This window comes from Hylaeus anthracinus, unplaced genomic scaffold (genome assembly GCF_026225885.1).
Source record: "Hylaeus anthracinus isolate JK02 unplaced genomic scaffold, UHH_iyHylAnth1.0_haploid 0, whole genome shotgun sequence".
Classification (NCBI taxonomy): Eukaryota; Metazoa; Arthropoda; class Insecta; order Hymenoptera; family Colletidae; genus Hylaeus; species Hylaeus anthracinus.
This window is the reverse complement of record NW_026533254.1, coordinates 22,240,876-22,310,012: the sequence shown is the minus strand read 5'-3', so window position 1 is coordinate 22,310,012 and position 69,137 is coordinate 22,240,876. Positions and strand designations below refer to the sequence as shown.

Below are 69,137 nucleotides of genomic sequence, written 5' to 3'. Positions count from 1 at the left end.
AAAAGAGACTACTTTGAGTTACAGTGCTGTTCACTTTGACTACTTCAATTTGTAGTGTGATTTATCTAACAAAGTTAACGCGAACCTTAGCGACGCCCGATCCTCTGGTGAGTTTGTAGACTACGAATTAATGAAGGACTATCGATTAACAGAGCCAACGGAGGGATGCATTTTCAAGGGAAGAATGGAGGATCCATTATTTGTTGGCACAAAAGAAGTCACGGTAAATTCAGGCAGTCGTTGGGCCGAAACGCGAAGGTAGATTTCAAGATTCGATGGAAGGACGAACAGGATGACAGGTGAGAACGTGGAAGGGGATATCGAGGCCGGGAAGTTGGTCGCGACTGCCCGGGGAAGTCGGTATTAATCAAATGAAGCGGTTTCTGTTACAAGCCGAGCGAGGATGGGTCTGAGCTGGCTGCCGGTACCCGGGGGATAATCAATCTGGAGAATTAGATCAGATAGCTGGCTGTACGTGCGCCAACTCCGTCTCCTTAGATTTATCCAGTCGCCAGGAAGCCTGATAAAGCGTTCCGCGTTTCCTCGATATCGAATAAATTTTCTGCTTTTGCTTATCGGCTGGGCACAATCGTTCGCGGTTTTCATCGGATTTATCGAAGATCGTCCATCGCTGAACTCCTCGCGTCATCAGCAATTCCAGACGATTCGAACGCCAGGATGGAACACGTGACCTGTGGAAAATTATACATTTGTTTAGGGCAATCCATTTCGGAGCTCAACTCGTTGAAGCGTGCCGAGCACAGTGGTCACCGCTGTCACGTGACAAAATGGAGGCCATCGGTACGCTGGAAAGCAGGCTAGCGGATCCTGCAAAGAAAAAAAAGACAAGGAATAAATCTTTGGTCGCAACCCTCTCGAAAATAAAAGTTTCCAGGGATCATCGTCCCGTCGTCTCCGCTTGTTATATCTCGGCGTGGATAGCGAGAGGCGTTTTTAAATTGAAATTTCCAAAGGACGGTTTCAGCACAGTGAAAAGGGAAACGCCAAAGCGCGGTGTATTACGAGAGTGAATAATAATAAAAAATAATGTTCCTCCGCACCCTTCAGCGATGTCTTATTTTCGCACGACCTCTTTTAAACGTGACATAGGAGGATAGTTCGCCGCTCGGCTATCAAAACTGCACGCTCTGTTTTCATCTCGCGGTACGTACGCCACGAAAATGGAAAAATTCACGAAGATCCCGGATATACGAGACACGGGTGTCTCTCTCGCTCTCCCGAGGCATAGCGTGAATTTGCGTACGTAACTGCACAAAACTGGGTCCCAAGGGTGTCATTACTGGCTTAAAAGAGGGAACGCTTGCAGAGGGAACCTGTTCCCTGTGCTCCTTACTCGTGTATAGGCGGAAAAATCGCCGCGCATATCTGGGAAATAATTTAACCGAGCACTGAATCGAATCGCAAAAAGGAATCTCGTGCAAGATGGAAGCGCTTCAAGCGGTTTCGCGATTAATGCCTTCCTTTCTGTTCAAAGACGTAATCTTTAAAATGGCGTGTACTGAATAACAAACGGAAATTAATTTCTCGGAAAAGGCTCCCATTTGTAACCATACCCGCTTTCAAGATTCAATTTTTACTCTGAATTCAAGAGATAAAATCACCTCGTCTTCAAGTCTTACTAACTTGTGTCGACAAAGATCGTTGTTTACTTCACTTTCGAGTAATCCAACGATCCAAGTTTTGCCACTTGAAAGCGGAGACTACTGTGAATCGATCGAACAATTCTCATAGGACACACAAACCGAAAACACCGATCGCACGAAGATGACAAGCGTTCCCGTTCCGTGACCAAGTGCATTTCGTTCAATTTACGATATCCGAAGTCAGTCGATTTCAGAAGGAATTAGGAACTGTTTTGCGTGCAGCCGCAAACTAGAAGGTATTTCTAGGCTAAACGATTCGATTGTTAAGTAGATCCATAAATCCCAACTGCCTAAACAATGGACGGTATAATGAATAAATCGGAAAGTAATAAATAAAGATAAATCAGATAACGATCAGAGTCCCATCACGCAAATACACTTACAATTCATTTTGTAACACAGGTACCTCCTCATTTCCTTTTTTCTTGTCTCCGCTACGTCGTTTTCTACGTCATCACTGTAGTATCCGTGCCTCCTGTATCCAAGAAGATGAAATCATATGGAAACACAACTCGTAGGGTGCGGAGGCTGAACTACATAGCTCAGTGGATGCGAGGTTGGTCATGTAGGTAAAGCAGGTGACTGTGGATCCCAGGATCATGGATTCGAATCTTCCGTACCTTATATTTCGCACGTACTCCTACACTATTTTTTAGGGTTTGCTCACACTTTCCAGGGTTACACTCAAGACGGAAGACTGTAACCTATGGGAAATTGCAAATGATGAATGGAAATCACTCCACATTGTATTGCAACTTCGTTTATTTGATTATAAATACAATCGTAGTTCGTATATTCGCTTGCATCCTTCATCACTAACAGCTAAAAACGCGTCGTTAAAAAAGTTCGACGATCCCAAAAAAGCTCCATACTCCCACATTTTCGTTCCACTCGTGAAAACATGCCACCCTACTTCGAAATGCGTAATCCTCGGGGGAAACGAGGTTCTTATTGTCTATGCAAGCATCTCAGGGAGCATGGAAAGGGAAACGAGAGAGGACATGTCTGGTACGTTAAGTAGCCAATTACATGATACTTATATCTGTTCTAATAGTTCGCTAATGACTTAATTAGCGCCGCACAATGTACGAATATTGTGGCAGGGCACTCAGCTTCGCGTGGCTAAGCACCGCGTAAATGCCTGGTGAAATGAAAATGATCGAAACCTAAACGATACGTACATTAATCGACCGAGTTATGGATACACTATGAACTGGCGTCACGAACAGGATTGGAGGTGATCCTTTGCAGCATGAGGATTCTTTCTCTACTTTATTTCTTTGCGATAAATAAAATACTGAAGTAAATATACACTATCGATTATTAAAATAAACTCGTTACGCCTACGCGCCCATTGGAAGGATGCATTCGATTCCTGAAAGCAATTCATGTTACAAAGTTTGCGGTCGACGCAAGGCGCTAGGATTCTCGTTGAACAGGACGTTTGGTATTTTGATTGCACGTTAGCCTATAGCTAACGCCACCTCGATTACACCTAAGTTACATAAATACAGCTCAACCGCTGACGTACCGTATAGATGAATGATAATTACAGGTCTTTATCTACCTATATGTATATACGTATGTAAATACGATCCGTTGCAAATCGAGGTAAAATAATCACCGAAGATTACGTTAGCGATACTATTTTACCAAAAAATACACTTTATCGTATCGATGCGAAGATTATTTAGTTTGATTTTTTTTTCTTTAGAAAAGTCACGTGATGCTTGAGATTGTTTCAGGAAGTATCTGTGTTTACAGTTTTTATTGTGTCGTCTATCGTTCTATGTCGCACCGTTCCGCACCGTTGTAACGATCGACCTTAACGCTACGCTTATCAATATACTAAATAAGATATTAAAACCAGGGATTCGGTTGCGTCCCTCAATTTTACAGTCTTTCTGTGAACAAAGATCATTCACAATTTTGATACATTCAAATGCAGTGTCGTGATGGACTTATTAAACGCAGGGCTCTACATAATTTCCGGGAAACAAACCCGTTATACCATCCATGACCCCCTCCCACCACCCATCATCATTCTTTTTCAATACATAAATTACTGAACTTTCCTGGAAGCTCAATTCATCTTCCTTGTCAGCGTAATAATCGTAAATTGCAACCACTAAAAGTGTAATACTTCATTATAGTTCGCTCCTGCGTAAAAAAAAAAAAGATCTATAACGCTTAAACACATCGCAACGTACCTTTCTCGATGTAATTCTTTGGCACCCAACCAGGCAGGTCTTCCTCGTCTGGCACTATAGGCATGATAGCCCCACTGGACTGTATGGGTCTACCGAATTGCGAGTGTTCATCCTGTTCGGGAGGCGGCGGCGGTGGCAACGGTGGGCTACTTGCACCACTACTCCGACTGACTTGATGTGTCAGTCTGTGCGGCAGAGTGTGGTGACCACCGTACTCCGCCATATCGCCAGTTATACCGACCAGTGGAGAAGGTGGAGCTGGAGACAGACATTAAACAATGTCTGAGATTCTTTCTTATTTATTGTACATCATAATATATGTAGTAACTCGTGTGTTACTTACGAGGCATGCTGTTGTGTTGTTCCTGAACATACCCTGCTGTTACACTAGGTGGTGCAGGTGGTGGTGTTTGTGGATGACTTTGTAACGGATGAACCGTACCTATTTGGGGTGGTGAGGTATGTTGAGCTACAGCATTGGGGTGAACACTGTGATTCGCGTTAAGGGTACCGTGAGACGTGGTATGGGCATGTAAAGGCAAGGTACTGTAACCAGGTCCACGTTCTCTCCTCGGATGTCCCAATGGGTAATTGGGGGCATAATGACTAGGAACCTGAGGTGGAGCTACCGCAGGTGGTGTCCTATATTCTCGTGATCCTTTGCTCAATGTTCCTACACCAGACAAATTAACCTTGCGTGATAAATACAAAATCGACGTTTAATCCATTTTGTACTCACCAGTTCTTACTGTCTGAGGAGGAGTAGGTGGTTTGGTTGTAGGAGCTGGTCCTACCATAGCAGCACCTAATCCAGAACCAGTAGAAGCTGCACCTAAACTTTGAACACTACCCTGACTACCACCACGTTGCTTACTCCTAGGAGTGCCACTACTACGTACTCCATGACCAATGTCATCCAAGACTGTGTAATCTATACTTTTCCTCACATATTTAATTGGTTTCTCAGGATTTGCGGGTGCAATAATTTTGTACTGACGTACTGTAATCTTGTTGGATGTTAAAACTCCAATTTCTCTTCTGGCTACTTTCTCTTTGTGTATCATGACTGTCTGAGCAATGTGGTTCATTTGACTCTCCATCTCAGCCAGTTGGGACGTTTGTAAATCCAGCAATTGTAAAAAATTATAGGCAAGAGTATTTATTTGGTAGGCTACACTGGCCAAGGACTGAGTTGTAAAATTCTTTGTTTCTTCCAAGGCTATTCTTTTATTTTCAGCTTGAAAGTAATTTGCCTCGCAATAATCAGCAACTCGTTCAAGATTTATATGATTATCTGCAAGGTTGCTTCTCCCTTCAGGGATTTCTTGACCAAGAAATGCGGCTAGTTCTGCCATGACTTCCGAATCACTGCCTACTCCAGATGATACACAATAAGAACCTGATCCTTGAGAGAACCAGAGTAAAGATTGGTCAGATTTGTAAAGATATGTTCACTACTTGTATACTTTAGATCAAGGTTCCCAACGTGGTTATTAGCAACTCTACAGGGGTTAGATATAAAGTGAATGTTTAGAAAGGGGTCACAGTTAGGAACCTCTGAATTCTTGGAGCAGATAGGAAAATCATCGTGCTTCAAACGATATTACTTGCTATCAGCAAAACGAAACACAAAGTGAATTTGGATGAACAATATACAAACAATCACGAACTGCACAAATTCGTTTGATTTTGACGAGAATGAGGTTATGTAACTTTCAGAAAAGTCCGTACAATGGGCTTTAAACGATACAGGTAAATCTGTAAACGCCTTTCTGTGAAATTAATTCTGTTCGAACGTGAAAATAAGTAACTGACATCTATAAGAACCGTTTGAAGGGCGGTGTCTTGCATGCAGGAAGCAAGATGGAGGCGAGACCTCAACGATCGACTCCAATGTCGTCTGGTCGAGAATGAAACACCAAATGACATGATAAATGATATGAAAAGAATAGAAAATGAACTAACGGTACTCAGCCATATCGTAACTACCAGCTACTACACCTTCATTAATTCATAATTACCAAGGCTCTCGGAATTTGACGGAAAGCAAACGAGCACGGTTTACGTAAACGCGACACGACACTCAACACGAACTTTGCAAAATATACAAGGATACACTACTGGACGGCGTTCATCGGAATTTCCTCGCTTTTACGACACAAACGTTCTTCCAAACTCCATTAAATTCGGAGCACGGCGATGACAGCTGTACACCCGTGCAAAGAATAGACAAAGACATGGTAAAACGACGCGAACGAAAGAAAAAACGGCCACGCGCGACAGAGACGAACGATTAACTCACGCGAGATGACGCCACTGTGACGTTTATGGCGTTATATTCTATTTCTTTAATAAATAATCTTTCATGGATAGAATAACTCATACTAAGTCCAAGGATATAATGATACTTCCGGAATGCTATACTTCCATAGAAAAAATAAATGAATTGCTCGGTGTGATGATTCTGCGCATAGAACAACATAGTGGCTCCATCTAGAGCCACAATTGCGCATTAACTGGCGGGGAATTTAAACCAGGGGATTAATCCGATCTAGTGAATTTCCACTCTGACGGCAAGAATCGTTGTCACTAGGTGAACGACAGCTCGTACGGTAATGAAAAAATGACAGATACTTCGAGAATCGTGAATTTGGTATCGATCATTGTTTCGATGCATCGAACGATATTACAAAATACAACAATTACATTGTAAATTTGCACGACAGCTAGAGGAGTGAAACAAACTCTTCGTGCCGTTGTTGTACCGAACACGTTTGATGGTCCGATAAATTCGAGGCCTCCTTCGACCAAACACATGTTAGAGCGTGTACAAGAACTGTCGGTACGTTCTGATTGTTGATCGTAAGCACAGGACATTCGTAGGCGAGAGGTTCGTGAAAAGGTTGAACGATTATATTGTCCCTTTCCGATCGGTGAGCGTCGGATTCGATCAATGTGCTACTGTTCACTACGATTTGAAAAATGACAGTGACGGTGTGCACCCGTGAAACCAACGAATTGTCGCGGAGAAGTTGATTTCGGGAGGTGGCGATCGTTATTTCTCGCTGAGACTTCATTGCGAGCACTTCGCAAAAATGAATGACCTTCTGAAAGAACTTGAGGCTCTGAAAATCTCGGGCGATTTTTCTCAGGATGGTTTGTGGTCGGCGTGTATCGATCTTATTCAGAAAAGTTATGTGCCTGAAAAGACAGTCGGTGCTAGCCGACCATGCGAGGAAAAAGACTTTAGAGAGTACAGGCAAATAGTAGACAGAAATTTGCGAAACATCAGGTGCATGCTTCAGCATATCATTCACAGTCGCGATCAAGGGAATGCTCCAATAGACTTGAACTCGTCGGTAGTTAGAACTTTTGTTATTAACTTGTTGTTACTTGCTGGGGAACACCACGAGAAAAACATTTGGAACACCGCAGAGTCTGTTTCCATCTCCAAGGAACTACTCAGTGGAGTGTCAGAATTGTACAGATGTCAAAGCATCTCCCAAGTTTTAACAGAGCAAGACAACTTTACCACAGTATTGTTAACGTTAAGACCAAAGTTGATGAAAGACACTTGGAAAGCTTATCCAGCAGCTGTAGCATGTTATAAATGGATTTTGTATCAAATTGAGGTTCGTAGAATTAGTTAGAGTATATAGGCTTGAGTCTCCACTAATATCTGTGCTCTGTTTATTAGAAACCAGGTTTATACGACCATATTGGCAATGTTCTTCCAACAGCTTTAATAATCATCGATGACTATGTGCCAGAAAATATTGTGATAGGTCTTGAATGTTTACATCAAATTGTGCAGCATTCTCATTTGGTAAAAGACAATTTCATATGAAATGTTTATTATCTGATAGTACTCATATACTGGGTTGCTCATTCATGTCATTTCTCTCTATAGAAGAAGGGATTGATTGATACTGGATATGCCAAAGTAATATTTCATGCTTTAGAGCATTTAACACATCAGAGAGAAGCCAAATACGTGATATTGGTATATATGTGTATGTCAAGTTTATTAGCTACTATCGAACACTGGGATAATACATTAAATGTGTTTGAAGTAAGATTCTTCAGAGTTAATAGATATTGCAACTTTACAAGAATACCAATATAATTAACAAGTTTTCTTGCAAAGCTGAGATGTATGTTAATTTAAATGTAGATCTTTTAATGCTATGTATTATTACAGTGGACACAACGCGACGACGTTCTAGCTGTCTTGTTAGATAACATGGAATTTGAGCAAAACGTGGAACTGAGGCGTGTTTACATGATGAGCTTGCCTCAACTATTAACTAATATTGGCTGTGCAAAATGGTGTGAGAGGTTAACTAGAATACTCTCGGAATACTGCGAACATCATACAGACCTCAAAACGTTGAAAGCAACATTGGAGGTAACTATTTTCGGACGTAATTTTGATTATTTTCGTCGACCACCTTTATAAATAAAATATGATTTTTGTAGACTGCCAAGACCTTCCTTTTGATGTTTCACCTGCGCGTGGCAGCTCACTGCGTACCTTTGTACACGGCATTCTTGAAATTGCATTTTGATTTAACAGAAACACCAGTATTTGATAAAGAAATAATGCAAAATTTGGAGGACTGCATTTGTTTGTTATATAAACTGTCCCCGAACGTAGGTTGTGCCGTTATGAATGACGATCGGATGCGATCGGTGATTAAAAATAGTTTGCAAGTAGTATGCCTAGGTGATACCAAATACTTCGAGTGAGTGAACTATACAAGTCTGTTTTAGAACCAAGTCTAACAAATTATGGGCCACATTATTTAAAAAAAAAGAAAACATTATTTTTTGTAGTTTCTTAGGATATAATACAATAAAATATAATGGATAGTACTTAGACGCCTTATTTGTGATTTAAAAAATAAATGTATAGTACATTTGTATTGTAAAATAAAGATTTTTGTTAGAATATGTTTTCTTCAAATATCCCTATACCTCGAACAAAACATGAATCATTTCTACTGCATATCACAGGAATAATATTTCCTTGTTTAGTCACAATGGACTACGATCGGTAGAAAAAAAAAAAAAAACATCGATTATCTCATATTCTTCTTCTTTCGGTATTTTACTTTGTTTACTTCAAACATTCCGAATCGAGAATGATAAGAAGTGATAGCGAATATGAAGCTCGTTTAAACCGAGAAAAAAATTGTGGCGCGAATCTATCGAAGTTGATAAAAATGATGAAACAACTTGACTATGTTGATAATTGAAACTAAATTACTTGATTATCATTTAATATGTTTTTGGAACATTAATTTTAAAATGATAGCTATTACTTAACATTAGTATTTTAGAAAAGGAGTAGGAATCGACTTTGAACGAGAAGATAAGGGCAATTATTTATAAGAACGTACAGCGTTTAATACATATTGCTTTATGACAACCACTTTACGATAAGTACGTGGCTGGACCATTTATAACACAAGACATAGTATAGAAAATCAGTTCGTGTTTCGCAAACACTTGCGGTGGAATGTCGCCGCTCCTTGTTGTTATATTACTTGTCCTCATAGGATACAAGTTTTATTTATTCATCACTACTCCACCACCAAACACACCACCATGTAAGCTTCACTCAATAACACGTACTATCGTGATCTTGTTTTATTTATTTTAATTATTTAATATTGCTCCGGTTAATAGTCAACAAAGTCTTCAAACAACTTTTACTTTCTAATATATACTATATCGTGAAAAAGATCTACTAAAAATTTAATGTTTTTTTATATTTATCAGGTCTTCCGCGAATACCTTTTATGGGATCTTACTGGCACCTACTGTGGGGGAACTACAAATTTCCTCACAAGAGTGTCACTTATTATGTGAATAAATTGAAATCGAAAGTTGTCGCATGCTACTTAGGTCCCTTTTATACTATCATTGCAAATGACTACGAAAGTATCAAAGAAGTATTCAAGAAAGAGGACTTCGATGGCAGACCCAGCGACCTCCACATCGCGAAGGCGAGGGCTTTCGGAGAGAAATTAGGTATTTCTCCCTTTAACTTTCTCGCGACAAAGTAAGCAACGCGTCATGTTTTGCCTGAAATAGGAATCTTCTTCACCGAGGAATTGTTTTGGCAAGAACAAAGGAGATTTGCTCTCCGGCACATGAGGGATTTCGGGTTCGGTAGAAGACATAATAAATACGAAGAAGTCGCAATGGAGGAGATTACGCAACTTATCGATATGTTAAAAGAGGGGCCCATTAACGAAACAGAAAAGGTACTTTTGAAAATAAACATTAAGTTAGAAAAAACTATTAGACCATGTTAATGTTTGACATACGCGTTACTAACAAGACTTATTTGAAGTAATAATGATAGCGTCTTCTTTTAGAAAACTTACACGAATTAAGGGGGTATTATCGTCTAGAAATTTCAAAAATTCGATTTTTTTCTTTTGCATTTTCTTATTATTTGGGGTTTTGAGAAAGTGCCTCTAAAATATTAATTTGAAATTCGTAGAGGTCTCATAGTTACAGATGCTTAAAGGCTGTTCACCAATATTAGTGCTAAATGTATAGCAAACTTTAAACGCGTTTTTCTCGAAACGACATTTTTCAAGTCGGTCGCACGTTTTTCTCAAAAAATATTGGACCGACTGACTTCTGGTTTTACACACATTTCGAGGGCACCATCACCTATGGTCCGAACTAGAATTATACCGATAGCTTGAATATTTTAGCCCTGCTCTTAGCCCTTTTCCGAGAAAATTAAACCTTAATTTTCAAACAGCTGCGATCCCGATAAAAAATTGAGTACTTACTTAATTCTAGTTCAGACGATAACTACATTTATATAGATTGAAAAAAAAATTTGTTTTTCTGTCTCAAGCAACTAGAACTGCCACAGCCTGTGCGGCCGATTGAACGAGCGTATTGCGCCACAATCTGCATAACAGCGCATAACTTGTATAGATTTCAATGAAGTATTTCATAAAAATGTGTGTTGTTAGTTGAAACGTGTTTTATTACGCATAAAAAAAGCCTGGTACTGTAGGTTTGATAGTTTTCGCAAAATTAATTCCTAAAAATTACTGAAAAAACAAACTTCTAGACGATAATACCCCCCTAAGCATACCTAACGCAACAAGGGGCTTCCCTATACAAATTTATTGGTTCACAAGTGATTCCTATGTACTTTCAGACATTCTTGAAGAAAGGTTACGCGCTTTTCCCAGACATCCTGTTTCCCTACTCGGCAAACAGTATATGGAACATAATGTTTGGGTACAGATTCGATCGCTCGGAACACCATAAGGTGAGATACCTTTGCGAGTCTGCTATGATATTCCAAAGGGCTGCGGATACCACAGGTGCAGCAATCTTCCAAAGAGAAGTCTACAAATATTTCGGAGATATGTTCGGTTACAAGAGCATTATGGAAGGAAATTACCGCATAGTAAACTTCGTCAAAGTATATACTGTGGATTAAAATTTGTTCGATTTACTTGTTTTTTTATTGTATTATTATAAAGCCACGTTTCAGAAATATCTGAGTAAACAGGAAGTCTCGTATGAAGACAAGGGGTTGGTAGATATATACTTGAAGGAAATGAAGAAACGAGATGTAACGTCTACTTTCTCGGAAAAGCAGTTGATTATGACTCTAGTGGACATGATGTTCCCAGCTTTATCAGCGATGCCAAGTTCAGTTGTCCACCTTATTAAACTTGTCATGCATCACCCGGAAGTCATGAGAAAGGTGCAAGAGGAAATAGACACAGTGGTTGGAACTGGAAGACACGTTAATTGGGGAGACAGGCAGAAGTATGTTACATATATTAGCATACTCTTGAAACGAAAAGACTAACATGTTATCATTCTAGTTTACCATACACGGAAGCAACGATACGCGAGAGTTTCAGGTACGAAACTCTGACGCCGTTTGCTGTGTTTCATAAAACATTAAAGGACACTACCCTAGGTGGATATAATGTTTCCAAGAGTACACTAGTTATCACAAACTTAGCGGGGATGCACAAAGATCCTGACTTATGGGGCGATCCAGAGAATTTTAGACCTGAAAGATTTCTCAATGAAAACGGCCTATTGGGCAAGGATCTCTCGTTTCCTTTTGGCTTTGGTATGCAACAAATTTTTTGAACATTAATTGTAATAATAAGCTGTGAGAACGACAGCGATGCAAGCCAACAATGATACAAAATTTTGTTGTAGGCCACCGCGTGTGCGCAGGAGAAACATTCGCAAGATACAATATCTTCGAAATGTTTGCAGCGCTGATGCAAAACTTTAATTTGTCGTTTGTAGAGGGTCAACCGACAAAACCAGAAGATAAGCTACCCGGTTTGATCGTTACACCGAAAGAAACGTGGATTCAAGTGGAGCCTCGTCGCTAATCAATTTCTATACCTACATATTACATATCCAAAATAAAACGTGTGCGTACGAGTGCACGAAACAACGAACTGCTTGTATATTTATTTATAATCGTAAAAAAAAAAATGAAGAAGAACCCTTTTAATACAATACAAGAAAACAAAACCACAAATATACTTAAGCTACTAGGAATAAAGGTGATACGTTGTGTGGAATTCATATGCTATAAATTTATTTTATAATTTCCGATAGTCAGAGACAAACATTACATTGCTGTGAACTAAACACATAACACATAAAGGTGTTTAGAAGAGTTACCTACAAACAAGTATCGTTACTTATGGTACCTCGCGACCTAAGATGTTGTCAACCTTTTAGAACATTCATTGTCTGTGAAATAAAAATATTATCTACAGATATTGCCATGATGGAGGAGATAGAGAAGATGCCGCTTACTCTTATGTGCAGTAAATATTAAAAACTTACATAAGTATATACATTTAACTGTTAATCTTCTCAAATTTCCCGTGTCATTTTTTTTCCTTTCTATACAGAGTGTTTATAGATTTTTGTCAAATAGTCAGAGCCATTGAATATAATTCAATGTTCAATCACCATTGCTATGCAACTATCTTGGTAATGTGTAATTTAAAATACACAAGATACTTTAAAAATAAAACTAGTAATAAATGCCTGAGGACTCCTTAATTATTTAGAAAACTTACTAAACAATGAAACTTATAGTATCCTTAACAATACGCAGATGGGAAAAGAATGATGAATAAACAATTGTAGTAATAGCTTTACTTACATTTCGACTATGTGGTAATGTATACTAAAAATAATTTATGCATCAAAACTCTAATTAAAGTTCAGTTACATCTTGTCCATATCATTGCTGTGTTGACAAAAATCATTAACTAATGCTCATGGTAAAAATAAGGTTCAAATACGATTTCATTTTATTACAATGTATTATAAAATTTATATAAAAATTAATTCGAAATTTTATTAATTGTGGTTTATGATAACATTTCTATAAGAATATAATTTAAACACTAAGCAAGTATATAATGTTTTTATATGGAGAAACTACCTGAATAATCAATATTTCCGTAACTTATACTTTTAACAAACATTTATGTACATTCATAACAATTCATGTAAAGGAATGCATTAAATGTTTAACAATGAAAAAATTGCATTTTTTGTTAGCTCTAAAAGAGTATCATAGTGAACTTGGAACTTTTAGTGTCATTTAATTAAAAAATTTAATGAATTTTGGCAAAACAACAGCAATATTACCTAAAGAAATAAAGATGTTCATACATTCAATTTTGCCAGTAATGGCAGGACACCATCTCTCAATACAATACAAAAGTACTGGAGCTATACATACACACCTTAATATTTTCTTATTACTATTGTAAATATAAACATTTTCGCAGAACTGTTACATCATTGACCCCTTGTATACAAAAGGTTTTTCAAGTGGTATGAAATGAACAAGACATAAAATCACATTGTACATAGCTCCACATGTGTATTTTTTATAGATGTTCAACAGTATTCTATTTCATATAACTTTTTTATATGAAATATTCTTAGTCTCTGTGTACCAACACATACAGTGCCAACGATAGCAGGACCACATACTTTAATTTGGGATACTCATTCATTAATATAGTAACCATCCCTACATATGGTAAGAAAGCCCTCGCTCTACCAACAACATCTTTAGGAGTTAACCATAACTGACCCGGGGCATATAAACCTCTATCATCAACAGAATTATTATCACCTTTTGTTAGAAACTTAACAGTATGATTTTGACCATGCCTAGAATGGATTAATTTTTGTAGAATAACTTAGCATACGCCTATATAATCTACATCTATATAATACTTCTATATAATACTTACTTTTCATGTAGCCTGAGTACTCTGTGCACAATTGGAATATCCCTACCATCAACTTTAAAGACAACAATTTCTCCTACTCTGACTGGCTCATTTTGGAAATTGGTTAAAAATAACAAATCCCCCCTGTGAAATGCTGGCTCCATACTGCCACTATAACATTGAGGCATAAATTCATATGAATATTGCACTAACAGTAAAACTTGCATGGAAAAAGCCAATGAAATATAGGATTGGTAAAATTAAGCAGATCTACCTTATGAACTGTTTATGAAAGTATAAATAAAGTACGCGCACGATCATGCATAAGTAATTCCAAAATTAAATTCTAAATTCACGATAACTTTGCACTAGCTACTTAGATTAATGAGTCTATAAGCATGGATTTTTGTTGTCAACCTCGTTTTTCTTGACATTTTATGTATGTCATATAATATTTAATAGAATTTACATTCTATTTACGCGAATTCATAAAACGGTACACAAAAGTATAACGTAATACCAGATATTTAATAAAAATCGATAACCTCAGGTTTCAAAAGAGAAATTAATTCGCGTGAAAGACGCGTCAAAGATTGTTAGGATACGTGTTCAATTACCTGAGCACCACCACGATTGGGCTTTCACTGCCTGTTACGACCATCAATCCTTTCCAAATCATTAAAGCAGACGAAACGATCATGCCAAAACTCAGCACCTGATAGAGAACCTGAAAAAGTAAAGTCAAAAACAGCTTTTAGATCACAGTCAATCGACCATATGTACTTGCACACGAGAACTTTTGAATACCGATATCGAAGAATATCTTTACCTGTCGTCTATTCATCCGCCGTACATCGTCAAATACATGCTGCATCATGGTTGCAATCGTTTGCTACGAAAATTACGTTAATCAACTAAACAAAACAGTTTCCAGCTTCGTTACACTACACAACAAAACCGGCAATAACCATTCGGCTGTATCTCCAACCACTGGTCACCACCAGTCACCACGTCACGTATACATCGAGCAAGAAACGTAAGAACAGACGGCGCGTACGCGTAAATGATTTGAATGTGTAACCAGAATTCTAGAATTAACTAGAACTTCCCAAAGAACTCGACACTGTGACGGTCCTGCCAACGTAACTGCGCAGCGATGCGACAAAGAGCGCTACGATAGGTGAGACTGTAGGATATAAACATGAAGACTTTATAAGGAGCATTGAGCTATCCCTATTAGGATAGAGCTCTATGATTATCATACACATATGACATATACAGAGCTTCCCAAAAATGTTGTAATACCTTGAAAGGGTTGGTTTAGGAGGTGATTTCAAACAACTTTTTCCTCAGCGAAAATATTGTCCGAGGTTTCGTTAAGGAGATATTAAGCGAAAACCCCGACCAATCAGTGCGCGAGTATACCGGTTGAGCGTAGGCTACGCGATAGGCGACCGCGCTCATACGCTACCGCGAGCGCTCCATTGGCATACTCGCGCTCTTATTGGTCAGTGTTTTCTGTTAATATCTCCTAATATATCCTAAGTTTTTGCCCATCACTGATATTTACATGCATGTGAATATAATTTAAATTTGCAATGTTAATAAACGATGTTAGCCGATCGGATGTCTTTTGAATTAATTACTTTTGTTTTAACAACAACACATCTAACACGAATATAGTGTTTTAAATTTATGCGAAAAGAACGCGCCGCGTAGCACGAGCTATAGGAACTATACCTATAAGACGCTCCTCCACTACCGTGGCGCTCCTCTACGTCTGCGTCCTGCTCTTTCAGTCTCGCCTCTCGCTTCAATCGTGTCATCACGTATTCAAATCGCACTGCACAGTTTCACGTAGTATTAAAAACGGTTTTTGGGTTTAATTTTCTCCCTCGTACACATCATAAGAAGCTGATTGTGTTCTGACTTCAAAGTTTACTGTATATTCACTTCAAAGTACAAAGAAATAATCAAAATATGTGTTAAACTACTTGAACAGTCTCAGCCTTCGTTGGTAGTGCTTGCGATACGGTGTGTTAAATTGTGCTGTGAAGATATTTTCGCTAGGACTTCTCATCTCCTTGAATAAGACATTAAAAAGGTATCTACATTGCAGCAAATTACACATGTAAGTACTATATAGTACTAGTATTCGGTGAATTAGTAGAACTAGTCGACGAATTGTTCAAAACGAATGAAGAGTTATACAAAATTTTAATCTTGCTCGAATGAGTTCCCACTAAGGGCGTAATAAAAGTTTAATGTACAAATATATATGTAGAAAGTAAGAGTTAAAATTGTGGGTAGTATCTATCGTTTTTTGCCAAATTCTCCGATTTAAATCTGGCAACGAATATCTCGGGCGCCATGTTAACTTCCGCGTCGATGCTTTGAAACTTGTTCCCACGCGCGCTTTCCTCGTTCAAAATGGCGCTCTTTTCCACACTGGCGCCAAATTCGGATCGTCGAATCGTGTCGCCGTGGTTTTTTTCGTCGGTGTACCATTGCGATGCCATTTCCTTGAGCGGTTGAAGGTGGCTCGCATTTTGCTGAACCTTTTCCAGCTCTTCGTTACAGAGTCGTTCAACTTCGATCAATTTCTGCTTGTAGGCGCTCGCGATCATTTTCCAACGAGTGTTATATCGTTTCTCCGCTTGACTAAACGAATACTCGTCTTGATATTTGGCCAGCCTTTTCTCATACTCGAGTATCGTTAATTCCCTGATCGTGTCCTCGGACGTCAGATCTAAAACATTCTTTGTAAGATTGACTCATCCGTTTTGCAATCGTTACGATAGACAAAAATCATCCTCAAAAGTTCCAAATCGAATTAAATGTGTTTTTAGCAATCTTAGTGCTCCTCAATAAACATCAGTAAACAAAATAATATAAAAGTTGTGATTTTTTATTAATAATCTTATCAGTTTTCTTTTTACTGATCTATAAATCATGTTATTTTCCAGTAAAAGCTACACAGAATTTTCTTAAGGGGATATTCTGAATTAGGAGGTCTAACGAAAGCGGGTTTTCGTGAATTTTTTTAGGATGGAAAAAATAAATAATTCTATCGAACTTTTTATCCTATTTTCATACATATTTGAGTAGTCTGTACGAATTTTTTAAACAAGAAATATTCAAATTGAGTCGACTGCGACGCACATTTGTAGAGCGCCTCACAATTAGAACCTCCTATCGGCGGGAAATATGCAGGTCGTAATTTTGGTTTGACACAAAAAAACCAAAAGAAATTTTCATTTTCATACATTTTTCTTCCATGTGAACTAAGAAAAACCCGCAAAAATGGTGAAATGTGAAATTACTTGCAAGTTTGAAAAAAAGAACGAGTTCTTTGGGTAAAAAGAATCACTTTAACTTTGTAAAAAAGTTGTTCAAAATTTTTTTTGTATGAGTTTTCTTAGTTCACATAGAAGAAAAATGTATGAAAATGAAAATTTCTTTTGGTTCTTTTGTGTCAAATCAAAATTACGACCTGCATCTTTCCCGCCGATAGGAGGTATTAATTGTGAGGTGATCTATAAATGTGCGTCTACTACTCAATACTACTCAAATATGTATGAAAATAGGATAAAAAGTTCGATAAAATTAATTATTTTTTTCTATCCTAAAAAAATTCAGAATCTCCTAATTCAGAATACCCCCTTAAAAAACTGTTGTGTGATTTTGAAGAAAGCACTAAGGGATGAAACTCATACCTAACATAAGTTTATCGAGATATCTCTATATCTTTAAAACTTTACGTGAAACAGAGTCGGGTAAAACACAAGATGTACCCCTCGAAATAGAGTAATTTATTCTTACAAGCAACAGCCAACATTATTGATGATAACGGCCGTGATAAGGTATTAAAGTAGGACACCCAAATTACCCAAATTGTTAGATAGCGGCGATTCCACGGCGTAAGCTGCCGCAGCTGCTCGTGCAGCTGCAGTTGCTTCCTCCAGAGCCATCGCATTTTCTTTTTCGCGTAAGAGTTGCAACTCTTCTCTTTCCTTTCGCCATAGCTCCACCTCTCTCTTCAGCTCGTCCTTTAGATTCCTCATTAATTCACGAAGCGACTCTATGCGATCCCGAAGAATGATACTAAATTTTTAAAACCGGAATAATCATAAGATACTAAAAATAATTAATACACAAAGTTTGGTTTGTAATAAGGTTAAAATTGCTTTTTATCGAAACGCCCCTAGCAACAGACAACCTGATGCAGATACGGGTTGCAAGCTTACACCTCTGCAGGCGTAAATTCGTATTATAATTCATATTTAATTGGGGAAAAAATAGGCATCTGTTGTACTAACTCTCTGTCCTCGCGATCATCCCGCGATGATCGAGCATCTTCTAAAATCACTGACGATTCCTCCGGCTGTTCGATTACAGCTGAAAGCTTCTCCAACGACTCGTTCTCAGAGACTGGTTCGCAATACGGATTTACGTCACGAAGATCCAACACTAAGTCCGAATTCGTGTTATCCTTCTCGCAGTGCTCGTCATCCGATAGTTCTCCACACCGATTGTCGATATTGTGGAAGCTTTCGCTATTGATCGAACATATCGTCGAGGATTCCGACACAGTCGCTTGTTCGTTCTCCATTTATCAAGTACTTCCTCTTCCGTCGACTTCTATTGCACGCGTTTAAGCCGGCTATTTTTAAATGAGGGCAAAAAGGGGCTAAGGATTTTTGCCATTTACGGGTCTGACTGAAGTTGCCTCGTTTTACATGTTTCGTAGTATGAAACGTGAAGATGATGTTTTGTTGTTTTATTCGCATAGTGGCTGCACGGGGTACCTAATTTTTCCCCGCCATCGTGAAATTTTCCTTACTCTCTTAAATACATACACGTAAAATAGACGTTTGTTGTACTAGTCGTTATTTGTTAGAGAGTCTATTTTGAAAATAAACTATTGGCTGTAGACCTTGAGAATCCTTTTATATCAACAGCGCGTGCCCTATGCATTTCAAAATCGATTTTCCCGTAAACGAGGCCTTGTATGGTAAACGATTATTCCACTTCTTCAATTTATTTTGTCGAGATAAACAAGGTCTCTTAAATGTCTAATTGTTCCGCGTGTATGTTACGGTATGTTAACGTTCAACAAGTAATTCAATTTGCGCGTGTAAACATTTCACAGTGGCTAGGGTAGCCACTCAAGGTGAAACGGTAATTAGCTAATATTTGCTTTAAAGTAACGGCTGAAATATGGGACAATTTTCACACGTTTGTCGATGTTAGAACCACAGATACCTTTAATGTGCGGATCGAAAAGAAAATTAATGAATTCGGTCCAAAACAGGTATGTGTTCTATATGGGGCATTTTGGTACAGGATAACGGCAGTGAGTGACCTCTTCTACCGTCAGTATCGCGTTAGTTTAGCTAGTTATTATTGATCTCTGTTCGCTGTGAGCGAATGTTTGAGGAAATCGATGATTTCCCCGTAGCGTAACGTGGAAACCGAGTGTTTCGTCGCCCACGAAAAAGCATCGCGGGCAAAGTTACTTTTCATTCAACAGAGTCAGCATTTTAATCATGTACGTCAATTACAATGGGACAGGTTATGTGCATTGGCCTCTGATCTTAACGGTAATAAAAAAGAAACCGTTTTATTTGTCAAAAAACGCGGTAAAGTATTAAGTTACGCTGTTCGAAAATCTAATATCTTCAGACGAGTGAATGACAGTACAATGACGGGAAGAGGTTAATCATATCTTGGAGTTAACTGAGGGTTTCATACAAGTTTCCTTGTACCAAGGTGTTTAATTAATAGGAAGCATGCTCTCGTATCTTTGGTCACTAGTGTGCTGGTATTTCAGACCTATTATAAAATGGTTGTTACGTCAAACAACTCAAATGTGTGAGTTACAAAGAATATGTTATGGGGAACCATCCGGAGCACCAAGAACTCTAGCTATAGAGGAGTCTCTTAAGTTGTCCAGAAATGCAAATATCAAAACTCTTGTGGCTCATTTGAATGAGCTTGCAGATCAGCATGGAATTACAACTAAAACAGAGCGTAAAATATTAGAAGAAGCTATTAGGACAGTGTTAGTGACTAAGAAAATAAATCCCACTGCGCATCCTGACTTTGCTAAATTGTTTGGGAAGTGTGTAGAGTTAATTTGGGGCTATAGACAACTATGCACAGAATGTGAAGAGCTTAGAAAAACGCCTTATGATGCTGAGAATCCAGGCCATGAATTATTATTGTTACAGCTGTGGAATTCTTTAATGCCTTATGAGCCATTAGATGCTAGAGTTACAAAGCAGTGGCAAGAAATTGGCTTTCAGGGGGATGACCCAAAAACAGACTTTCGTGGAATGGGAATTCTAGGATTAGAGAATTTGGTTTATTTTTCTCAAGAATATCCCAGTGCAGCAACACATGTATTATCACACTCCACTCATCCACGTTATGGATATGCATTTGCTATAGTTGGTATAAATTTAACCAGTATGGCTCTACGGTTGTTGAAAGATGGAGCTGCCAAGACTCATATTTATAATTCCTCTAAAACATTGCCATCAATTCGTGCCTTTCATCAGTTTTATTGTTATCTTTTCTATGAATTTGATAGGTTTTGGATTGATTCCAAACCAAGTAACATGATGGAGTTCTCATCTATACAAGAAAAGTTTGAAAACAGTATCAGAATGGCATTGTCTGACCCATCTACTGTTTTTAGGATAAATATATCAGTTGATAATGTTTAAAATAAGTGCAATATATTCTGTTGATAAGACCAAAAATATCATACAGGGAATAAATGTAATTTTAAACTTCTAATGCACAAAGCTAATTTCTGTAATATATGTTGCACAGAGTGTCTTGTGAATGGATCTCGCAGCATTACTGCAAACTATGGACAATGGAAGTGTAATGAAACTAAAAGCTTAATTTTCAAATCACTATATTAAAGAACAACACATAGAGCCTGACGCATTTCATATTTTATATTTTTACTTTATTTTTCTACTGGCTTATCAATGAAAAAATAAAAGGGGTGTATATGGTAGTTAACAAACGTGGATGCATTGACATTCAAACAAACGTATTGTTTTTCAGTTTGTATTTAGTTTTCAAATATATAGATGTAAACGTGAAGCACTTACATAACCTTAAAGCCACTTCTCTTTAGAGGAAAATGCTATATCTGGTAAATATTTTGGCATTCTTTGTGTAACAGCAATAATCTTTATTGAAGACTATTTATTGTAAAACAAAAAACATTTTTGTTAAAAAATTAGTCTTGTAGCTACTATACATATTATTTTATATGGAATAAAAAATATAATGTCTGAGAATGTAATGTACACAAATCCATTTTTTCTCAGCATGTATATTATGGGTACTGAACGTGATTAGAAAGTTATGAAAATATATTGTTATTTAAACAAAAAATTGCGATGTAAATTTGTTAAAAAAATTTATTCATTTAATTTTTGTGCTTTTATACAACATTGCAAATATGAATGGTTTGGCACAGTACCCATAACACATCTCTTTGGTGCATAAAACGGTTAATCATTTTTCTGAGGTGTCTGAGTTTTGCGCCTGAATCTAGAAACTACCGAAATTATAATAAACACACCAATGGTCATACTGCCAAGCTTCAAAACCCATGGATTTTCACGAAGGAAGTTTGCAATCATTTGCACCAAATCATCGCTGAAAACATAATTAAGCATGTATAATACAATGCTATAATATCCTATTTAAAATGTGTTCATACTTACAATGGGCTTTGTGGCACAGGGACAGTTTCAGCACGCGCATTTTTGTACCAATCTTTCGCAAACGACACAAACGCGTTAATATCGTATTTTGGTATCTGATAACGATACATTTTACCATGTCTGAAGCTACAAGTACAAAATAAATCATATTAAAGAATTTAACTCTGTATTTATAATTCTGATATAACCTATTTACCTAAGGGTATGTGCTGATTAAATGATGCATACTTACAATATGAATTCAGGAGTTTCATAAACATTAAATCTCCTAGCTGTGGATGCTCCAGTTGTATATTTATTGATACGAGCTACATTTACCTTTTGCTTAAGCTTTGCACCTACAGCCTCCCATCTTGCAATCATTCTGACACACTCCACGCAATCTGTACTGTAACTATTTTAACCAAAGCATATAAGAAATATTGGTAAAATTGAATACACCGAAGTTAAAGTAGAAAAGAAACTTACAACATAACAAACCAATCTCCAGTTGTAGCTCCACTACTTGCCTGAGTTAAGTGTTCAAATGTATCATCTGTTAGTTCTTTTACTGTAGGCTCTTTGTTTTCAGTAAACATCATCAGGATCTCTTCATCATTTAATGGCCCTGTAAAAAGAATCAAATTAGAAGAAAGAAGAATCATTTAGATAAAAATAACTTTGACTCCATACCATTATAAAGTAAAGGCATCCCATGTCTAAAGAACACAAGTGCCGGTTCCTTATCTGCACTGTAGAGTCTGAGCAGTTGACTATCCACAACTTTGACAACCCAGGCAGACAAAGAGTCCACCAGGTCTTCCCGTAGATGGATTACCTCGTTCTCATAGTTATCACAAGCCTCACAGTCTTTACTAGCTGTAAATATTTCATATTCATCATGATTGATAAACTATCGAATGCTAAATGTACATATTTAGAAGATTTAGAGTATATCGTAAGCAAAAAATAAGGTTGAACATCAACAATGATTACAAATCTCCACACAATAGGTTATCTCAAGAGTTTTAGTTATAAACGAAGATGTTGGAATGGTTTCTTGAAAAAGTGAATTTCTTTTGATTTAATGTAATGTTTTTATAACATTGCATAGGGTTCGAGGGGTGGTTGCAGTCAAGAAAGTCAAAACACGTATTTAAATAATGGAGCAAAACTTACTGAAGAGCACTACCACATATTTCTCAGTTTTTATGAGATTTATCAACTCCTCATCGTTCACTGCTTCAAGATTGGCAGATCGAACACCGGCGAAGCAACATATCGCTAAGAGAAGTATTATTCGAGACATTTTGCGTCGATTTCGGTTAACAATATTGCGTGGAATATTTTCATCGGTAACTGGTACACGTCAACCGGAGACGTCCCTGTTTTCACTTCACCCCTATCGATCGTGCTCAGCTGGAAGTGCTGGAGTCGTGGTATCTCTGGTTCGTTTCCACGTTTCCACCAACAGTTTCGTGATCCACGCAACTGTTTTACCCTCTGCGATATTACCGGCGATCTATAAAGTTCTGGACTCTTTCAATTTTAGACACGCCATTTTGTTTTATTGGTCCCACTTCACGCCATGTAAGATGGATGCAAAATATCCAGTAAGTGTAGAGCGAGAGTACTTGGTGAATTACTTTTAAAATGATAAATGATCTTTAGATCATTTAAAATTTCCTAAATGGAAGTTGGTCTTTCGTTAAGCTTTATACCCGGAGAAGGTTTCGAATGATCTTGAATACATTTTAGAGTAAGTGATTGTGGCTAGAAGTGCCCTCTTCCCTTTTGATCCTCGTATTGCTAAAAGTTTTTACATTTGCGAATGCCCTGCTGGGTGCTCAGCATAATAATAAACACGGATAATATTTCCACGGAACACTTCTGGCAACGGAAACTACTGGATTTTCTCTGTTTTTTTTTGTCCACATCTATATGCACCTGCGATATTACTTTTTACCATAGAACTATCCCATTCGATGTTTCGCTCCACTCCATGCAAGGTATTAAATATTTAGTTGGATTATACTTGGATAATGTATTTTAACAGCGTGTTTTGACAATCCCTGACGTGATTTCATAATTTAGAGAACTACTCGAGTATCCCGAGTCGTTATTTTATTCACCTTTTAATATTTAATTCGCGGACGTAGAGAGTTTGGAAAATTAAAATTGCAAGTAAATTCCAAATATTTTAATGAAACCGTATATAAATGTGATGTGATATGGCGAATACTGTGTAAAAGTAAGGAAATTCAAAGGCTGTGGGATATTTATACGTCGAAGGTACAAAATTAAAATACTGAGAAGTGGCGAAGGAAAGCACCACACGGGATATTCTCTGACAAACAACATTGCATGTTGCATGCGAGTGTAGGTTATCCATTTTTCCTTATTTGTTAATGAACAGCCTTCGATGGCCAGGTGCAAAAGGTCAGTGGCACGCGATGGCACGCAACGCTTGTTGAAATTCACATCAACTTCTCAACAACGTGTACACACCGTGCGGATCAAACAAGTCCTAGGATTGCACGTATCGATGCTAAGAATACATCGCACGATAATTTCATGTCCAATCCATAACTCGAGCACGAAATCCTGTTTGTTTATATTTTCTCCGTTTACTGTTACAGCGTGGATCATCGAAGAGTGAGAAAAAAGTGACGAAGACAACAAGGCTTCTTCAAGTGTTCGATGCGTTTCAATTCTCGAAGTTTGAGTGACAATTTCACCGAGTCATAGGTGACCAATGGTCTTCTTATGAATATTTAATTGGCTATTGGTGATGGTATTGCAAGTATTACTAAAACACCACCAAGAAGACTCCAACAGAGATGCGTTGACTTGAAGAAGCATAAATAGCGATGAAGGATGATCAGTCCTCAGGAGCTGTAGCGGTGTTTTTTGAAGCTACAGTAGTACGGGCTTAGCAACCCCGAGGTACCCGAGCTAGAGGGGGGCCAGCGGGGCCCTATAGATGAGAAGTAAGAGATACTGCAAACAGTATTAAAAGAATGCAGGAGTCATGTAAGGCCTATGGCGCAACCGATCAGTTTCAAACCACTTCGAAACTATGTAGTTGCATGCGACCGTGGATCTAGGTAAAACAAAGATAGTGGAGTAGGTAAAACAAAGAGCGCAAACGGTTTGCAACACTAATTTCAAATCGGTTGCGCCCGTGTGCGTTCGGCCTAAGCTGTCTTGATACATTCCTGATCTCAATCACCGAGGACCTGAAGAAATACAGTGATGAAGAGGATCAGTTCCAAGTATCCCTAACGCGGATTACCCGAAATCGGTCGAATTTGATAAACGAGCATCCGTTACACGGCATAAACATTGCGAGCGAGTTTGTGGGCGTTTAAATCGCGGTTACCCTGTTTCGAAACCACCGTCCGCAGCCCTCGTAATTTTTCGCGAAGTTAGGGGTATTTTCGTGCACCCCGACATCCCTGGTCACGAGCCAGCGGGAGTTCGAAGGTCGAGTCGCGGTGTGTAGCGTGTAGTATGGCGGTAGACGGCAACGGCGTAAATCGTGACGCATACACTAGCCGACGTACGTCGAGGGGGATGTGCTGGCATGCTGGGGGAATCGACGTCGGTAGGCAGAACAAGGTGGCTGACTCGGACGGGGGATTCCCGGGCGGTTGGCAGTCGCGTGCTCTCATCGTCAGGTGAGCAGCTTTTGTACGGATGTAATCGGTTTACCCAAGTATTTACGCGAGTTGCCGCTGGATGGTCGGCGTCGTTAACCGTGACACGCCAAACGTCCCTTGCACCGTAAGTATTAGACTTAACGTTACCATGTTAATTAACATTAAGTGCCGAAGTTCGATGAGCAATTTGCCAGTGAAGTGGAGACAAATTTGACACAGTCTTGTGTATCGATTCTCTAGTTCGGAATCGTTTGAGATTCAAAAAGGAACTGTCAAACAGATTGTTAAATAGGTATTTAGAATGCGATTTTTATATATAAACAACTTGATAACCTTATCTAAATGTAAACAATTTGTAATTAGTAATTATGATTACTTAGTCACTGGTTTGTTGTTCCTTTTACATTTTTAGTAGATAAGTATTAAAGTTGCTTCTTCGCAGTAATAGCTAGGCTGTTTCTTGCGCGAGGACGAGTCGAGCCTGGAATCGATATGTCCCCTTTTCGAAGATGTTAAAAATATCCGAATCTACTCGGTGGGAAGTAGTACTTGTATATTTTAGTGGTTCTTACGTCTTTACCGTTTAAATGGCTCTCAAAGTAACGGTTGATCCTTCAATTATTTTTAGCAATGCACTTTTAAGGAGCATTTCCTATTTAAGTGCTTCGATACTTTAACTAAAACAGGCTAATCTTTGGGAGTTATTGACGCTCAAACTATGTAACGTGGGTGGTTCAAATTTAAATACCTGAACATATACGCCGCGAAGCACACAATTTTAATATCAAATATTCCCCAAAGCTGATTTTTATTTGAAAAATTGGTGGACCGCCTGGCGAAAATTGCATAATTCTGGGAAAATAAATTTTTTCTGCTCGCAGAAACGGATCACAGATCTCTCCTTTTCGCTTGAAATCGGTAACACGGTTTCATCGTATACAGAATGTTTTATTCAAACCGGTTTAATTTTTTTTACGAGTATAAAGCAGTTTCGCCGGGAATTTGAAAGTAAAACGCGAGGTGGCGACCAATGGTTCGTTAAAATTTAATTTTCCTTCAAAAATGATTTATATTACGAAACGAAACGTTCTGTTCGTCCCGGCATTCTGGAGTCCCAAATCCCAGGTGTTAAATATTTACCGTAAAAATGTTCGTTAATATTCGAGATTTTTCAAACGAGCGGATGAGCTGGAACGAAAAATTTTCATTAAAGTCGAGGAGTTCTCGGATGCCGTTGCGACGATAGTTTCTTTTTTTTTTTTTTCGTTATGAAAATGAAATTCGCCAAGTATCTCGTAACAATGCCGTTGGTACCAGATAAAAAGATATTGATGGTATTATGCAAGCATGCCCCGAAGTCCTTCCATTTTACCTCCCAGACCATTCGCATTCCGCGCGTCGCGAAATACTCTCGGTCGCTTTGCAAAGACATTTTTATGGATAAATCGATAGACGAACTTTCGTGTTCCAGCGTTTGTTTTTATATTATTCATGGGTTCGTTTCGCGTTATTATATGTCAGTGCGCTGGAAAATAAATGGAGCTTTATCGACCACGGTGAAATTTACCGTTGTCCACTTTACCAAACTTCGAGTACGCGTTCAATAATTTAATGAAACGACGACACGATTTCGATGTCGAGACTTTCGATTTTAATGAAAATCTACTCGATTAATTTAGCGAGTTGTTTGTTTTTGTTTGTCGCGGCAACAACCTCCGTTCGACTAATTGTTTTCCTTGTATTAATATACGCAGACATTTCTATAAATATTCCCCAGAAAAAAAAAAACACCAAAATGGAGATACTAATTGCCTCGATACCCTACGGCTGCGTCAATAACATTGGCGGAAACAGTGCATAACAGAAAACGTGTACGAGACGGCTTCATTTTATGTTTAACCAAGAGTTCATTAGAATTGTTATTATTCGATTCAATTTCCCGCGCAGTGAACTCCGCGGTAAGTTGAAACCGCTCATCATCTCCTTCGGGATGAATATATAATGTGCACGATTATAGAAAATAAACGACGTTCCTCTATCGATTAAATGTAAGTCATATGTCCAGAAAAACTCGGAGGGACTCCTTCAGGCCATTCATCCTGTCAATTCGAAGATAAGTTCGTGCAAACGAGATATACCTGGCCGCGCAACGTATGCACGCCGATGTCGCGTTTCTTCGAAGAAGGATAATATCTTGTTAAATCGATAACAGATGATAACGACACCGATGCCTCGTCATGCCATTCGACCTTGCTATCTTTTCGGAACCGCTGGTTTCGTTCTGTAAACTGTTCGATATCCAGTGTCGAATGTTTAGCTTCCAAAATTGTCTGGGTTCTTTTCGTTACTAAAAATCCCACTGTAAGGTTGAATTAGTTGGCGATAGCCTGAAGTCGAGGCAAGATAAATTGGCCGCCCGAGGTTGCTACCCCCACCACTTCATCTTACTTTCCTGCTGATTCCTGTAAATTATAAGACGATCCCCTTTATTATTGCCACTTAAAATGATTTTTCATTCAGAAATTTCGGACAACAAATTTAAGATAAGATACCTCCGTAGTGTTTCATCTTAGATATAAAATTTCTTTCGTCTCAGTTTCCTCGTATGGAGCTGTAGGCGTGACTAGCATGGGTCGTAGTGGGGCAATAACCTTGGCAGCCAATAATTCCTGCCTCGACCCCAATGCCAGATCAGAAACTCGTTCACCTTCTTTCAGAATCGCTACAGACAATAATCACTCGGATCTCAACGAGCCGCGAAAAATCGAGCCCTCTCGGTGTCGTGGTAGCTCGTTTCCTGCATCTGAGCACAACATCCATTTGATTTTCAGAGTGTCTGCTCGCGGTTGCACGCGATGCTCGTGATTTGTTCGTCCTTTTATTAAGAGGAAGACACCCGGGACCGAAATGGCACAGGAAATCCCGGAAACGACGTACGTACCGGAAGCTGAGGAGGTCTCCAGAAAGGAGCGGGAACGGCGGGCCGTTCAGGACGGGACTGCCTTGTGGAGGCGGCGAAAGGAGGAGCTCCAACGTCAGAAGCACCGCGAACAACGTGAAGTATGCGCCGTAAACGGCCTGTTGTGCTTGCTCGAGCACCGTTCGCGCCGCTGACCGCACACTTTGACCTTTATTCCTTGCCTGTATCGCTCCCTGATCGGATAAAGATCAGTCGCCAGACCCGCGTCGCTGGCAACGGCCCCGTATTTTCGCCGGTTATAGCAGTTTCTTCGAAACTTGGACGACAGTTCCAGGGACTTTACGAGCCCCTGTAAGAGATTTCCTCGGGTCCGTTTCGTACACTGCCCCCCTTGGACCATCAATGACGAAGCGTTTGCACTCCTGGCTTGAGGACAGGGCAGTTTGAAGAGGGATTGTACAGAGGGTGAAGGGAGAATATTCTCGTGTATTACAGGAAGAATTTGTTCGTGTCGTTGAAACTCAAGTGAATAACTTGATGGTGTATTCATGATGAACACCCTGTATACTTAATTAAAATCGAGAAAAGAATATTCAATCAAATGAGTACAGGCATAGTCAAAATTCAAGAATATTTAATTCAAAATTTCAATACTTTAATCCCAATCAAAGAATAATTTTAAAATGCAAGGATTAAACTTAATATGTAATATGTTAAAAATGGCCATGCTTTTAAATATTAAACAAAAATTCTTGAGCGTATAAGTAAGTCATGCAACTTGTCCAGGCCTATTATTTAAATTTCCAGCATTAAATTTCTTACAAATTTTTAAGAACACCTTAAACTTATTTGTAATAATACAAATCATAGAGTTTACCTTGTTAGTCACCTTCTTCGCTGTCGCTCTTCCTGATCGAGTAGAAACGGTTCGTTCCGTTGCAACTTCAAAGTTCCTCCCAAATCTGTGTCAATGGCGACCTGATGTACAAGTTTATGGAAACGACTGACGCAGGGGCCATTTATCGAGAGTCAGGAAAACTCGCAGCAAAGCAGTTCGCATCGCGATTCCTGGACTGCTGCAAACGAATTTTCATTTTCTTCGTCGGAGTTTAAGCGACGCGCGGAGCCCTGAAGCGATTTCGTCGAGCGAAATTTATATAAACCGTATCATTAGCAGCTGGGTTATAATTACCGCGTATATATCTCGTCCCTGGGAGTAGTAAGAAATATTTCACTAACGAGCGCAAACGTTTCCACGGTTTAATCCCACTTGCATGTAGCTTATTGTTACTCGAACTACGTTTTCCTCATTTACTGTGTTTCTAACGGCGCTCAACGAGATGGAATTATTACCACTGGAGTTATGTGTTGCTCAAGACACGTGACGAATAATAAATCTGTGTTACAGTGGTGTGCTTCAAAATTTTTAAATAACTTCTGTCATCCTCTCGTACGTTATATTTTTGATTCCCTTACTTGGGAAAATATTTAATGAGAAATTCTCGTGACTGGTATATTCTTGTTATTCTTATTTTCACTGTTTTTCATGTAAACCGTGACAGTGAAACGTTAACAAAGAGGAATATTTCTATACCACCGTGTAACGAAAACAATACGACAGAAACGAGGTAAATTATTTACCTTTGAATATTTTCATCAACATTGAAATCAGTTAATCATGCCTGAATTCTAAAGCAGTGGATCGAATCAAAGTTAAGAGAAAGAATTCTCTCTTTATCGTCTTCCACGGGTGCAAATAAAAGTATTCGTCGAGCGTTTCGTAATCAACGCGATGTTAAATTTTTTAATTTTAGCCCGCGGGCCAGCCGCGTTCTTTATCGCGCGTAATTTCACTTTAAAAAGGTTGTAAATATCCATTTTATCCAGGGACGTTAGGGGAGGGTGGTATCAGTGCCCGAGGGTGGTAATTCCTTTTTATCCGCTAGGAACAATTTCTGTTCGAAGATTTGTAATTGCGATAGCCTGGCCAACGTAATCGCAATGAAAGATTTAAATATTTAGTCTATCGGAATTACTTATCGCCCAGATTCGAGGTTGAATTAAGAACGTCTGAACATTAGCATGCCGCAAAGGCTACGACGAAAAGACACTGTCTTTCGTATAATAATAAACACGAGCGTTCGCGTGCAGATTGCGGCGATAAATCAACGAGAGCTTCGAAATACGCGAGTCTCGTGATTTTTACATCGGGGGAAACAAATTTCGTTACGATTTCCACGGAACGGATTAGCTCGCAATTTTACGAAATTGTTTCGATGCAGTTTGAAAACGAGCAAATTGGAGGGCCTCGAAAAACGAGAGCATTATTACTTCAATTATTCTTACTATTATTTCTGTATTTATCTTCGATGACACTTTTCATTTTTATTTCCGTCACTGTTGTTTTCATTAATTTGATTTTTATCTCTGACAATTATTACACTCACGAAGTCAACCACTGTTTTGGAATTTTATTGCTGACGTGTTGCAGCCTACTAGAAAAATACTAGTGGAACTAAATGTTTTTTCCTCCCCCGGAACATTTCATTTGAAAAATTCCTTTTCAACGTGTTTCTGTAGTAGTTTACAGACCTCCAGAAACAGCGCAGTGAAACATACGGTATTTCAGTAACAACGGTATAGTTGTGTTTCCTGTATTGTGTAAATTTCAACAATATATCAATTCCATGGAGAAAAGAGAATCGAACAATGTTATCAAAATGATGGACAAGCTCCGTGTAACGTGTTTCCAGAAAAATTGTTTTCGAACGAATTTCGAGTTCCCCCACCGGAGTATTGATCTCGAGTCTAAGCCAGCGATGAAACGGGAGTTTGAGTCCCGTTTAAATCTTTAGGCGGATTTTAAAATCTCGTTGGACCACGATGAAGGAGCCTTGAAAGCGAGTTCTCGATCAGTCTCGGATGCTCGCTCTCTAAAACGGCTCGGACAATAGGGTCCCGATAAGGGCGCAGTAGAATCAATCAGTGCAGTGTCAGACAGACGAAATGGCCAGAATACAGAGTCGCCATTGGCGTAACCGTTTCCACGATTTTCCCCGGTGGAAAAAAATACTCTGGTATACCCTTCGATATTTCTTTCTTCGTTATCATCAGGCGATGACAAAAAATAAAATTCATTTCGGTGCAAGATTTCAAATTAAATCGTACCTATTCCCATTTCACGGATTTTTCGATGCGTTGCTTTCATTCCACTTGAATGGGAATTTCGTAATCCTGGGTATTTGGAATTTTTATTCAAATAATATCGTTGATGTGAGAGTTTTGATAGCATTTTCCCTGCAAAATTTTGTTATTCATTCATTTTTTCATCACTGCTTCTTTTTACTCTCGTAATACCGTTTCAATTAAATCGTCGAATATGTTTCTCAATTAAATTCTTGCGATGTCTACGAGTTTTTTTTTTAATGTATTGAATAGACTGTCATTTCCCCGCGATAAATATTTACGTGAAAACATAATGCAACAGACAAAATCCCGTCATTTTTCTGTATCTAACTTTTCCAATATTTTTGTAATCAGCGATGTTATTGCAAGTCTTTGATTTCGAGGGTCGTAATTAGCGGGAGTAAAATTATTTTTGGAATTTTTTACTCGAAGAAAAGTAATATTCTTAGTTAACCGAAAAGTCGGGCTTAAAAAATGTAATATCTCTTTCCCATTTTTTTCAGCTCCAGCAAATCTTGGAGAATTATTCGCCTTGGGGTAAACCTGGAGGGGGTGCGCCCTGCGCAGCCACCCTTAGAAAGAAAAACGTGCCGCTCGAGCCCCCGGATCCACCCAAGTGTCAGAATTTCGGTCAGGTAATGTTTCAAATAATTTATACAATATTTAAGCATACGGATGCACACGAAACTCGATCTTTTCTGCGAAACAAAATGTTGGGACTATGGAGAAAAATGTGGCAATCAATGCAATACAAAAAATTTGAATTTGTTTAAGGATAAAATAAATATACTGGTTTAAAATGTTGTTCAAGGTATAAAAGTATACTACAGTGGTAAAATTGTAACAAATTTTTGGGGGTTTATTAATTGTCAATATGTACTTTCATTTATGTCTGGCCATACAGCCATACTCTACTTGAGACCACTGCTTCTCCTGTCTAAAAACCACCTGGATGCTTGCTGTTTTTTATTAAACGCTCCAGTTACACTGCAATTTTCAGAAGTTTGACGTCTATTTGCGGAGTATTCGATTTGTTTTAATCAGCAAAATGTGCTCCACCCGATCAACAAGTTTTCCGCAAACACGTCGCACAGTCCAGTCCCGCCTCTCGTTACAATTATTAAAAATGACAAATAACGAGTAATAGCACAAAGCTGGGAAACAAAAATTCAAAGTGTGCCTCGATGTAATTTGATCGGCAAATTTCTGACCATATTTCATTTACTTCTCGCATTGTTATTTTTTTTATTTGCCACTGGCGAGAACGCATGAAATTCTCTTTTGTTTTACTTCCAACTTTCCGATAGCAAATGTTTTACGATTAAACATGCGACTACTCGATCGTAATAAAATATCGAACGAACGTTAGTCGTTTGGAAAATTCTACCGCGAGACACTGCGAAGGCTCTCGACATCGGTCGAACCGAAAAAGACCGACTGTTTTTACGGCAATGCTCGAATCAACGAGACAGACATACTTTTGCGAATTGGTTGTCATTCGTTCATTACGCGCGGCGTTTAATTAAAAAAGCACGAATCGAACTCATACAAGGACCCGTTCGAGCTGTAATGTTCTTTCTCAGTTAATCACACGCCAGAGCCTCGTTAATTAATCCCTAACATCGATGGCTTGGTCCTGCCGACAGATGGAATAATTTGATGAATTTTTATCGCACTGCAGGTAGGACTTTTTTGCGAAGTAAGCAATTAGGCAATTATTTTTATATGGAAGAATGAGCTGAATTGGTATGAGAAGGTTTGAAAATATTGTGGCTATTATTATTTGAAGATCAAATGGTACACACTTTTCATCTTCAATTCTGTTTGACACGATTACGCCAAATTTCTATGATGTAAAGCCACATTCCCACTTACAGGGATACTAAACATCAGATAAAAATAGGAAGGCCTCCACGCCTCCTGTAGGGCAACGAAACTCTCAAAGTTCGTTTACGGACGCATGAATTACTGATTTTCAATCCGACGCGGACGTTTCGATTCAAAACTGCCTCTTGAAATATACAAGCCGCTAATAATTACCTTCTTGCCTTCGCGTATTATTGAACAGGTTAGCAGACACGGATCCCGGACGGTCCCGTAGTAAATAAACGTTGCATCCGAAATTACAAGTCCACGACCCTATCGCTGTTTTTTTTTTTTTTTTTTTAATCCCCGGGTAAAAGTTGATTTCGTTTTCGCGCGCAACGCGCCTCATTTTGCATTCGTTAACGACGTTTTCGGTACTCTGTTCAGCTCCGCGCACCGAGGATAAAACTCGACGATATTTTGTCACCGTTGGTTTGGGGTATGGATACACGAGCTCGATTCACCATTGAATAGTTTATAAAATCAGTTCTCGTCGACGTTTATACCCGAAACAGGAAACGAAGCACTCGGTGTCTCGAATCAAACTCAAATTTTTACTTAATATTTGTTCGTTAAGTATGTGTTACGTATCTACAAGAAAATTTATTTTCTATATCTTGGGACATCCAGGAAACTCTTCTTCGAGTCCCCGAACCATTAGAGACGTCTTTTCCCTGCAACGGCAGCCAAGTCTTGAAAGGTTTCCTCGGCTCAGGATTCACAAAATTCAAGGCACGGAGATCTACGCGAAGTAATATCGCTCCCCTACGTGACACAGTATACAAATACAAGACGCAAAGATGAGCAAGAAATCCAAGGTTGCTCGCGGAATTAGGGCGGTCGGTTTTTGCGAATTCGCCAGGAAGGATGTCGTTTCGGCGAGGCCTGATTATCCTCGCGAGCAACTGGAACCCGTTATCGCGAGAAAGCCCTTTCTATTGGCCGATAATAACCATGCAAACGTTTGCCTTCGGCGTGTTTCCTGGCGACGCCTGGCTCGCGATTCGAGAACTAGTTCTGAAGACAATTTGCAATTCAAAGTTTAAAAAGTGGTGCGCAACCGTTGCCTGCCAGTCGTATACTTAGTCGTTCTGGTCTTGGGACGTGTGATTGCGCGGGGATTACAGACATTGTCTATTTTTAGTATGTTTGGTATTCATCGTTGAAGGCCGAGACAGGTGACGCGATGTTGGATCGTGTTGGGGGGAAATTGTAACGTGTGGAATGTTAATTAGAGCGTGATACCAGGATCGACAAACGTAAACAAGTCCTGGTGAACATGTGCAAACGGAAATAAATGTAGGCAAACGCGTAGAACCGTAAGCAAACAAGAACAAACATAGTCAAATTTAGTCAAATGAAAACAGAACATGCACATAGATGTAAAGTTTTTATATCTTAAATTTAGATCGTAAATTTTCTTTTCGAAACAACAAATTTAACATCACATTTTATATTTCTCTTGTTTGTCATTGAAATGACCTTGAGCATCGAACCCCTTAATAAGAAAATGAAGAGATATCGATCTATCCTCCATTAATTTCACTTTACACTTTACACTTTATACTTTACACTACACTTTTGCGCTTTACACTTTACACTACACTTTTACACTTTACACTTTTGCACTTTACACTTTGCACTTTTTATATCTAAAGATCTTATTACAAGTTCGCAGCCATTAGCTCTCGATATTATTCACGACCCGGAGATAGAAGGAATCAAAGTTCCTTCGATCTCCCTCTATATAAAGTATACACACACACACGAGCTTAATACTAAGTACGAAACTATGGAAATCAAAGAAAACAAAGTCCCTTTGATTTCCAAAGTCTATGTCTGACTCTGCCAAATAATTATTTGAACTAAATGGAAGCTAAGTGGAAATCGCGACACGACGCGATCACGTAACTGAAGTTACTGAGTCAGTCCCGTTTCCTCTTGATGAATCTGACTCGAGAGACGACGACCGACACCTCCGAACCAGTCCTCCACACCTCACGCCACGTCGGGAGCCACGACGGACCCAACTCGCGATCTGTCTCACTGCGCTTTGGCCTTACTGTGCAGCTTGCCGAGTCCTGGACTATCCAGACGTGACGCAAGGAGTAGAGAACTGACCCGGAGGCATCGATCGTCTTTCTCTCGAATACAGATCCACCAGGAGGGTGGCAACCGACCTTTGTGTCCAATTACACAGTTGGCCACTACACTTACCACATGAAGTAATAGTGACCGAAATGGTGAACGGAGTTGCGAGTCCAATATGGACTTACGAACAAACAAAAGAATTGAACAAATGTTTAATAATTATTTGGCAGAGGAGACACTCGTACACGCATGCCTTAAAACTAACCAAACCAAACTAAGATACCCACAAGGGAAACTACAAATAGGAGGGACGCGAGACGCGGAAGCGCGATCGCGAGATCCATATCGATCGAGGGTCGCGCCTCGCTTGTACGTCTCGAAGTAGAGAAGAGGAAGGGCGAACAACAACCTACAACCTACAACAACTCTATCGTAAAAATAATTCGCGAAACATTAATATCACAGCAAAATCATATTCCCCATCATTGTTTAAATAATAAGTATTGTTAATAATTAATTTAACTATTGTAAGAAATTAATATTTAGTTGTCCATTCCGTAGATATTAGAATATTGACAAATTTCTCACGATTAATGTCTCGAATGAATACTTATTCAGAACCATTATTGTTATTAATGTTTAATCGAACACTGAATGATGCTGTATATATAAAAAATGTTTAATTACGTCGAATATACTAAGTTTTAATTATTCCAATCAATAGATATTAAAATATAGAAAAATATCTTATTCTCAACTTTTCGTGTTCGGAATTATTACTTTCTCGAAAAACATTGGTATAATAATCTAAAACTTTAAAATGCATCGAATATGTACATTTGAACACCCTCCACGTTGTACTATTCCGTATTCAGTACAGTTTATTGCTCTGGCAGCCAATTTTATATTCTGTAATTTCAGCTCGCCGTCGGCAAATCTTGTGCTTCCCTTTCGAGCGACCCTCGGAGAATCTTCCCGCGCGAAAGAAACGCGATCCACTGAAGTTTCTGTTTCTCCATTATTCACGACTTCATTATCGGATATATCAGGTCGACCCATAAGTAATGCAGTTTTTTTTTTTTTCTTATCGTGCATTAAACCACCACGGGTACCTCACGCGGCGAGCATCTGCAAATCTTTCACTGTGATCTTGGGAAGAACTCTTTGAATTCTTTGTATATCTCCAAGCATCTTGTAAATTATTCCCTTTTGTACTTCCGTACGTATTACACGCGGTATAACGAGAAGGGTTCGTTTTATCCGCAGTTGCATTTTGCAGGTGCGTCCGACTGTCTCTTGAAAAAGGGGGTGGACAGTGGAAGTAGACCTCGATAATATGATTTTGGACTTATCAATTATTAAAAAGTTTGTCTGGGAAATAATAAAAAGATCGGAGACAAGAAACTCCTATGCTCGTGACCAGTAATTGGCTGTTCAATCTCGTAGGAAGCAAATTTAAGAGACTTTCTCCAAAAAGGATATCATGAATTGCAAACGTGAGCATCGATCCTGAACTTCGAAAGTGAGATTACTCACGGGAGGGGGGATGGAGGATGGAGGGTGACCCGATATCTCATTCCTAATTCTCAGAGTGTCCGTTCCGATATATTTCCCGGAGTTTGGGATCGTGAAACTTTCGCCAGAAGTCACTTCCATCGTGTTTAATGTCACAAAGACGGTGTATCGAGAAAGTAGCCATCGCTGCAGGGCTGGACAGTGATAGAGAACTGATCGAAGGACAGTGGAAGATCTAAGAACGTGGTATTTCCACTTAATTCTTTTAGGTCAAATCCATCAACATAATGCCACATTTTCACTAATAATATCCTGTCATCAGATCGTAATTTCGTTTTTAAACAGAAGAAGGGTGAATCTATATCTATGTTCCTAGGAGTAATGCCACATTTTCACTTAACTTCTTTCGGTCGAACTCAACAACATAACGCCCCACTTCTACTTAAGCCCACAGTATACAATGTCTCATAAATGGCACATCTAGAAAGTAGCCATCGCTGGGTGGGTAGGTGACGACAGTGGGCCGATCGAATCGCGACAAAAGGCTGTGGAAGGCTCAGAGAGCGGTCGCAGTTATCGTTATCGTGTCTTTGCTGATAAAATACCGCGATATTATCGTCGTCACCTCGGCGATGATGTTGCATTTCATTAACATCTCAAGTGACCTCGTCCACGAAGCCTTTCTGTCGGCTCGTTCATAGAATATGTATTACGGGGCGTATCGATCGGCGCGCGTCGATATTCTTTACGCGCTTAACGACAGCTTGTTAACGAACTTTGTGGCGATTTTTCCACGGATAATTCTTAATCGTTTGATAATTTGCCGGGGCAAGTTTTTCTCTGGAGAGTGGAAAGTTGTGTAAGTTTAGATTAGAACTATAGCCTCCGAGACTTTCTCGTCGCCTGGGATCTTTCCCTTAGAATTCTTTCTATCTTTTTTTTTTTTATTAAAATTTTATTCGTTTCTCGAAACTTTCGTTCTTCGGAATAAGTGGAATTTCGTCCTAACGCTAAAACGCTTGTTGTAATCCTTTTAACCCTTTCGAAGAGAACTTTGCAGAATTCAATTCGATGGAATCAACTTGCGCAAAGTAAATTTTCTTATTGTCGTGATTAGTATTATTTGCATTTGTGAAGTAGCAGTACAAGTTTTGCACGAAATCTCGGAAGATTCGTTCTTGATTTTAATACCCGAATTATAGCGTCAAGCTCCTATCAAACTGACTTCCTCTTCGTCAAAGTTCAGACAGGCGAAATTCTGACACGAATCGTCGTAACGGAAATTCCGTTCCGTATCATACGAACGAACGTCGGCCTAATCCGCCGCACTCAGTCGTTTGTACGACAATAAAATTACATTATAAACGGTCTGAAATGATCCTGGTTTTGTCGTGACGGCTGGCACAAGGGGCATTCCGTAATGGACTTTCGTTGTAGAGAGAACGTGAAACATCTTTTTGTCGGCAATAACGTGGATAAAGAGGGAGAACAGTAGACACTGCCGGGTGTTAGGCTCGTTTCCGCCACCCCTCGCCCTCCCGAACCATAGACGTATCGTTCTCCGATCACGTAGAGCTGGAGACGTTTCGTAGCGGGAAAGGCAATTCCTCTTGGCGACGCGAAATTCATCGCATCGAGGGAATTTCTTGAGAATTTTCCAAGAAAATTCCGAAGAGGGATAGAGTTCCTACGCCGCCCTTACTTTTCAAGAATCTGGAGTTGGTCACCTGGACTCGATTGCGAACGTCCACGAGAATTTATTAATACGTCCATGTTTTTCTAGCGCGGACTTCGTTGCTCCACTTATCATTCTCTGGCTCATATTTTATTCATCGATGCATGGTTCATTTAGTTATAGGGGTAGAACTCTATAACTCCCGTTTAAACAAATATATTTACTCGTTATTTGGGTATGTTACAGTACCAACCTTCTAAGTTTTCAACCTGACTTTTCTTACTCTGTAAGTCTCAACTTGATTACAATGCATCTATGAGAATTTTCGTAGCCAATTATGGATATGCATCTACAATTGGTGCAATGACCAGGTGGTCCATCGGGTCGAGACTTATATTAAGCATACTCTGACATAACAAAAATATACAAGGTGTGACCAAATGTTTACATTGAATTCAAACAAATACATTATTAATAAGTTTTTATTTTTACTCAATTATGTAATAGTGTGCAAATTTCCAAGGTGAGGTCCATGAAAATCCATGAGCTGATGAACGATAAATAAGAATTGAGATTCGCAGAAATGACGTTACTTTCCACTCCACCTAATAAAACGCAATGAATAAAATACGCTTTACAACATTCTATTTACAAATGATTTTGTACAAAGGCACAGAATCTAATATTTTACCATCGAGGAGGTGCCTGGTTCCCTTTCATTATTTTCGAACGTGCCCCACGTGTTAGAACCCATCTAGTACATCCCAGGTGAAACGTTCTGTACATCAAGCGCAATGATACTATTCAGCGCTCACTCGAGTTCGAAGCAGTCGCGTTGCGGATGTAGGAAACGAACCTTGGAAACTGCTTAATATGCTATGACGCCGTGTGCTTAGCTGGCGCCTCTCTGGCCGTGGGGTCGTCCCGGTCCCGGCGGAGTTCCTTGGAGGGATCCCAAGTTGCTGGGTGTGCGCTTCCTCGAATCCCTGGTACGCGTACTCCTTGATTGCGTTAAGCACGAAGATCCGCGAGCGATCAGCTTGTTACGCCCGGCTCTCTTCCTCGCGGTTAGGCTTGCCTGGAAATTAGGGAATGTTTACACAAAGCTCGGACGTCAAGATCGACCCCGCTGGCAACTTGTTTATTGCTTTGTATATAGAAGCGCCAAGCGGGCTCGAGCGTTCCGGATACGGGAGCAGTAATTATGTAGGTGAAACCTAAATTGGCGTGCGATATTAAAATGTCACGTGCTTCTGTGTGTGTAGAGCTGCTGCATTTCCTGGTGAATACCTTTTTCATTTAACGGTACACTCTATTCAAACGCATGCAGCTTGAATATCCCCTCGACGGTTACTTATAATACCACCCGACGTATTCAATGGTTTTCAACGTTATGACTCTCTAACAGGTCGACCTAGGTTGGCTTAATTAGGTTAACGTAGCACAGCGTGTGACTGCGGCTGGAATCGCGGTGGGAGTGGTCGACTTTGGTAGGCAACCGGTCTGAGATAGTCTCGAGTAATCCCCCAAATGTAACAGGATACTTTAATCAATATCCTTTGACATCGATACTCATCAACATGTTGATGTAACCTTTGAAATCGACGTAGTGTAGTCGCGCCCTCTGACGTTGACACCTCCGCGAGACATCCTTTCGCATGGGCGACATTTCCATTTAGGCGTCCACCATTTTGGCTAAAAAGTGACTAAAGAGGATACAAGAGGATACTCAGCACGAGATACTTCACCTATCGACGCCTTTCCTTACCACCTCTGACCAATGATCGCCTTTTCTACTTAAAACGTTCTCGATTCTCCTTTGCGCCGTTCACGTTCCACTGGAACTTTGTGGACATTTATACCGAAAATAGACGATACATAAACGCTTAAAATGTTCATTTATCTCTCTACATCGATCCATAAAAATTTATAAATATTGGTGTGATTGGAAATTCCATGAAGATTTTTGTCGAAACAAATAACACGTGTGCAACGAAACACCATTTATCCGTGCTTGTCAAGATCCGTACGTTAATGTTTGCGCTTTCCAGGGTCGTCGACGGCGCCCCCGTCAAAGTTTTGTCCCCGGAAACGAAGTAAACGGTGCGCACCGGCGTCGACAAGGCAGCCGTAGGTTTTTCCGTCGGGCGGCGCATATCGTCGCGCGTGGGCGTCGGCCAACAACGTTTGATGTGGAAATTGACGCTTACATTAACGTGCTTTCGGGAGGCTGCGGCCGCGTTTCCGTGAAGACGGCTGAAATCGAGTTCTAGACCCATCCAGCCTCTCTCGTCTCCCGGCATCAGACCGCCCCAAACGATCCCGCGGAGCGAAACTCTTAATTTTTAATTAACCGCCGGTAGCATCCTCGAACGCTAGATACATAACCGTGCCGCGTTACTGCGTAATTGAACGATCCCTTCCCCGTCTCCCAGCTTCTGCGGCCAGAAAGTTTAAACTGAAATTTATTACCGTGTTCCACTTCAGCCAAGTTTACTTCCTCCCCGGTCGCGGTACATTCTTTTTCGCTCCTTCCCGCTTCGGGAGCCCTCTCCGTCCTTCGGTTGTCCGCCTCGTCGTCGATGTCTCTTTGTCTCGCATACCGGCTACGGGACACGGATTTATGGATGGTTTTCTGTTTTTCTTCGTAATAAACAGAGCGGCCGAGCTGCAACCGAGCGGCTAACTAGAGCGACGTTGATGGATGATGGAGCTTGCCGCGTTAAGTCGAGCCTCGGGCCGCCTAAGTGATTACTGATTACGCGGTGATGAATTCTTCTGGAGAGCTTTATCGCTCGCTTCCGGGATTCTTTGGTTCAGGTTCCTCCTAAGACGCCGCCAGGGCTAGGTTACGTTAGGTGGCTGGTTTAATCAAAGGACGAGGGTTTCTTCTGCTCTAGAGGAAGCTTCTTTTATTTATTGAGGCATCTCTAGTTTAATTAAAAATCGATGGGTCTGCTAGAGCTTCAGAGGAACACATTTCTGGAATTTTTTTCTGTGATTCTATCTATATGTACATATTTCAAGAAATTACGATTTGCCTCTTAAAGAAATTTTAACCCTTTGCTGTCGTATTAAATTTAGACATGTGTAAAATAAGGTATAAAAGTATATATGGGATCAATACGATTAGTATGGTTCTTTGCCGCGATGGCTAAGAGCAGACATACGACCGCAAAGTGTTAATTCATTGGCTAGAACGACCCCATTCCACCCAACAAAGTTTGCGTTGACGATCCTGATGAAACTGCGGCGATCGGTCCGGGATAATGCTGATCAAGATATAATTCTAATTTCAGTTTCATCAGAGTCTGGGTCAACGCTGACATTGACTGAACCGTGCCGCAGCTTTCAACGAGATCTGATTTACCGCCCAACCCCGATCAAATTGTAATCTTAGCTTCGTCGGGGCTCCAACGCCTATCTTCATCGCTCCGCAATGCTAGTTTCACCTAGGCTGATTGTAGACTGATGTAGATCGACACTGATTACGATCAAGCGGGAATGACAGCCTCATCAAACTCCACGCTAATGCTGCTCTTGACGGGGTTACAATGCCAGTTAGGGTCTAGGTTAATACGCTGACCACCTTACGCCTGACCTTCCAACCCCCGAGGTCTCCATTAGCATCGAATATAGAATTAGAATTCTATTTCTGCACAAAAGTCAAGGACGAGCCTCGCAATCAGCACTCTGCATGAATTGGAATCTAAATTTAGGGTACTGTTCGGCTGAAATTGCTACAGTTCCGGCAGGTTATCATAGCGATCGTTCCAGGGCTGGACGAGCAACTCCACCATCGAGAGGCTGAATCGAAGAGGCGTCAACCCCCTGGCCGTCACGGATATGAACAAGTTCTTCGACGATAAGGCCGACCCAGGTAAAGAACACTGGACGACGCCTAGCTAGCTGGTTTCTAGGTCGAATCGTTCCTCAGGTATCGCCGCGGATATGCAGCTGGTGCAAGATCACAGGCACCGCTACAATGAGGAGGTACAGGTGTACGAATTGACCGGTGGCGTGGAATTGGTGCCGCTTTTGACTAGCAGACGTTATTACTCGCAACCACAAAGCACTCGTCACGTTGCAACCGACGCCACGCGTCCTGGATACTCGATAGAGCCGTACGTACCGCATGGAAATGAAATTTGCATTCCACGCTCTGGTCTTTGTTTCCTTGTAGATCTCGTTGATCCTTGTCAATTAATTTTTTCTTGTTTGAGGGCTTAATTGCTTTCTTTCACTGGTTGTTTGAATAGTTGGCTATAGAATTTCCGGGTTGGTTCTCATGTTGTACCGAGGCAGGTGATTATCCAACTTGGTGTGTTGGTGGATTGAAACTTCAAAAAAGATTTTTATTGCACCTGCTCGCTGCATTATATTGTTTACACATTGTAACATTGTATTATTTAATCGCAATGAGTCAAATACAAATGCTCATTTCGGAAAAGAGTTTTATACTTGTCCAGCTTGCCACAGAGTATTAAAAAGAAAATTAGACACTGGACAGCTCCGTTATAATAAAATTGAAAGTGTAAGGGCACCTTGATGGGGTTTTTACCGAAGTTTCATCACTTTATGTACCGATAAAGATTAAAGTTATTTTGATATAAATGCTGTTGTCCCTTCCCCGTAAACAGTGACCTGACTAATCAAGGTCGCCCAAGGTTGTTTTGTCAATTGATGTTCCGTTTTCCCTCGGGATCGGGAACAATCTGCTGAAGTTACAACCCGGATCGAGTCGGCGCATGTATATATGCGATGCAAAGCGTTCCCAATGCGTCGTACCGATATCAAAATGCGACGAGCCGTGAGCCTACAATGCAGGTCTGGTTGGCGCTGTTACGGTCCTTGGGGGTGGTCGGAGGGGGGGGGGGGGCGGAGGAGGTAACTACATTACAGGTAATCAACCCACTGACCTGAACTCTCTCGACCCCGACAACTTCAGCTGTCGCTCTCTCTCTCCGCGGCGTTGCCCCCTTTCCCCTCGAATGTTTGTTAACGTTACAGTCTGTCGGCCTGTGTACACGTCAACACGGAGCCTTCCTCGCGGCATCTCGGCACGTTGGTCCCCCGCTCGAAGGCGTTCGGGTAATTACGTGCTGAAAAATCGCTGGAGACGCCCGCCTCCTCGAGCGTTGTCTTTCATGCCGCTCACTTTCCTTTTACTTTCTCCTCTCACTTTGACAGATTGCTTCCACCCGTCCCACCAGGCCCCCGTCACTCTACTAATTCCGGAACGGGAAAAACCAGCCGGATGCCTTAACTCCGAACGGATGGATACTCAAAGAGAAATTATTGCGGAGACTTTCGCGGCGGCTTTTATCTCGAATTGGCGACTCGATTCCGGGATATCAAACGTGTTCCTGGATTTTTTCGTTACTCTCGAAGACGCGGGATCGCAGCCTCGTTTGGAATATTGCGCGTAGAAGGATCCTCGACGATCGGGATTTTTTACCCCGTATACTCGGGGAATCCTTACTTTGTAGCTTCTGGAGAGCCGGAGGTGGATCCGCGGCGAGGATAACTTTTTGAAACTCGCTCGTGCGAGGTGCAGAGCTCACCCAGCTGATGGAATTATTTCTGATATTTTCCGTTCCGTGAGTGACGTCTTTCTTCATCGCGTCTGACTAACAATGGCCTTTTCTACTTAACACGTTCTCTACAGATCGATTCCTCTTCTTTACTGTTCAACTTCTCACTGGAATTTTTGTTATACTTAACTTAAAAATAGGTGACAGGTAAACGATAAAAATTGTCCTTTAACGTGTCACATGGTTCGATAAAAAATTTATGAAAATTTTCAAAAGAGTAAACTGCCCCGCACCCTCACCTTTAATTTTATTATATCGAATCTTCCAAGCGAATGAGAATTATTTAGGCGTCTTTTAGAGAAACAAACCCCCCGGTGATATTGTTATATTAATAAAACGCTTCGTTATTTCAGCTCGAAGTCGTATAATGGAAGATACGATATTGTTTCGTCGCGGTGGAGCGGTTACAGACGGGAACACTGGGAGACTGACGTATAATGAGACACTTTGATAGCGTTTAATGGAATTCTATATGAAGCAGCCGCCGTGGGTGTTACGGTGTTTATAATACGGTCGGACGCCGGCGGGGCACCGCGGCAATTAATCACTGTCGATTATCGGCTGCTTCGCTGGAGTGAAAGAAAGCAGAAACCCGGGAAATTTTTCGTTTCGCGACCATCCCGCTCCGCGATATTACTGAGAAAAATGCGGCGATCCAACGCGATGATTTTTCAACGTTGCGCGACAACAACTCTTTCTCGTTACGACGGAATCTTTTTATAACAATTATTGATCCGTTATTTTGGCCGTATACAACGCTCGCAGCGGTTTTGTTCAGTTTACATTCAAAGATAAATATTTCTCTGCTCCTCGTGACGATGAAATTTTTTTATAACAATTACTAATCCGTTAATTTGGCCGAATACGACGTTCGCAGCGGTTTGTACAATTTTCGTTTAGAGGTAAATATTTCTCTATTTCTCGGGAGTTAGCGTTGCCGTCCGAAGCAAACTAATCCTCTAATTTCGGTGGTGCGTCGTTTTCTTCGTGCAACACGAGAGGTGCACACGACCGAGCTAAGTCTCGCTCCATGCTCGCTCCAATTCGTTTCTTGTCTCCGCTATAATGAAGGGACACTTTCATTGGAGAACGTTCCTCGAGAAAAGAATAGACACTGGAACAATGCGCTGCTCCTGTTTCCGCTGACTTCTCGCACTGTTTGTCTTCCGACGAAGGAAAATTTGATCTCGCACTAGTGTCGCTCTTTTCAAACGATTTTCTCGTGCAAATCCGCGCGAAACGACATTACGACTCTTGAGTGTCCTCGGACGTCATTACGATCTTAGTTTGCTATTCGGAGCAGCCTTTAATAAATTTCCAGCCAGAAAGAAATCGAAGCTACTGAACTTTTGATAAATTATAAAGAATTAAATATTCAACATACGTTTCGATTATTTTAATACGTATCGTAATAAAACCTGCTTTTAGAAAAAAAAATATCGTAAATATTATTTATATTCTCGATACCAACAAAATATTTTTTCCATCGTTGAAAGATGTTAAACGAATGGTAAAATACTCGGATACGTAGATCGTGCCACTTTCTTGCAATAAATTCGCAAAGAATGCTTACCTTCTTAATACGACAGAAGCTCGAGTTATTTGAAAAGTTTACCCGATCGTTAAAAGTTCTGTTATTCCCGGAGCCCTACTTTTTACTTAATTTATACACTGTTTCTTTCTGGCAAACCAGAGGAAGACGGATTTTTAGTTGCCAAGAGGGGACGCTAGTCGAATAAGCCAGCGTAGAAGAAGAGAATTGCATTCTCGTCAGAGTTTCCAGCATTTTATCTGCATAATGACCCACGTAAGCACCCTTATTAAAGGGTAAACACCCTTAGCAGACTGGCCGGTGTACGTGTCACTAAGGCAGCTCCCGTGCTTATATTTTCTTATGTGTTTGGTACGGCTTAACTCTTTGGAGGTAACGCGAACATGTACCAGGGAATTATGTCCCGCCTATGCTCGAATCTTCGCGTAATCCCTACAGATTTTTACAATTTCATGCTTATAATGCGAACTCTTTCCAAACAATAAACCGCCGGAGGGCTGGAAGATAGGTGTCTCCATTGTTAAGCGATACCCGTTAATTCTTTTTTGTTGGAAATAAAATTCACGTGTTCCCGGGATATAATTCTCGTTCCATTGTGATTTCAGTAATTTCACGCTCTTAACACGGTTCGTTTCAATTCCCGAGGCAAAGCGTACTCTCAATGAAAGAATTACGTTCGTAAATCTCTGTTACGAAGCATTCGTGTACTTTTTAAATCGGTTTATCTTTTAGATACAATAAAATTTCGAAACTTTCGCACTTCGGTCGTAGTAGGAACGATTCTTTGTGTAAAAATTAATTGAAAATGTGCAATGACATTCGTTCATACGATGTGCCATTTTCGAGAAAATTGACGTTGAAGGATCGTGGGGTACTTGTTTGATCGAGCATGCGTCTGACCATTACTCGCTACTTTCACTTACGTTCCACTAACCGGTTACAGCAGCAGCTAGTGGAAGCAACCACTTATGGTCAGACGCGGTAGAGTAATCGTAGTAAGTTGCACCGCATACCCAAGAATCTTCAAAATCAATTGTCTCGTAAACAAAGCCTCGTGTGAAAAAAATTGTGTTCTACTTTTTTCATCCATTTTTTCATAAAGAATATATTCTGTATCAATCTTAATTCTTCTTCTACGAAAATAGTACGCAGTTTCCGTAGGCATACTTTTTAAGGCCACTGAGGCTTCGTTAGCGATCTAGGTATGGTACAGTCACCCGTGGGTTAAACTCACTGAATATCTTTGTTTTCATTTCCTTCTCCCGGAATACATTCAAAAAGCACGCGACGGTGGTATCGCGGCGAAGCGATTTCGCGACAGCGATATTATCGTAAGTTTTCATACGCATTGTAATGAGTGTCGCGGCCATTAACCGGGCCAGTAGAATCACAAGTTATTGTGCGGAATATTTATATCATCGTTTTCCCTTTGTGCCCAGCGGGTGAAAGCTTCACGGGACAACGACTAGCAATTTCCCCTGGAATTTCCAGCGCGTAGCTACGCGAGGCAATTATACACTGCAATTTCACCCGTTTTTGATCAACCATTTGATGATGTCTGACTAAACTTCCGGCCTGGGAAACGGTTTGCGCGCGTGCGCGTCTTCGGACGCGAAAATCGAAGGTGTTATCTGAGGCGCGTCGTCGTCGTTACGTTCAAATTGCACCTAATGGAATCATCTCGCTCCGCGGAGTCGTAGTTTTCTGCATTGAATTACCCGCGGAGAAAAGGAAACAAAGAGAAGGAATTTGCAAAGATGACGTATATCTAATGCTCGTTCGATCGTATCTACATGGCACACTAGTTGCTTGAGAACTGTTCACGCAACTTTTATGTTTTTTAATCTTTAAGTGGATGAAGACTAAATTTATACATACTGAGAAGCACGCATTAGTATGTGCTATGTCATAATGAGAATCTCTTTAAACTTTTCTTTACGAGAGCAGATTACGACCGCTGGGGATGAGGAACCGCGAGTACATCGCTGAACTCGTCGAGCAAATCCGACGAAAACGGGAGATCGCATTGGTAAGTGGAAAATAATTGAGAAGAATCGCATAGAAACGGAACTATCTCTTGTAAGCTAGCTCATTCTAAAGCTAGTGCCAAATATGCTGGCCGCTTGTCGCTTTAAATTTGCTTGGCAGTGAACGGGTTAAAAGCAGACGGTCGCGTGGCTGGTACAGAGATGATTTTCGTTTCAGGAGGAACGACGGACGGAGCAGGAGAGCTGTCGTAGACACTTCGATACCTGGAGGAGGCTCTGGGGTCGGCCAGGCCACGGTGCGCCCATAGATCATGCCCATCGTAACAATCTCCACAACATCCTCTATCGTCCAGCTATCTATTGAATTTCGGGCCCGCGTCTTCCGTGCTCCTTTCGCGAACTCTTGCTGGAATCCCTTCCAGTGGTGGAAAGGGTTGCTGCCACGGGAGATAATAATGTCCAGGAAGTTTACAATAGAGGACGCGGAACAACGGAGGTTTTCGTCAGAGATGGGCAAAGTTTCATACGAGTAACAGGTAACGAATAACAGTATTCGTGGCGTTCATTTCAGCGCGATCAGTTGAATTTTTATAAACAATATAATTGTTGTAATACACTAGCAATAAGAACTATATACATGTTAGCACCAAATTCCATAGAATCTGTAGTTTTTTTTCCCAGTTGGAATTTTCATTTAGATAAGAATTTTACCCATCTCTGGAATACGGGGATAGAAAGTACGCGACTGTCGACGACGGGTAGGGACAATGCGTGATGGATTGTTACGAAATCGTTCGTGTCGGTCGGGATGGAGCGAAAAATGGCACGCGGCGTGGAAGTTGGAGTGACGTAACAGGTGATGCAACTTCGGTAGAGGAAAGATGAAAACGGGAGCCGCGATAATACGAAACAGCGTGCGCTGTATAATTAATTGGCGGTTTTGCATAGAAAGTACCGGCGGCCAGAGTGGCCAGAAGCGAATCGAGTTAGGGGTGAAAGTTGGAACGAGATCAGGTTTTCGGCCCAGCTGAATATCATGGGCGCGAATGCACGGCGGCTTTTTTTTCACCGGGAGATATTTTAACTGACACTTAATAGCTTAATGGGTTCGCAGATCGAGTTAGCAGTTACAGAGGAGTTGGGATCAGTGCTAATGCGAATGTTTCAAATGATATTCATTAGCGACAGAAGGCATTTAAAACGATGCAGTGTTGGGAATTTAAACCAAGTTTTATTCGAATAACAAATAGATACAATTTTATTCAATCGTTATTTATTATTCATTGTTCGAGTTATGATTGTGTAGTACGTACACGTTATCCCACTTGTTCTTCGAAGTAAATTTTTCCTAGCTCTGTTAGGAAACTGTACTTCGGAAATGGATTTTTGAAAAGCTCCTCGCGATTTAGCAGCCCTATATCTCCGTTAAATTCTTGACTTGCCATATTTCGTACTCTGCAAACACGAAAAAAATATTCTTTTACTCCAGTCACGGAGTAAAACTCTTCGATAGAGCGAAAGCAAAAAAATATTTCATCTTTTGAAACATCGAGAATCCGAAGATTAATTCCATCCAAGGAAACATGGAATGGAAACCAGAACGAACCCGAGATAACTCGCGTAGGGATTGGAGAGCTATTAAATTTCATGAAAGCCCAGCAAACGCGCGAGAAGACGTTCGATAAAGCAGAGACGCGATACGACTGACCATGCCTCAAAGGAGCAATCTCTGACAGAATGCAGTTACGTTGGCGGAGTCGATGGTTTTTAAATTTCATGAGCATCACAGACCACGGATTTGCATATAGATCTTGAAAAGAACGGCCAAGCTTTAGGAATATATTACAAATAAATTCTCTGCCTGTGCTTCACGTATTGATAACAATTCTCTACCCATACTTCGTGTACTAATAACTAGTCAAACTTCTTTCTCAGTCATATTTTCGTTCATATGTATTCGTGGCCTATAAATAAATTCGTATATAGTAACAATCAGTCTTCGATTAAATATTAATAAGAATCGCAATAACCAATTACGTTCCTTTTGAGTAGCTTCGTGTGCGGACAGTCCAAGTCCGAAACAAAACAATTCGTGACTGTTTTTCATTGCTACAACGTATATTCCCGAAGTTCGACCTATCGGATTAGGAACATTCTGCAGATGTACCCCGCGCGTGAGTGACTCGGAAATCAGAAAGGTTCAAGCATCACGCCAAAAGCGATGATCCTGGTTACTATCGATACGGCTGCTCTAAAAAACTTTATTGGTTACCTCGGGTACGCGAGCATCAAAGAACGAAGAACGGCCGTAGAAAGGGAAGGGAAACACAGAGGTCTCGCAAAATTTGTTCGGAATATTGCATGCCAGGCTAAATAGAAAGCGAGTACGCGTCTGAACGTCACGTTCATACGTTTGCCCTACACCCTAATATTCTAGGGAAACGCTCGGTGAAATATCCCATCGCGAATCGCTCGCAGTAGAAGACAAAGCTTGTTTTTCCTCGAGTAAAACAAGCCAATTGCACATTTACGCAACAGAGAGCTACACACCTGCCTCGAAGCTTTCCTCCTCGGGTTGTCTCGACGAGACGGAGAATCTGATTACTGATTGCCTGAGGAATGATGAGAGAGGTTGAAACTGAGTGTAAAATACAGAAGCCAACGATATAAAGAGCCATTCTGAAAAGAGTGGTCAAATTTTAGGAATCCATTACAATTAAATTATCTATCTATGCTTCACATATTGATAAAAATTCTCTACCTACGTCTCGCATATTGATAACTGATTAAATTTCTTCCTCAGTCATATTTGTATTCGAGAGCTCCAAATCAATTCTCTACCAATGCTTCACATATTGATATAAATTCTCTACCCATGTCTCGCATATTGATAACTGGTCCAACGTATTTCTTCGGTCATGTTAGCATTCGAAATTTACCCTTGTAGATAGTTATAAGTAGACTGCGGATCTTTACGCAAAATAAAATCCTGGCCCAACGTGCCTACAAAAATTGAACCTAAATAGGAATTCATTTTATTCTGCAAATATTATAACACGAACTTTACATCTAATCTTTTTTATATTCTTGCATATTGTTTGCATTTTGTAGTTTCTTGCATATACGAATTTTCTATAAATTCATAAAGATTCGCAGTCTGGTTATAAGAAACGAGGGGGATTGTCAGGCCACGCAATAGTTTTTGGAGTACAAAGGCAGGGGTCCCTCTTGGGAAACATCTCGACGCTCTCCATTCTCGTCGATCGGGCCGCATAATGCGCTAATTAGAAGTTAATTGGTGTTCAATCCTGGAGGTCCCGGCGCGACGAGCTCGCCCCTAATGGACGCCGCCAATTTAATTTGGACGTTGTTTGCCGGCCACGACACGGTTTGTATTCCTAAACGCGCACCTTTGTCCCGTCGTCGGCCATAGAGAACGCTCGGTTCCATCCTTTCCAGGGCTGCGTTTCCCTTCCTCTTCCCCTCTCGCGCGTGAAACCAACAGAATCCAGGGGTTTCACTTCTCCCCCATCTCCCCGGTTACGATCCCCAGGTCCGAGAGAGTCCGTAGCCACCGGAGCCAAGCCGAAAGCTACCGCTCTCCCCATTGTCTAACTATTGTGTCCCGTTACCGCTGTGTGTCCGTCCGTTCGTTTGTATAAGGGGGGTGATTCATTTTCCGCGAAATATCAGTTCCTGCGCCGCATGAATTGCGACTCGCAACGGACGCGTAAAACCGCGGCCCGCGTTTCAGCTCTTCCTCCCCCATGCAGCAACCACCCCTGTTCGTCCTTCTCCTTACGCGTCGTCCTCTTCCTGGTCGTTCATTCGTTTCTGTCTCTCTCGCCATGCGCATTGTCAGCGAAAATTGGGTCGGTCTCCCCAGCGACGCTCCTAGACTGCTTGCCGTCTCGAATTTCCCACCTCGCATTGGCAAAAATATTTTTTTCTCTCGTTCATCCCGCTGAAAGAATTCAGGGGTCGATTTATAGCAGGCCGCAGAATGGCGAACTTAAGAATTCTGTTATTTTAAGAAAAGCGTACGTATGATAATTCAAGAGATTTTGTTTTAAAGTTGGAGACTTTCACTTTCAGATTTTATTAACACTAGAGCTAAAGAAATTAATTCCGAAAGTCAATGAATGAAATTTATGAATTTTGATGAAGTTAGAAAAATAATTGAGTAGTCTCCAATAGTCTAAAATAATATTTAATCCCATTTCGAGAATATTTGCCCGACAGTCAACGCGTTGAGAGATTTTTTCCCAATAATGCGGATTTCCCTCGATGCTTCGTGTAGTGGCGCCATTTGCAAGACCGTTGTGAAAAGTTCCTAAAAAAGTCCCCAAAATTGAGGCCACAAATGGAATTTCAAAAATCACGTTTTTTTATTTCTATCATCGATATATTAATCCTTGTAGTCCCCTTTGTAATTCAGTTCTTTTACTAAAGTCCGCGTCCATTTTTTAAATTTCTCGAAAAAAGAGCACCCAGTTTCTGCCATCTCCTGGCGCCCGCCGTCGGCGCCCTCCCCTCATGACCTCGTTGCTCGCTGGTTGAAATGAGATACGCGACCGTTGCCGCGAAAATTGGTCATTGCTATCTACGTTTTCCTTTCCCTTTTTTTTTCTGTTTTTTTACGGTCCACTGTCCGAATGCGTGTTCATGCGGCACCGGAGAAATAGAAAAACGCCCCCGGCGTTTCCGGTTGGCTGTTTGCGGGTGCTACTTTAATTTCCGGTTTTGCCTTCGGGGAAAGAATCGCCGCGCCTCGTACTATCCCGCGTCCGAAACGTTTTCGAATCGCGTTTGTATACCGAGTTGACGATCTAACGAAAGACGCTGTTCTTAATATCAGAACTAAAATAAGAATTAAGTAACCTGGTACTGTGCCCGAGAACTCCATCGAAAAATTCACAGAGATTTTAATGAAATTTTTAGGTGATCTAAAATTCTCTACCCCTGTTTCATATATTGATACGTTTTCCCCAGGATGATTAACAATATTGATTTTGGTAGATTCTATAAGGACTCGTATAATTCTGAAAGAAAACATTCACAGACCTATGGTTTCATGATTTTCGAGGGAAGCTTTCCAGAGAATGTATTTCAAAGTATTTTCTGCGAATGAATAATCTCCCGACAACGTGTCCAACAGTTACCACGTAATCGTACCCGTGTCGGTATAATACACAAAGGTATTCAAGCGTAAACCGTAATTTTCCATCATACAAAACGAACGGGGAAACACGTGATATTATTGCCATGTTTGATTTATAAATTTATCATCGGTGGTCGAGAATATTACTCGCGTCCTTTCAACGAGATCTCAAATTTTTCAATAAAAGAACGTAATACGTGCAATTTCATTCTAAAACCTTGTCGTACTATCGTATCAACGGATAGATATTTTACTGGAAATAATTTCGAAAGCATCCCTCGGAGATTATAAAGTGATGCGTGGAACGAGTTCGAGTCGAGTATTATGTAGAGAAAAGGCGTGTAAAAAGAGAGGAACAGAAACGTAAGTGGTAGTGTACCGCACATAGTCAGACACGGTTCGCACCTAATCCAACACTCCGTATGATTCTCCGTAACTTTCGACACGTACGCTTTGTTGAAAACTTGTTGTAATAAAAGCTTTTCCGTTTTCTACACGCCTCGGCATGATGTACACAAATTTCCTCTTCCATCGTGGCTGGTGTTACCAAAAACTTGGATCTGGTGTGAACATGGTCCGAGCGCGAAAATGGATCTAAAGTGGATGGAAACATACGCTTAACAGAAGACTGACGTAAACCTACTATGGAAAATCGAGCTTCGGAGTGTCGGATTAGGTGCGAGCCGTGTCTGACAATGTGCAATACACTACCACTTACGTTCCTCTTCTTCTCTTTTTATGCGCCTTTCCTCTACATAATACTCGACTCGAACTCGTTTCACGCACATCACTTTGTAATCTCCGAGGGATGCTTTCGAAATTATTTCCAGTAAAATTTGTATCCGTTGATACAATAGTACGATGGAGTTGTCGATAACTCCAGACTTGGCACGGAGTTAACGCGCAAACGAAAACGGACTCCGTTGTCGCATAAAACAAAGTTATAGTTACGTTAGCGATATAACGAGTGATCCGGTATGGCCGACGTTTCGGTGTCATCAATTTCAATTAAAACGACCGAACGGAGCGTGTAACTTTATTAATAATCTGCGTCATCCAGCCTCGATATTCGTTTCGCGAGCGCGAGGCGTCGTGCGCGTGGGATCATTTTCGCCGCCCTGAGAGATACGTGATCGCGCAAGCGGCGGAAAAATTTCCGTCGCATGGTCGACGAGTCCGATGATTAACAGCTCGGCCGTAACGAGCGCTTCGGTCCTACTTAATTAGAGATCGGATAATTTATGCGGCAGACGTGTTCCACGCGCGACCGGCGACGCTCCTTTCTTCCTTTGTAGCGAACGCTTCCTCCCGATCCACTTTTATTTCTCGCCCGTTAATTGTCCCACGCCCTTAAAGGAGCGCGATAAATTTCCGTCGCGCGAATAGACGCCGCGATTAATTATTTCGCGCTGTTTTGTCCGCGCAAGTCCATTATTTCGTTTGCCTCCCGTCGAGCCAGTCACGAGGACTCGGTTAATTGAAGTAATTCGAGCCCGGATGTGTGAAGTAATTTTACCTCGGATGTTCGAGATATTTTCGTCACGGATATCTTGGTTCTGGTATCGGGTAATTTGGCTCCGTCTACGTGGAATAATTTTACCGCGACTACCTGAAATAGTATGATTCTGGATAACTGAAATTGAGTTTTCCTAGCAGTATTTAGGTTTCTTCGATATCCTAATTGTGTTTGGCAGCTTGCATTGGTCTCGCATTACGACAGGCCGAAAGCTGTTACATTTTATCATTCTATCTTGTTATTATATTTATGTTATTACCAAAGGATTGGCGAAAGTTTACCGATGAAAGTAAATCTGAACGCAAACTTGTTCGTAACATTTTAACGAAACGCCCGCGGCGTTGCTTTGAAGTTCGTTTACCGAGCGCGTTCAACAATAGACGCATTCTCTCTTCCGCTTACTTTTACGGAGTAATTAGTAACCACGATCAGTGAGCAAGCGGTCAAAGCGAATGTAATCATCGAATATAATCAGCTCGGTAATGACTTTTCTTTTCATTGTAATTGAATCACCAATGATGAGCTATATAAGATTCCAGATTAAGTTTACGATTAAACCGTTAATGATCGCGACGGTTTTTGCTAATAAACCATAAAAGTAGTCACAGAGCAATCAATTACCGTCAGAGTTGTTTGAACAAACGTCGCCCCGATAGTAAATTGTTCCGTACAGTGTGTTTCATTTATCTCGATCACTTAGAAAATTTCTGTTCTTTTTAGCGGGACACGTTCGCTCTGAAATTTCTTCAATTAATCCCTGTCTGTTATCGATTGCGTGATACGGCAAAGAAACAGTGAACAATACTGAACGTCCCAGGGGCGGCGCTGTATCGGGGACATTTTATTTGTATCAGATACGCCCTCCCTCGTCGCGATTCGATAAGTAATTCCTCTAAGAGCTGCTGCAGCGACTTTGCTCGATGAAAAGCCGCCTTCAGGAGCCCCGGGCATTGTTTACTCCACGTATCGCCGCGGGAACGCTGTTGCGCGTTCCGAAAATTTCACGGTTTCACGACCGTTTGAGAATTCCGTCTCGACGAAAAAAATCATCGAGCCGGGACCACGGGGTATCTTAAAATTGTTCACCCGTTAAAATATGCGCATAGTCGGGACTGGAATTGTACTAAATTATTCAATTTCAATCCGCTGCTCTATTTACTCTGGAATCAGCAGAAAAAGAAAAAAAAAACGGGAAAATTCGCGTACCCGGGAAGTGAATATTCATGAAACGTTATTTGAAAGATGGAATCGGTAACATTTCTGCTAATAATTCTCGTATATTTCTCGCATATTTCTCGTGGCGGGAGATTACGTTGTAGTGATTATCGATAATTGTAGAGGTAATTAGACTAAGAGGTAGAAGTAAGTTAGTTGTAATGTATTCATAATTATTGTGTAATATTTCGTGAGGCCTCTCTTATGTGTATGTATATAAATAAATTTCTATTGCTGCACGAGCGTTTTCACTTAGCGATAGTTGGACGGATGGACCAATCTGTGACATCAGAATTTTGTTAAGATCGAAAGTATTAGCAAACAAGAATAAAATTATGAAGAAATGAAAGAAACAGCATCTCCTATCTCGCGAGATTAATTTTCTTTTAATAGATTTCAATGAAAAATCTAACACTAATTTATTTTATGAAATTTCCCTATCCAATTTCGTTTAATTCTCTCATCCAATTTCGTTCAACGTTTGCGTTCCATCTTCCCGCAGAAACGTAAAGCCTTTTCCCCGGAAAAAAAAGAACTCCACGAATTCAGCATTCCGTTCATGAAAGTAAATTTCTCCCCCGTTGCTGTTGGCAAACGGTCCAAGGTTTGAAGTATCGAAAACACCCGCGAAAATGGTCGGCGTCACGTTGAATGGCGCAGCCGGAGGTACGTCAGCAACTTGCTACAGTTACATAAAGTTAAAAGGTTTCCTTGCAACACGTATCACCCCCGAAAAGAAACTTCTCTATAAACGCAGAAAGACCGTTTCGAAATCCTCTCGGAATTCCAGCTGGCGGCGAACGCGGGCCAGAAAATAAGTCGATTGAATCGCAATTCTGCTCGTCTGGTCGCTTTCTTCGCCTGCTGGCGCACCGGTATCGATCTTCGTCGTGTCGAGATCTCTTTCGAAATCGCTTTTCCCGAGCTTGCGAGGCGGTAATTGATTTTACAAGTTCGACCAGCTGCCTTTTCCGTCTGTTCTGTAAATCGTTCGCGGAGGGGTGAAGGGAGAGCGAGAAGAGGAAGAGGGGACCGCGAACGATAGATCCCCGAGATCGTTGAAACTTCTCCGCCAGATATCGACGAATCGCTGCCACCGGGCGCTGCTAGCAGAAATGTAATATTTGTTCGCGGTTTCATCGCGATTCGCGTGATGGACGACCGTGCCGCGATTGATCGGCTTCTTATCGCGAAACAAAGTCCAGCTCTCGGCCTCTAGTTGGGAAAATTTCATTCCAGAAAGTATCGCCGAGATCCAATTCGAAGGGCTGCAACGCACAGTTGGAGATATCCTAACGCTATCAAACTCGAAATGTCCATTTTCCAGGAAAAATCGTTGTGTTTGCAGGTTAAAGTACCTTAGGGATTGAGAAAAGAGTTAAAAGTGAGAGTAAAGAGACATGGATATTGTCCTCAGGGGCTGTAGTTATGTTCGATTGTAGCTACAGTACGGGATTAGCGATCCCGGGGTACCCGAGTTGCTCTGCGACGGTTTTACGATTATTTCTAACGATCTCGTCTGATGGCTAACATGCTAATGCTCACTCTCCGTCTTCGCCACTTTTTAATATTCACTCTTCTCGAGTCTCCTATCAAAACTCCATGGAACCTTCGAGATTCGGCACGTGCCTTTGGCACGTGTCCTCCTTCGGGTTATTGTCGCGGGTTTTTTTCTTTTCGGGCCCGATGATCGCTCGGTACTCGCCGTCAAACGGGCGCGGTCTGTACTTTGACGGTGTCGTTGATATTCCTTCCCTAAACGCGAGCTATGGGAACTTTAGCACAAAGGCGCTGCGAGGGACTTTCGGCCTTATTTTCGTGACCGATATCCACACGCGAACAGTTCGCCGACTCATCGCAGCGATTAATAAATCCATTTAACAATAATTCTACAAAGATCAAACGGTGCGTTGCATTCGGGCGCTTATGATTTCGCAGACAGCCTTCCGGTCGCGGTACGAGTTGCCCCGTCCACGCCCGGTTCTTACCTCTCCCGAGCTGATTTGTAACGAGGCTGTATATTCCAAACCAATACATACGGTAATCAATACAAAACAAATTACTTTTATAAAATAAAGAAACAAAGAAGGACTTGGGTATTGCAATACACGTACAGAGTTGCCAACAATTTAAATGAGTAATAAACATTATTTTCCACGATATTACACTCACGACGTGTTACTAATCAAATAAATTTAATAAAATTCCGCGAAGGACTGCTCGAAGGACTATTTTAATGAGATTAATTTGGCCACCTGTTTCAACTGTTAAAAGGTACTGTGGCAACATGTTTGAAAGATTGTAACGAACAGGGAATAATTGAGAGCGAAAATGCTTCGAAAGCGTCGTTACTGGAGAGAAAAGCTGAGAAGGAAAAATTGCAGTGTGCGTTAATCGGGCACGAACGAGGTGCCAAACTGCTGTTTGATAATACCAGTGTTTCGAATTGATGAATTTCACGGTGATTGCGCCAAAGCTTCAATCTTTCAATTATTTACGGGCGTCTGGGTGAACAATTCGAAATTGACGAATTTCTGTTTGATCGGTCGACCGGCGTACCCACCAGTCCTGGTAAATAGTATTTTTTTCTGGATAGTTACTAGCGAAACTCGAGCTTAAGTTCATCCTCGGAATAGGAAATTATTCTTACATTTAAATATTAATATAAAACGTAAAGGAATCCTTAACACCGAACGAAAAAATAAATTCTTTTTTTATACAAACGGATTGTTCGAAGCAAATAAAGTCACGATGAGGTTAACGGTAGACCAGTGAAAACTGTTTTCCATTTTAAAAGTGACACGTAACGAAATAAAAAAATTTGGAAGCTGTCAAGTGAGATTTTTTGCCCACTCGAACACGAGGAGAAAAGTCAACCGTTCGGAAAGCTGAATCCGAATAACCGGTCGAAATGGTCTGAATGAAAACTTTGGAGTCGAAAGCGTTTGGAAACGTCAATTTGCCGACGTCTTTAAAAACGAGGCCATCCTTGGTGGCCATCCTCGTATTTTCCTCTCGAATCATTTCCTGGTTGAGGGCTAACACGAAGACACGATAATCTGTTTCGACGTGAAAGGAGGACCTCGTATCGACCGTTTTCAAGCCCGCATCGATGCATAAGATATCGGCTCGAGTGGAAAAGTGATGCTCTTCTTGTGCGTCGAGGGTTGTTCAATGATCTTCCGTTCAACGACGTCTTTTCATCCTCTCCTTTCTATACAACGTCTCATCGCCATTTCTCCAACGAAATGCCTTAATTTAATACCATCGCGACTTTAAATCTATTCCAAACCAAATGTTCTAAACTAAACTAATGGGAAATATAAATGAAATGCACTCGATGTTTTCAAGTACAAAGGGTTAAACATATAAATAAAAAAAAATACACTCTTTTATAAAATAATATATTTCAACGTGAATTATCGGTTTGGTAGATATATCCATTGACACAATCCCACGCGATATAGCAAGAACAGGTGATATAAATTACAGAAACAAGGTGAAATAATTTTAACGAGATACGCGATTCTTTTCGTCGATGCAAATGGATCAGAATTGTCGTGAAATAGAATATACTATGATTAATCCCTTTATCGAGCGTGTTCCCCAGCGAATTTCTCTGTTTTCGTTATTTCGAAATCGACGTGGCTTTGTCGCGTTGCACACTCGTCCCTACCGCGTCCACATACATTCTTGTTGTTCACGCGATATGTAGCCCTCGGCTGTTGCAAATGCAATAGTGGATGTTCGATTCAATAGCGCGAGGGTTCACAAAGGCGCGCAACGAAATGTGACGGGCAAAAGAGATAATCGTCGATGAATGGGGCCAAAGAAGCCTGGCGTTTCCGGTCGAACATAACCCCGGCTGGATTGTTGCAATTTGCAGGCTATTAAATCGGCTAATCGATGCCATTCGATGCGCGGATGACGGTCATCGTCGAATGCGTCGATGAGCAGTAGCTCGTTGAAACCGCGCGCAGTTACGTCGTACGAAATCGCGATCGAGCACGGGATTGTAACGTCGATTGCACGCTACTGTATCCTCATTGTTTTCCCGCTCATCGTTCTTATACAGAGCGATTCTAGAAAAATAGAACTCGAAAGGTGAAGTAATATGTCAAAGATGACACCTGGGAAGGAAAATACGACGTAAACAAATTTTCTGTTTCACATCATTTTAAAGGTTATTCGAAGGTCAGCGCTGTTGCGTATTTCTGCACCGGAGGTCATTCAAAGGTCACGCATAATTGGATTTATTTATGTAGTGATAACTAGACTGCGGATCTGTATGCACGTAAAATATGCAAAAGGTATACGTAAATGTGCACGAGTAATCATCTCGGATTATTACGAAAATTAGATATGCCGTAGTCTTTTCGTGATACTATTAATTAATTAAATTAGTTAAGTAAATTTTCGAGATACCTGCGTTTAAATATCACCGATTGTGCATGAAAAACATATAAAATATGCAAAATAATATGCATTTCCATAAAGGTCCGCAGTCTAGTGATAACAATATGATACACCATTTAGGAAAACGACAATAGACCTAAACCTAGACCTAACCTCGAGACGCTAATAATCGTAACTTGAAAAATGACCGAAACGAAATTTCGTAAATATTCACAGCGTTTACCGAAAAATAGCTACGAGCGAGCGTGTTAAACAACGACGCCCCGGTTTCGCGTCTTGCTGGAAGCGTTGGCAGCCACGCCAATTGCATGGGAGCTCGAAACAGAAAAAAGCCCGACGACGATGAGAAGAAATCGCGTTTACTGGAATTTCATCGTGCCGCCGTACGCTGTTATTTAACCGGCGGCACGGAAAACGCGAGCACGGTTTTGCTAAAGTTGCATTAAACTAGGCGCATTCGAGGCACGAGCTATTTCCAGCATTCCGCGTAACGTGATACGTTCCGCGATCAATTTATCCGGTCGTGGGTCCGAATTTCTCCCCGCGCCCGCCGCGGGAATCAGGAACCAGCAAACAAACGCGGTGGAAAACGGAGCTACTCGGTTCTTTTACAATGCAGGTCAGAGTTCGTCGGGTTCCTATAATCCAGAGCCGACCTCTGATTTCACGCGGAAAGTATTGTGTAACCGGAGATACCATTATGTGATGAAATCTGTGAGATGTTTCATTCATGGAGGAGCCCATTGTATTCTGACCTAGACGTAACAGACTGACGACAGTCAGAAAGAATTATTAATAAAGGAAAATTCATTGTTCGGTATAGCATCGACTTCGAATTTATTTTAGAATTTTTTATGGAATCCGTATGACAATAATGACCAGACGGTGAAGTGGGGGATAGACGAAGCCTCCTGCTTGACCTTGTGTGACCAAATCATCGAGCAAACTAAGGAGCAGACTATGACAAGCAAAGTGGATGAGCTGATGAGCCAATTGATAGAACTGGTGCTATCCTAGGCAAAGCCTTCTGTTTTATCTCAAGCAGATAATTGATTAGGGAAGTGGGCGGAACCTCCTGCTTGACCTTGTGTGACCAAATCATCGAGCAAACTAAGGAGCAGACTATGACAAGCAAAGTGGATGAGCTAATGAGCCAATTGATAGAACTGGTGCTGTCCTAGGCAAAGCCTTCTGTTTTATCTCAAGCAGATAATTGATTAGGGAAGTGGGCGGAGCCTCCTGCCTGACCTCGAGCTCCCAGTGCAGCGGAGTGGGAGAAGGTTGTGGCAGGGCTGATGCTCCTGCCTGACCTACTGCGGCCAACTAATTCTGCTTCCAGTCATCAGAATATTGATGGTGTATTCGATGAAACCTACTCGTAAGGTTGTGCTCATCCGCAGGAAAATAGTTTTCAAAGATCGCAGCGAACAATAAAAATTCCGGAACTCTGAACGGGGCGTTGTAACCGTTTCATAAGCATCTCACGATTTTCGGCGCTTCTTTCTTTTCCATTGTATTTTCTGGCCATATAATCTGGGCGGATAGGTCGTCGAGGATTTTATTCCGTTTAATTTCCTCCTGGGAACAATATCTACGGCGACGCGCATAATCAGCGCATCGGCTGCCCGCTGCGTAATGCCCAGCTAAATATTATCCCCCGGGCAAAATGCTTCACCGGAATAGTTTTTAATATAACATCCTCGGCTTTGTATCGTCGAACGGGGAATTTCATTTTTTAATTTCTTTTTATGTTTCGCGTATTCAGGGCACGGTTCGCGGACACGTTCTCCACATAACCTCCGATAATTTCAGGGATGATAATAGTTTGGACAAATATTAAACAGAATATCTAGGATTTTTGGCGTTGGAAATAAATGCGACGTCCGTAAATTACTATGAAAGTTACAGAGTTCGATTAGCGCCGAGAAAGATATGGTTTTAAATATTAAAAGTTCTTATTTTCATTCCTTAAACTTTCCTTTACAAATACGCTTTTGTATAGTGAAATTGCTTAAACTTTTCTTTAAAAAGACTTCAACATATGCTCGAAGAATTTCCTACCTAATGGGACGTCTACCTCAATGCCAAATTATTTATCTCATCGTTTTTCGAGGTCGAAATTTATGCAACGTTTAGACCTCCGTTCGACTTAAACGTTTTCATGCTTTTGTGTCATGCAATGAAAGAGTGATCATCATTTATAGAATAAATTCGCTTTAATGGGAGAATTGGAAAAACCACTTTTAATCATTGATCGTTCCCATTCCTCGGTAAATTCAGCTTTTGTACGAGTTCTGTTTGTGCACTCGTATTGTTTGCAGTTACGTATACAGTTAATAAATTACACGTACAGTTTATTACTTGTATTTCGTTGGTTAGTTTTATTTAAAAACACGCCGGCTGGCAAAATGAATATCCATCAACGCGGAGTTTTCAAATGCAGCAGCAGCCGCTCTGAAAAGGCACTCGTCCGATCGTATAATAGAACAACATCCGTTCGTCATAATTTCTAGAGTATCGCAAATGAAAATTGCGCGGTTTCATTTAATCAAATTACACCTGATCGTTCGTTTCGAAAAGCTTGATGTCTCTGCGCAAAAGTGTTGGCGATTTCACGGGTAATCCCCGTACTAAATTAACGAATACGAAACCGTGTCGACGAAATATAGTTCTCTATTTAAAAAAAAAAAGAACAGTGTGACGAAAAGTATAAAAGAAGAATTAAAAGTGATTTCTAATGTTTTCCCAAATCCCGGCGAGTCCATTGGTGCCATTCCATCTGAACGCACCCTGGTTTCTACGCAATTTTGAAATTCCATATCCCGGTGATAATAACCTGGAGATAAAAGAAAAAACGTTATAATATGCACGTAAAAGCTTCTCGACAAAATACCAGTTCGTTTCAAATTCGAAGAGTTTTGTTCTCCACCGGAGCATTGAAATACGAGCTGTTCTCATTGAAAGGCAGCCATGTTGAATTAAAATTTTCATCGCACGATAGTCATTAAGAGCTGGAGAATTTTTATTCCATGGTGAATGTAATTGCCTAAGATTCATTAAATTCGGGACGTCCTATACAATGTGACATTCCAAAGTAATACGGTCTGATTATTTATCATGAAATTTAATTACTTTCTCGAGTCGTGCTCGGAGTGTATCAAAAAATCCATTTTATTCAATTATTGCCATGAGTACGTTTATACCTCTTCGTTCATGATAAATAATTTGTTTCGTTCGATGGAATTCGGTTTTCAATTAACGTGATTTCGGATCGGATGGAATTGTCTTCGTTTTTCCAGGGCAGCCTTCTTGTTCGACGATTTCGATATTGTTAATTCCGCGGTTTCCTGGGAATATCGTTTGTTAGAGTGGATATTAAACCCGGATAGCGTCATAGTTATGAGATCGCTAACCGCGAAATTTAATACACAAACGACACCGCGTCGTATTGTTATCCTATTGTCTCTTCGATTCGTCCCCTCGTTCCATCGGGAAATTTGCATCGATGATACATAGAGGACGTTCTTTATCGTTTGCGTCATCGGCTGAAACGTAAACTCCGGTTAATACGAGCGACGAAATCGGTACACGTTTGTTCTTATTCCGAGCAATGCGCGTTAGTAATAAAGAGGTCCAATTATTGTTCCATCGAATGACAAATTTCTCTAACTGTTATCGTCGCAGAAGTATTTATTTAGGCCTCAAAATTCCCAGGAAATTCAACGAATTTTAAACAAACACGAGACTTGTTCGCAATTTTGAACGTACAACTAATTGTAAGATCGATAGAATACGTTCCCGTAAGTAGATTAGGACAGATATTGGTCAGACAATGGTATAGATAAACTGCGGATTTCATCCACTTATGCGAATGTGGATGAAAACGTATCTAGAGTATGTGCCTTTATGCAAAATGTAATGTTATAATATTATTAATTTATGGAATATTCAGCTGCACACGTTTCGCATGTGTTTTCCGCATTAGCATACGGCACAAATGCATAAAATCGGCGGTCTAGTTATGAGAGTGATACTCGTAGCCCAGTACGTGATATAAAGGCGGGTCATGGTCCGAACACTAAAAATAGTAGAATATTTAGGAATCTCGTATGTGAAATAATAATACTTTTAATTAAGTGAACAAATCAAACTTAAGTCATATAAATGATATCAAAGAGCACATGGTGCGATCCTTTAAGTAGTGTGATGTTCTGCTTGGTCAGACATCGATGGCCACTCTGGTAAGTAGAATAAACCCGCCTATGGTCAGACATACACACGTGAAATAAAGAATCGAGATATTTGGTGATTTATATTACTATTTATACAACAAAAACTTTGCTCTGCATACTCTTCGATGGTAATTGACGCAATTTCAATTACATAGGGTTACACAGAAGTACTCACTCGTTAATTTGGAATGAAAGTTTAATGAGAAACGAAGAAAATATCAAAGTTCTTCGGCGAAGTTTTTACTGTAAATCTCTGTATCTCCTCGTCTCTCGATATTTTCATCGAATAATTGCATTCCCCGTTTTCCGATTAAATGGCCTGCAAATACGGCCCTCTCAAAAGGAACAAAATACAGCATCTGCATTCAAATTGGAAACTCCCCCTCCCGGTTGTGGTCACTGAACGCTGAACATTCCAACCCCTAAAGGAATTCAAACGTCAGCGTGAGCGAGCACAACGTCCACAGGCTTTTTTCGGTAAAAAATTTACAAACATTCCCACCCTTCGCCGGTCGATACTTCCCCATTCGATTGCAAAAAAGTGTCCTCTAAAATATATACGAGCTACAAACGCAGAAAGAAATTCCCGCGTTCAATGGCAACAAGGGAGTGCGCAACCTTCTATGTCCGCGCCTGCCGCCAATGATTTCGATCTGGATCTGGATCTGGATAGAAGTTAAAGAATCCTGTTCCACCGAACGAACCTCTGAAGCTCAAATCAAATCGTTCAACAAAATCCAACGTCCACTTTTATGTAGAAGCCAGAGTTATTCGAGGAATTCTTCGATTAAAGATTCTTTCAAATATGTTTCCATTTAGATACAACATTAATTATTTACTCCTTGACTGTTCGAAATAAAATTTGATCAACTCTAACAGAAGTCCGATACGTGGGTATCGCGACCCTAAAATAGATCTAACGGGGAACGTTGAATCGATGTACACTTTCGAGTTCGCTAATGAAAAAAAAAAAAAAAAAAGAAAATGAACAAGTTCAACGCCCTCTAGAAACTATTTCCGGGGCGAGTTAAATGAAGTATCGGAGCGGAAGTTTAGCTCAAGATCCTCGCGGCTCAACGGCCGAACCGTCAATTAAACTTCATCAAGCGCTTAAACCGAATTCCAGAAATTGTCATTAGGTACGAGGTCGCCGATGAATTTTCGCTTAAACGGGGCTGTAACTAGAAGATTTGTGAGGAACTTGCGCCTCACTTTCTGTGCCTGGGTGCGGCTGTAAATCGAGGAATGAAGTTACCACTTACAACCAACCGCGTCAAGTAAATTGGAACGTCAGATGTGACGTTATTAAGTCTTGCTATATTTTTAAACACCGTCTATGAAAATTATCTACGAAAATGTAGAACGTGTAAAATCACGAAACACCAACTTAGATTTTTCCGAATTTGTCAAGGGATTATTTATACACAAATTCTTTTTTTTTCCTCACGATTACAGTCAGAGCCCAATTATTTACGACGACGCAATTGGACTGTCGAGCGACAGCAGCCTCTGTCGCCCGGTCCCGATCGTGAAAACCGGAAACAAGAGCGTGTTCGACCCCCTCCCCTCTCGGCTGTCGTCAATCGACAACCGAGTCCCAGTTCCCATCCGCAGAACACGGCGCCTCGAAACGTCGACCATGGAAACGTGCATGTAACGCTGGTTGCAACCAGGAGCGATGGTCGAATCCGTCTTACAGCCGGGCCGGGTAATTCTGTCTCCGAGACTTGATCGTCGCGAAGCACGTGCTGCGACCGAAACAACATCCACCCGAGGGCTAGGAATTCTATAGCAGAGTGGGGTTTCTGCGGGCACGGCGATGGACCATCGATCAAATTCCATGGTCTGAGTTGTCGCTATTGGCGGGGAACTTCGGAAGTCGGCACGGAACTCCCCGGCACTAAACTGAACTAATACACTCGAGAGTACGCGAAAGCGCTGGAAGATTGTCTTGCACACGGTGGTAAACCGATTGCGACCTGGGGGAGTGTAATCACTCGCTGTTAATGCTGATTTCGTGGTCTCTGTTCTCTCCGGTTCCTTCACGCCTGGCGGGCACCCTTACGGGGTGCTGGAAGGGAGGTGAATAGAAATAGACTAGGATTCGATTAGAGTTGAATTTTTAATCAGAAGATCCTTTCGCATGTCATTTATATACAGGGTGTCCCAAAACTCGCGTACGAGCCGGAAATGGGGAGTAGCTGAGACGATTCTGAACAATAATTTCCTTTGCAAAAATGTCGGATGGGGCTTCGTTAAGGAGATATTAACACAAAAACCTTGACCAATCAGAGCTCGCGTAGACCGTTGGAGCGACCGCGATAGCGAAGGTTACGCGCTGGCGGCCGCGCTTGTACACGAACAAGTGACTCGAAGTGCATCGAAGGACATTGGACGCGGCCGCTAGCGCGTAGCCTTCGCTATCGCGGCAGCTCCAACGGTCTACGCGCGCCCTGATTGGTCAAGGATTTCTGTTAATATCTCCTTAACGAAGCCCCATCCGACATTTTTGCAAAGGAAATTATTGTTCAGAATCGTCTCAGCTATTCATTTCCGGCTCCTACGCGAGTTTTGGGACACCCTGTATAGGTGACACGGATTTTTGCTAAGAAAGTGAAAGATGAATTCTGACGAGAAGGTGTCGAAGAGAAGAAGTTGGATAGGATTCGTACGATTACAATTGCATAGAAATATGATTTTAGCTTCGTAAGTATTTTCACGAGTCTGGAACTCAAAGTGTTAATAGACGCGGGTTTGTTAAATAATGTTTCTTTTGGGGTGGTTGTTTTTGTTTAGCTTTAGAATAATTGGATTTTTTGTGGGGTGTTTCTGTAATAATTGAGGCGATGTTGATGGAGTACAAAAGATACTCTTTTTAGAAACAAATAAATTATATCTCGTAGAAAAGAAGAATCATCGATGAGAAAATAAGATACGAAAATACGGGGAATTTCACATGAAATGTGCTTCTAAAATTTAAATGTCACAGACCTCGTGAAACTCTTTCATTTTTAGTTCGTTTCACACGTGGTCGAATCGCGTAATAAGAGATAGATCGTTAAAAATTTAACCCCCTTCGATAATTGATACAATAAATTCCCCTGTAAGAATTTGATCAGATATCAGATCCAAAAACGATCGTCGTTAATATTTCTTGAAAAAGATCCAGGTTGGAGCCGAGTTCGGAACTACGTGATTTTCGAAAGTTGGGTAATCTCGGCTCAAGACTTTACAACTGGAACGTGGCGTCGAGTTGGACTCATTTCGAAAAGTCTCGGACGTAATCGGAATTGTGAAGGGGAGAATTATGTGAGAGCGGCGGAGAACGAACGGGAAATATCGATCCATGGCAATCGAAGTGCTAACCGTGTTGGCGCAAACACAGGCTTGCCGCGAACCCAATCGTCCAGTGCATTAGCTTTCCTTCTGGCGGTTCGAGAATTGTTTCTGAAAGGAGTTGCGACCACGGTTGGGGAATAAAGATTCCTGAAAAGAATTCCTGCAGACCTATTTGCGGGGAAGAAGGTATCCAGGAGATCTGACTCAACAAAGAGCGCCGCTGATTGAAACGAGCTATTATCCCGAACCCTAAGACACGGCGTGGCACCGGGAACTCCAATGAACTCTAAACTATCAATTCTGTTCTTTTAATCTCCAATAAATGTACTCGTCGACACATCGTCTGATAATTCATTTGAGCAAGAGAAAGAAAGTCATTTCTCACTTTTTTTTATTTATATTTTTAGAACCCTGTGGTTCATACTTTAATTTAATTCTGCATTAAATCCTGCATTAAATTCAGTCTATCAAAAGCTGCAATATGAGTACGATACACGAATAAAATACAATAGTTTCTGGTTGAAATATTAAATTATCTGTGTATGGAAGTGTTGGGAAATGATGAAATCTGATACAAGCTACTCGAGCGTCGTCGATACCCGTCTGAAAATTTCGAGGAAAAGGTGGACTCGCGGCGTTCAATATGTATTGATTAATAGTAACGAGGACGGGCCGTTCAACTTCATCAAAGTTTCATCGACGCCGGACGATAATATGTGAGAATCGAACGCTCGAAGGTACCATTACTTTCGACGGCGTCGCGAGATAAGCATCGTGGCTCCTCCTATCAGACGACGCTTCTATCAGTTCATTTCTATTCAGCCGGCGGCACGGTAGACCGGCTTATTCATCCTTCAATCATCCCGCCGAAGTAATTAAGGGCGACTTTAAGCCATGATCAACCGTTGTCGTTATCGGCATAATTGGTACTCGTTTGAATTTTCACGAAATACGTCGGAAATTGAGCAGCCCCATCGCCGGTTCAAAATTGATGAACTTTTGCCCTTTGTGCCTGTGACTTCTTTGAATCAAAGCGTTACAAAGGCATTTTGAAAGAGTATTCCATGTATTTGAAAGCTGAAACTCCATTCGATTCAAAGGGACAATTCGACGGGCAAGAATCAATTTAAACAGCCCTTCATGTTCAACCCTTTGACGAGTTTCTGCATTTGAAGCATTTTTAGGAAATACACACGGTTTACGAGTAAGCTTCTGTAGTAAGAAATTGTATATATGTTATTCATTTAATAATTATATTATATGTATTCTGTGGCATACTCATTTTTAAGTGGAAGTGGTCTGAACTTTTTTAC

At 40.7% G+C, this 69,137-nt stretch overlaps 8 protein-coding genes across 18 annotated transcripts; 4 read left to right on the top strand and 4 right to left on the bottom strand.

The window, feature by feature from the left end:
* Window positions 1-2,407: 2,407 nt before the first annotated feature.
* LOC128892979 (abl interactor 2) lies at window positions 2,408-6,299 on the bottom strand. 4 transcript variants are annotated; one of them, XM_054153679.1, is made up of 5 exons: window positions 6,177-6,299; window positions 4,614-5,279; window positions 4,218-4,547; window positions 3,875-4,132; window positions 2,408-3,792 (listed from the first exon to the last, which is right to left on the bottom strand). In XM_054153679.1, the coding sequence occupies exons 2-5, from the start codon at window positions 5,227-5,229 to the stop codon at window positions 3,629-3,631; spliced, it is 1,368 nt and encodes a 455-aa protein (XP_054009654.1). In that variant the 5' UTR covers window positions 5,230-5,279; window positions 6,177-6,299; the 3' UTR covers window positions 2,408-3,628. The 4 variants fall into 4 exon arrangements, with proteins under 4 accessions (XP_054009654.1, XP_054009640.1, XP_054009662.1 ...); XM_054153665.1 differs by lacking the exon at window positions 6,177-6,299 and adding an exon at window positions 5,840-6,170; XM_054153687.1 differs by lacking the exon at window positions 6,177-6,299 and adding an exon at window positions 5,840-6,170 and having other exon boundaries at window positions 2,408-3,568.
* A 157-nt stretch (window positions 6,300-6,456) lies between these two features.
* On the top strand, window positions 6,457-8,825 carry LOC128892997 (TELO2-interacting protein 2-like). The gene is made up of 5 exons (XM_054153698.1): window positions 6,457-7,506; window positions 7,572-7,700; window positions 7,785-7,946; window positions 8,076-8,282; window positions 8,354-8,825. Exons 1-5 carry the CDS (start codon window positions 6,970-6,972, stop codon window positions 8,621-8,623), a joined length of 1,305 nt encoding a protein of 434 aa, XP_054009673.1. The 5' UTR covers window positions 6,457-6,969; the 3' UTR covers window positions 8,624-8,825.
* A 137-nt stretch (window positions 8,826-8,962) lies between these two features.
* Window positions 8,963-12,336, top strand: LOC128892968 (probable cytochrome P450 304a1). The gene is made up of 7 exons (XM_054153657.1): window positions 8,963-9,486; window positions 9,659-9,910; window positions 9,974-10,146; window positions 11,070-11,339; window positions 11,412-11,692; window positions 11,752-12,008; window positions 12,101-12,336. Exons 1-7 carry the CDS (start codon window positions 9,396-9,398, stop codon window positions 12,280-12,282), a joined length of 1,506 nt encoding a protein of 501 aa, XP_054009632.1. The 5' UTR covers window positions 8,963-9,395; the 3' UTR covers window positions 12,283-12,336.
* A 131-nt stretch (window positions 12,337-12,467) lies between these two features.
* Window positions 12,468-15,220, bottom strand: LOC128893064 (signal peptidase complex catalytic subunit SEC11A). The gene is made up of 4 exons (XM_054153817.1): window positions 14,993-15,220; window positions 14,781-14,890; window positions 14,185-14,334; window positions 12,468-14,101 (listed from the first exon to the last, which is right to left on the bottom strand). Exons 1-4 carry the CDS (start codon window positions 15,038-15,040, stop codon window positions 13,867-13,869), a joined length of 543 nt encoding a protein of 180 aa, XP_054009792.1. The 5' UTR covers window positions 15,041-15,220; the 3' UTR covers window positions 12,468-13,866.
* Window positions 15,221-16,309: 1,089 nt separating this feature from the next.
* LOC128893052 (uncharacterized) lies at window positions 16,310-19,028 on the bottom strand. Its single transcript, XM_054153788.1, has 3 exons — window positions 18,483-19,028; window positions 18,053-18,267; window positions 16,310-16,912 (listed from the first exon to the last, which is right to left on the bottom strand). The coding sequence occupies exons 1-3, from the start codon at window positions 18,773-18,775 to the stop codon at window positions 16,458-16,460; spliced, it is 963 nt and encodes a 320-aa protein (XP_054009763.1). The 5' UTR covers window positions 18,776-19,028; the 3' UTR covers window positions 16,310-16,457.
* A 211-nt stretch (window positions 19,029-19,239) lies between these two features.
* Window positions 19,240-21,226, top strand: LOC128893042 (ELMO domain-containing protein 2). The gene is made up of 2 exons (XM_054153779.1): window positions 19,240-19,477; window positions 19,997-21,226. Exons 1-2 carry the CDS (start codon window positions 19,410-19,412, stop codon window positions 20,892-20,894), a joined length of 966 nt encoding a protein of 321 aa, XP_054009754.1. The 5' UTR covers window positions 19,240-19,409; the 3' UTR covers window positions 20,895-21,226.
* Window positions 21,227-21,594: 368 nt separating this feature from the next.
* On the bottom strand, window positions 21,595-23,367 carry LOC128893061 (thioredoxin domain-containing protein). Its single transcript, XM_054153802.1, has 6 exons — window positions 23,076-23,367; window positions 22,590-22,775; window positions 22,386-22,524; window positions 22,150-22,311; window positions 21,918-22,043; window positions 21,595-21,849 (listed from the first exon to the last, which is right to left on the bottom strand). Exons 1-6 carry the CDS (start codon window positions 23,203-23,205, stop codon window positions 21,702-21,704), a joined length of 891 nt encoding a protein of 296 aa, XP_054009777.1. The 5' UTR covers window positions 23,206-23,367; the 3' UTR covers window positions 21,595-21,701.
* Window positions 23,368-24,749: 1,382 nt separating this feature from the next.
* On the top strand, window positions 24,750-50,047 carry LOC128893008 (uncharacterized). 8 transcript variants are annotated; one of them, XR_008461237.1, is made up of 9 exons: window positions 24,750-25,576; window positions 28,390-28,613; window positions 32,168-32,299; window positions 39,708-39,800; window positions 42,589-42,691; window positions 42,749-42,935; window positions 47,905-47,986; window positions 48,163-48,481; window positions 48,644-50,047. XR_008461237.1 is itself a non-coding variant. In XM_054153709.1 (8 exons), exons 1-8 carry the CDS (start codon window positions 25,483-25,485, stop codon window positions 48,307-48,309), a joined length of 1,062 nt encoding a protein of 353 aa, XP_054009684.1. In that variant the 5' UTR covers window positions 24,750-25,482; the 3' UTR covers window positions 48,310-50,047. The 8 variants fall into 8 exon arrangements, 7 of the variants coding, with proteins under 7 accessions (XP_054009684.1, XP_054009725.1, XP_054009695.1 ...); XM_054153709.1 differs by having other exon boundaries at window positions 48,163-50,047; XM_054153739.1 differs by having other exon boundaries at window positions 25,458-25,576; window positions 28,390-28,618; window positions 48,163-50,047.
* Window positions 50,048-69,137: the final 19,090 nt, after the last annotated feature.

What these genes read in the sequence shown, in the direction of transcription:
- LOC128893064 (XM_054153817.1), bottom strand. Translation starts at nt 15,040, where the DNA reads ATGATGCAGCATGTATTTGACGATGTACGGCGGATGAATAGACGACAG. An exon ending in CCAATCGTGGTGGTGCTCAG is followed by an intron (nt 14,335 to 14,780) that starts GTAATTGAACAC and finishes TCAATGTTATAG; the next exon opens with TGGCAGTATGGAGCCAGCAT. An exon ending in GTACTCAGGCTACATGAAAA is followed by an intron (nt 14,102 to 14,184) that starts GTAAGTATTATA and finishes AATCCATTCTAG; the next exon opens with GCATGGTCAAAATCATACTG.
- LOC128893042 (XM_054153779.1), top strand. Translation starts at nt 19,410, where the DNA reads ATGTTAGAACCACAGATACCTTTAATGTGCGGATCGAAAAGAAAATTA. An exon ending in ATGAATTCGGTCCAAAACAG is followed by an intron (nt 19,478 to 19,996) that starts GTATGTGTTCTA and finishes CTGGTATTTCAG; the next exon opens with ACCTATTATAAAATGGTTGT.
- LOC128893052 (XM_054153788.1), bottom strand. Translation starts at nt 18,775, where the DNA reads ATGGAGAACGAACAAGCGACTGTGTCGGAATCCTCGACGATATGTTCG. An exon ending in GATGATCGCGAGGACAGAGA is followed by an intron (nt 18,268 to 18,482) that starts GTTAGTACAACA and finishes TTAAAAATTTAG; the next exon opens with TATCATTCTTCGGGATCGCA. An exon ending in GCCGCTATCTAACAATTTGG is followed by an intron (nt 16,913 to 18,052) that starts GTAATTTGGGTG and finishes AGAATGTTTTAG; the next exon opens with ATCTGACGTCCGAGGACACG.
- LOC128892997 (XM_054153698.1), top strand. Translation starts at nt 6,970, where the DNA reads ATGAATGACCTTCTGAAAGAACTTGAGGCTCTGAAAATCTCGGGCGAT. An exon ending in GGATTTTGTATCAAATTGAG is followed by an intron (nt 7,507 to 7,571) that starts GTTCGTAGAATT and finishes TCTGTTTATTAG; the next exon opens with AAACCAGGTTTATACGACCA. An exon ending in TTGTGCAGCATTCTCATTTG is followed by an intron (nt 7,701 to 7,784) that starts GTAAAAGACAAT and finishes TTCTCTCTATAG; the next exon opens with AAGAAGGGATTGATTGATAC.
- LOC128892979 (XM_054153665.1), bottom strand. An exon ending in ACAACACAACAGCATGCCTC is followed by an intron (nt 4,133 to 4,217) that starts GTAAGTAACACA and finishes GTCTGTCTCCAG; the next exon opens with CTCCACCTTCTCCACTGGTC. An exon ending in AAAGAATTACATCGAGAAAG is followed by an intron (nt 3,793 to 3,874) that starts GTACGTTGCGAT and finishes TTACACTTTTAG; the next exon opens with TGGTTGCAATTTACGATTAT.
- LOC128893061 (XM_054153802.1), bottom strand. Translation starts at nt 23,205, where the DNA reads ATGTCTCGAATAATACTTCTCTTAGCGATATGTTGCTTCGCCGGTGTT. An exon ending in ATATGTGGTAGTGCTCTTCA is followed by an intron (nt 22,776 to 23,075) that starts GTAAGTTTTGCT and finishes AAATATTTACAG; the next exon opens with CTAGTAAAGACTGTGAGGCT. An exon ending in GGAGATTGGTTTGTTATGTT is followed by an intron (nt 22,312 to 22,385) that starts GTAAGTTTCTTT and finishes TGGTTAAAATAG; the next exon opens with TTACAGTACAGATTGCGTGG.
- LOC128892968 (XM_054153657.1), top strand. Translation starts at nt 9,396, where the DNA reads ATGTCGCCGCTCCTTGTTGTTATATTACTTGTCCTCATAGGATACAAG. An exon ending in ACCACCAAACACACCACCAT is followed by an intron (nt 9,487 to 9,658) that starts GTAAGCTTCACT and finishes TATATTTATCAG; the next exon opens with GTCTTCCGCGAATACCTTTT. An exon ending in GGCTTTCGGAGAGAAATTAG is followed by an intron (nt 9,911 to 9,973) that starts GTATTTCTCCCT and finishes TGCCTGAAATAG; the next exon opens with GAATCTTCTTCACCGAGGAA.
- LOC128893008 (XM_054153709.1), top strand. Translation starts at nt 25,483, where the DNA reads ATGCTGGGGGAATCGACGTCGGTAGGCAGAACAAGGTGGCTGACTCGG. An exon ending in TCAGAAGCACCGCGAACAAC is followed by an intron (nt 28,614 to 32,167) that starts GTGAAGTATGCG and finishes CATTTTTTTCAG; the next exon opens with CTCCAGCAAATCTTGGAGAA. An exon ending in GAAAACGGGAGATCGCATTG is followed by an intron (nt 47,987 to 48,162) that starts GTAAGTGGAAAA and finishes TTTTCGTTTCAG; the next exon opens with GAGGAACGACGGACGGAGCA.